At 44.7% G+C, this 69279-nt stretch overlaps 8 protein-coding genes and 1 long non-coding RNA gene across 13 annotated transcripts; 6 read left to right on the top strand and 3 right to left on the bottom strand.

Annotated features, from left to right (window-relative positions):
* Window positions 1-9495: 9495 nt before the first annotated feature.
* LOC6594104 lies at window positions 9496-11777 on the bottom strand. Its single transcript, XM_002019845.2, has 6 exons — window positions 10952-11777; window positions 10725-10879; window positions 10377-10485; window positions 10093-10316; window positions 9912-10029; window positions 9496-9852 (listed from the first exon to the last, which is right to left on the bottom strand). The coding sequence occupies exons 1-6, from the start codon at window positions 11775-11777 to the stop codon at window positions 9602-9604; spliced, it is 1683 nt and encodes a 560-aa protein (XP_002019881.1). The 3' UTR covers window positions 9496-9601.
* Window positions 11778-13750: 1973 nt separating this feature from the next.
* Window positions 13751-15477, top strand: LOC113567267. Its single transcript, XR_003409385.1, has 3 exons — window positions 13751-14221; window positions 14287-14850; window positions 14911-15477. It is a non-coding gene; the product is annotated as an uncharacterized LOC113567267 (long non-coding RNA).
* A 6991-nt stretch (window positions 15478-22468) lies between these two features.
* LOC6594103 lies at window positions 22469-23688 on the top strand. Its single transcript, XM_002019844.2, has 2 exons — window positions 22469-22920; window positions 22977-23688. The coding sequence occupies exons 1-2, from the start codon at window positions 22683-22685 to the stop codon at window positions 23336-23338; spliced, it is 600 nt and encodes a 199-aa protein (XP_002019880.1). The 5' UTR covers window positions 22469-22682; the 3' UTR covers window positions 23339-23688.
* A 993-nt stretch (window positions 23689-24681) lies between these two features.
* LOC6594056 (protein unc-79 homolog) lies at window positions 24682-39957 on the top strand. Of its 5 annotated transcripts, XM_026994592.1 has the most exons (28): window positions 24682-24740; window positions 24922-25030; window positions 25090-25209; window positions 25282-25443; window positions 25518-25688; window positions 25741-26016; window positions 26079-26777; window positions 26838-27491; window positions 27553-27824; window positions 27885-27986; window positions 28042-28180; window positions 29084-29140; window positions 29950-30029; window positions 30453-30515; window positions 31776-32096; window positions 32156-32304; window positions 32363-33096; window positions 33160-33437; window positions 33483-34038; window positions 35130-35397; window positions 35458-36097; window positions 36164-36235; window positions 36294-37523; window positions 37579-37757; window positions 37823-37977; window positions 38043-38761; window positions 38813-38991; window positions 39054-39957. In XM_026994592.1, the coding sequence occupies exons 2-28, from the start codon at window positions 24976-24978 to the stop codon at window positions 39874-39876; spliced, it is 9153 nt and encodes a 3050-aa protein (XP_026850393.1). In that variant the 5' UTR covers window positions 24682-24740; window positions 24922-24975; the 3' UTR covers window positions 39877-39957. The 5 variants fall into 5 exon arrangements, with proteins under 5 accessions (XP_026850393.1, XP_026850390.1, XP_026850389.1 ...); XM_026994589.1 differs by lacking the exon at window positions 33483-34038 and having other exon boundaries at window positions 33160-33237; window positions 38822-38991; XM_026994588.1 differs by lacking the exon at window positions 33483-34038 and having other exon boundaries at window positions 33160-33237.
* LOC6594055 lies at window positions 39867-41184 on the bottom strand. The gene is made up of 2 exons (XM_002019842.2): window positions 41026-41184; window positions 39867-40961 (listed from the first exon to the last, which is right to left on the bottom strand). The coding sequence occupies exons 1-2, from the start codon at window positions 41169-41171 to the stop codon at window positions 39983-39985; spliced, it is 1125 nt and encodes a 374-aa protein (XP_002019878.1). The 5' UTR covers window positions 41172-41184; the 3' UTR covers window positions 39867-39982.
* Window positions 41185-42042: 858 nt separating this feature from the next.
* LOC6594054 lies at window positions 42043-42857 on the top strand. The gene has a single exon (XM_002019841.2). The coding sequence runs from the start codon at window positions 42043-42045 to the stop codon at window positions 42790-42792; it is 750 nt and encodes a 249-aa protein (XP_002019877.2). The 3' UTR covers window positions 42793-42857.
* Window positions 42858-42864: 7 nt separating this feature from the next.
* Window positions 42865-44849, top strand: LOC6594053 (DNA ligase 1). The gene has a single exon (XM_002019840.2). It carries the CDS (start codon window positions 42895-42897, stop codon window positions 44770-44772), a length of 1878 nt encoding a protein of 625 aa, XP_002019876.1. The 5' UTR covers window positions 42865-42894; the 3' UTR covers window positions 44773-44849.
* A 594-nt stretch (window positions 44850-45443) lies between these two features.
* LOC6594052 (phosphatidylinositol transfer protein beta isoform) lies at window positions 45444-54293 on the top strand. Its single transcript, XM_002019839.2, has 9 exons — window positions 45444-45544; window positions 45990-46040; window positions 52493-52523; window positions 52602-52713; window positions 52794-52945; window positions 53061-53138; window positions 53661-53770; window positions 53829-54008; window positions 54082-54293. Exons 2-9 carry the CDS (start codon window positions 46024-46026, stop codon window positions 54218-54220), a joined length of 819 nt encoding a protein of 272 aa, XP_002019875.1. The 5' UTR covers window positions 45444-45544; window positions 45990-46023; the 3' UTR covers window positions 54221-54293.
* Window positions 54294-56832: 2539 nt separating this feature from the next.
* Window positions 56833-59517, bottom strand: LOC6594051 (cryptochrome-1). The gene is made up of 4 exons (XM_002019838.2): window positions 59231-59517; window positions 58188-58531; window positions 57210-58129; window positions 56833-57151 (listed from the first exon to the last, which is right to left on the bottom strand). Exons 1-4 carry the CDS (start codon window positions 59370-59372, stop codon window positions 56935-56937), a joined length of 1623 nt encoding a protein of 540 aa, XP_002019874.1. The 5' UTR covers window positions 59373-59517; the 3' UTR covers window positions 56833-56934.
* Window positions 59518-69279: the final 9762 nt, after the last annotated feature.

The following is a 69279-nucleotide window of genomic DNA, read 5'->3' as shown; positions in this document are numbered from 1 at the left end:
TTGTCATCACGCTGCATCTTCTCTCGGGGGCCTGGCCCTGGAGGCGGCTTTTGCGGCTTTATTGGCCCCAAAGGAGTAACAACTGCAGCCCAGAGGGATAGACCTCTCTCTGACGACTGTCTTTCGTCGTTCGTCTGTCTGTCTCTCTGTCTGTCTGTCAGTCAAGAGCCCAGAGTCAGAGCCCAGAGTCAGGGAGCAGTCAAGCAGCCCATCCGCATGATCGATGACAGAGTTTGTGTTTGATTGAAAGCAATTGGTGGCACCGTCACTTGGCTCTATGGAATCTCCCGCTCCCACTCCCTCCCCCTCTACAATCTACAATCCAGAGCTCCACTCTTTGTTGTGGGCGCACTGCACTCTCTCAATCCTTTTGTTTCTCTCCGTTGATTGCCACACGCGTCTTTCCATATAGAAAATTTATTGCCTTGACTTGACTCTTGGCATCGGCATCGGCATCCACTGTGCGGCGTCTGTGACTTCTGCTCTGCGTTGGCGTCACTCACTCCTAACGGTACTGCACTTTGGCGCACTATGACAGTGTGACCATAGTGGTTTATGATCATTATGATTAGTTATGTTCGACAATCCCCCAGTAATTGTCGTGCCGAATACTATTTATGCTTTAATGGCAATTAATTGACACACAGAAAGACAGACGAGACACTCTATTAGTTGGTCAACAGCTTGTGGCAGGTAAATGGTGAAACGATCTTCGTGTGGGCTGCTTTTGAGTTATCGATTTTAATTATGGCAATGATATTCGATGAAATTATCGATAGAATGGATAGATAACTAGCTGATTAATCGGTGTTTTGAGATATATATTGAAGTATTCACTGTTCAATGGATTAAGTGCATATTAGGCTATGAGATGATAAATTATTCGATACCAAAACCGATATTTAATCAAAAATTAAGCTGTCACTTAGAGGACCAAATATTTCCACTTCAAATCGATTTTTAATCGATAAATAACCTATCAATTAATTTTGGAATGCTGGCGATACTTTTTCGATTACAATTTCGTTATTTTTAATGGCACTTGCCAGGAATCTAATGGTATCTGTGTGAGGAGACTCTAAAAAGAGACAAATTTCAAATGCTTAGAGCCCATCCAAGCCAAGGCCTTGGGGCCTGGCCATGACCAATTGCCTTTCCCATTCGGATACCCCGTATCCATATACAGAACAGAGATATGCAGAACCCAGCGTCTAATGCACAAAACATTAAGGTGCAAGGCAAATCCGGGTAACAAATTAATTTGTCATATTAACAATTGCCGCATAAAGTCACACGCTGCAGCCGAGGCCTGGGGATCATCATCATCATTGCTGGGAGACGGAGGAGGAGAAGGAGGAGGAGGAGGACGGGTTGGAGGAGCAGCCTCCGGTTAGGAGGGCTTCATCTTGTAACTAAGTGGAGGGGCTTAAGACCTGGACGATGTGGAATCGGAATCCAAGTCAGAGTCAGAGTCAGAGTTGGTGTTGGAGTTGTGCCTGCAGCAAACAATACGACGACGAGTACCAGTACGAAAGTACGAGAGTACGAGAGTACTAGAGGGAAAGACCATGAGGCATCATGTTGGTGTTGTACTGCGGGCTGTTGTGATGCATTTCGTAGATTTTTTAATTGAAAAAACATGTTTTACGAGCGTCGCTAAACCACGACAACACAGCGAACAAAAAAAACACACTACCCAGGCACAACAAAACACGAGAACAACCAACGACTCAGAGTCAGAGCCGGAGTCTAGGCGCAGCAGATGACGCTGTCGTTTGTTGAGATTTGCGCACTTTTTTTTTGTATTTATTCCAAGCCCAATCCCAAGCCCCTAGATTTACTCAGAGTCAGAGCCCAGAGTCGTCTCGCGGATCTCTGGCTAACAAGTTGAATTTAAGTACTTTTTGCGAGGAGGAGAACAAACGGTTTACGTAATGGACAGGCCCTTTATTCTGGTATGCGTCATGCATGCCATGCGATTACAATATATTAATAGACATTTTCTTTGGAATGTTTTTGAGAATCCCTAAAGCCGGATGATCGTGAAGGTCATGACTGGTTTGGGCTATTGTTTAAATGGTTTCTCTCTTATAATAATAACAATTGTGGTTTACATGAATTTAATTTACATGCAACCCCGTGTGTCTATTTCTCAATGAAATAGGGCGATTGAAGGCAAGGAACTAAACAGTGTTCAATATCAACATCATATTGTATATTTTTAGAGAATATTTCGATTAAACATCTACTCTAATATCGAATTCAGTTAATTTAACCAATATTCCTATAGAATAATATCGTATATTATACATTTTTAGATTAAAAATAGATTGTAATATCCATTTCAGCTAAAACATTCGATCATCTCAAATTAATTGAAACCCAACCATTATTATTCGGGAATCTTTCGAGTAAATTTTAATTTAACCGATATTCCTATAAAATAATACAGTATATCATACATTTTTCGTTTGCATATCGATTAAAAATCGATTTTAATATAAATTTTTTGTTAAAATAATCGATCATCTAAAAAAAAAACAAAGTATTTAAAACCATTATATGCAGAGGACTATAAAAACTTCACTTTACTGCTTCAAAATCGGTTTTAATATAACCGATCTTTAGATCTTTGGCACTTAAGCCCCCATTTCGTATGGAGTACAGCTATGGCCATTAAAACCCATAGATAGACTCCGTCAATACCCCATCAGATCTGCTCCCGACCAGCCTAGGACATTAACAAATGGCTGGCAGTGTCAACAACCGTTTAACCCGAACCCATAACCCATCCAGGCGTAAAAGACTTATCAAATCTGCAAGTTAATTGCCAATTCTTAATTAGTCTTTAAGCTGCGCGAAATGTTGCAACCTGCAACCGAAAAGAGCGGTGTCAGACAGAGCCAGAAAGAGGAGGAAAATAGGCGGAAAATTGAACCTTGCCCAGAGGCCAGAGCCAGTGCCAGTGCCAGTGCCGCAGACAGCGGGCCAATCCGCTAAGAAATTAAATAAAAGTGCGGCAATTAAACGTAAGGCAAACCTGACTAAAGTTAATCGCTAGATTAGGGGCAGGGACGCAGACGCAGACGCAGCAAACGGTGACACCAGAAGAAGCAGCAGCAGCCAGAATTCGCTGCCAGAAGATGGAAGCCGATTAGGAGGCCTGAAAGTCAAGAAAGAAAGTTTGACTGTGGCTGCAACTGCGACTGCTGCTGCTTTTGCTTCTGCTGTGACCTGAGCCGATGAAAAATCCACGCATCCACACAATTTCCACAGAAAGAAAGAGAGAATGTGGCAAATGCAAAGTAAGAGCCATAACTGAATGCAAAAATCAGGCAAATGGTAATAAAAATTAAAAATCCCCGAGAGTGGAAAGCTGTCTGCCACTTGGGTGCCTGTGTCTCTGAGTCTCTCTCTGTGTGTGTGTGTGTGTGTGTGTGTAACTAACGGATAAGCCTTGGAAAATTGACGCTGACAAGGCTTGGCCAAAGTGGCCAACGTTGCGTATGCTTAATCTGCCTATTTACATCATTTCCCGCTCTCTGGCGGACTCTCGGGGAGCTCCGGGACTACTCCGATGTGCGTGCAACTGTTGCCATGCTGTGACTATCATTAATTTTTCATATTCATAATCATCAGTCGCAGTCGCAGTCGCACTCGCACTCGCACTCGCAGTTGCCTTCTGAGTTTTTCCTCTCCTTTTTCTGTTTTTTTTTTCGGTGTCAAAATGTTGTTTTTTCTTTCACATTTTTCACGCGATTTATGCACATTTTCCAAGAGCTCTTCCCCATTTAATTTTCGTCTTCTTCTAGACTTTTTTCCTCCCCGCTTCTGCTTCTCTTCTTGCGTTGTTATCTCTGGTTGCTGCTGCCCGTTTGAATGTTTTACATGCAACATATTTCCCCCAAAAATGGGGATGCCAGCAGCCCGCGAATTTGGAAAGGCTCCTTTTTTGGTTGGGTGTTGATATTTTGATGAATGTGCGCAGACTTCTCGGGAGATTAACATGCGTCGTCTCTCAGCTGCTGCTGTTGCTACGGGTCTCCAGCAGATGGCCAGGAATACACCATGTCCAGGATGTTGTATGGGTAGTGGTAATGAGGATGATGATGATGGTGATGGTGATGGTATTCCACCCGAGGGAAGGTCAATGATCGAGTAGAATGCTTAGATAACTTTTTGGGTGCCTTTGAGTTGGGGAAAAAATGGTACTAAAAGTGGTTTTAGCTGAAAGCGGATGAAGAAGAAGCTTCTACTAACATAAATGGGTGTGTAAGAATAGTTATTGGATTACTTTTGTAATATAATATGGTTTTGAGTGATAGAACTATATGGATTCTAATCCGATCTAACCAGAAAGACACGAACTGTACCTACAATATGGTTTATATTTTATTTGAAGTCTGAAAAAACCCTATGATTTATCTAAACCAACGAAAAAGGACAATTTTTGGAATAAATTTGATGTTTGGTACTCTTTATAGATAGCATTTTCTATATATACATCTATATTGACGTCTCAAATTGCTTTATAGATCATTCAAAGTCACGGAATCCTGGAGGAATACCTACCAGTACTTTGTGGCACTAAAAACTTCCTAAAGACAACATTTTCCTATAGATTCAAACAATATAGAACGTCTACAATGGAGTTACACGAAATCTTTCCATTCATAAACTAGTTCAAAAACTAAAAACTTCCTTAAGACAACACTTCAACAGATTCAAACAATATCGAACGTCTAAATGGGGCTTACCGGCTCTCCTTCCCATCTTTCTTTTCATAGAATGCACAGAAACTGGTTTTCGGGTATCTTAATGTCGAGGAACGTGTGCCTCGACACTGGTTAAATATATTCCTCAAAATAAATTCTGAAAATTCTTTCTTAATTTTGGAATCAATTCTAGCATCTCTCTCTCTGCTCCTCCCAGTCTTTCTTTTCACTTTTCATAGCCCAAGTTTTTTTTCAATTTCCGAAGCAAATGAAGCATAAACTGAGAGAAAAATCTCCCATGTGCCAATTTCCATTGTAGTACTCCACTGCCATCGAAGTGGCAGCGACGAGGCATTTAGGCACTTAGCATTTTTACACATGTAAATAAATGGCCAACACAACGACTGCGACTGCGACTGCGACTGCTACAGCGTCAGCGAAATGTGCTAAAAGTGCGGCAATAAAATGGCCAAAGAGAGAGACGCTGGGCCCAAGAGGCATGTCTCCATCGCCATCGCCATCGCCATCCCATGCCTTAGATCTCAGACTCTGAACCGATTCGTCGTTGAGTTGAACAAAATCGTTAAAATTAGTAGAAAATAGTGTGAAAAACGACACAAATACAGGGGGGTATTCCATATCAGTAGAGCTATAGGTACAGGTACAGGTACAGGTGTGGGGGCACAAGGGAATCTGTTAAGTAAAAGAAACTTTAAATGGCACTTGGGGATGGATTTTGGACGGCTGAATGGTTGAATGCTTGTACTACTCGTACGAGTACGAGTGCACACACAACAAACCGAGAAGACAGTTTAATTACGGCGTGAAGTTGAGCCCCAGAGTCCCGTACCCGTGCCCGTGCCCGTACCCCCTGCTTTTGGGTACTTACGTTTCATAGACGTTTTGTTTGCGATTTGTTTGGGGCGATGAGATGAGATTTTAAATGCAAGCGTGAATCATAAAATGCTCACTTGATGTGTTCGCTGCGATGTCACTTTGGTTACTACCTTCCAGGGAGACCGCGTGGCACACCGAGCCATCTTAAGTCTTCAAAGTCAGCGCAGAGCTCAAGGAGTGGGTGCCTCCTCATATGTATAATAATCCATTGCGAATGCATTCCCTGGCCCCATAATGATTGTCGTGGCAGTGTCTTTGCTGGATCTTTGGGCCAAGGGTCAAGTGTCTCTCTCTCGTTTTATTTTTGGTCTGCAATTGGAAATGGATCTGCAAGAGGGCTGGTTGGTATACAGTGATATATTTCTGTAATTTGTGCCTAATTTTACTTGTTTTTGATGGCCTCACTTTGGGTTTTCTGCCCCATTAGAAGGGAAATTGATTGTTGATTCATGCCTCGACGACACCTCTGTGTACACCTCTGTGTGCACACCTGAATGGAGCAATGGAGCATTTATTAAAATTAATCGATTATAACATATCCTCAAACTTTTATGAAAAAAAAAACCAATCGGAATGCTTTCTGTTAAGGCACACGTGCCTCGACATCATGATAGCCGGTACGCCGCTTCTATAAATATTCAAACTAATCCAGGACTTATTTTTCATTCAGTTATAATGGGTATTATATCCCTAAAGTATTATCCCATCTCCTACCTCTAGTAAAGATGCTCTTCCCAAATCAATAAAACCTCTTTCCAATAGATATTTAAAGCTTTTCCTAAATAAAATAATAATTTTTGCATCTTTTTAAAGACAAACTCTCCGAGTCGAATCACTCTGATGATTCACATTCCATTAATCGCCGCAATGACTAATTACTTTGAGTTACGACAAGGCTGTCCAGCATTTTATGAGCCCGATCGATCTTTGGGATTTGAATAGAGAGGAGAGGAAACCTCTCCCGTAGCCAGGACCGCCACCATCCTCGGACCGGACCTCATGCCGTTTAAAGAACCATTAACGATGGCCAAATGATCGACTGTCCAACCAGTTAATAAATTAATTGCTGAAGAAGAAACAAGAAATACTTGGAGTCTCTCATTAGATAGACTTCCAGCGATAAGGAGAAGCAGTAGTAGAAGGAGCTTCCAAGAGATTCCAAGGAGATCTTCGATCGTTTCGTTGATCGCTTTATTTGGGTCTGGGTATGGGTATGGGTATGGGTCCGGCGCATGCCGAATGCTGGTGCTGGTGCTGGCATTTTACGAGTATTTGTTCGATAAGTCTCTGCAATTAACAAAACTCAAGCGGTGGTCCAGAGTCTGTTTTTAATAAAGACAGCATTTGTATAATGTCTTGTCAAAAATTTATTGGCATTTTTGCCAATATTTTGTCCATTTCAATCTGATTGCTGCCCGCTTGCTGCCCCTTGCATTGATCTGTTCCGCGCTGGCGGAGATTGTGATCTCTGTGCGGCATGCCACTGGTGGAGCGGAGGCCTCCTCGATGGCTGCTTTTTGGGGGCTTGGAGTGGAACCGAACCGCCGCGCGGGACAATTAAAGCCCCATGAAGTGTGTTGCCAGAGATTTCCAAGAGATTTCCTTTGATTTCTTTCAGGTATTTAACTTTGATTACCACGACATGGCATGGCATGGCATGGCCTGTGCTGTGCTGTGCTCTGCTGTGTTGATGATGGCTGTGTTTTCACCTCTCTCTCATTCCATTGATTAAATTATGCAAATGCAGTGTAGCAGGGTACAGTCTGTGACAAAAGGCGTTGCCATGCACGCTTGCAGTTCTCTTTTTGGTTCCCACACCCCCAACAAAACCAGGCCAAAAAACCAAAACCAAACCTCCAAAAAAGAAACAAAAAAGTAACAAAAAATGATTTTCAGTTTCCCTAATTTCCATCAAACGGCGCTTTGCCTTTTTGTGGGCTTTTGCTTTTGGCCAAAAAGATTCTCATGTTGTCTTTTGAACCTCAACGACGATGTCTCGATGTCTCGATGTCGATGTCGATGTCGTCTCTTGCCCGACAACGTCCTCGTCATCGTTGAAGTCTTTTTGTTTGTCGTCGTCTGGCGGCTGGCGGTGTCGGTGGATTTTCAATTTCTAATGTAGTGCACGTTACGCCCTGAAGGGATTTTTATTTTATTTTATACCCATTTTTGTATCCCCCCTTTTTTTCTTCTTTGATTTTCTTGGCTTTTCTTACGGTTTTTATTTATTTATGTGCTGGCTGGCGTTGGTGTGCAATGAGAGAGGTACTTGTACAGTGGGATGGGATTGGTTAAGGATGGGGTCTCAGAGCTATAGAATTAATACGAGATGATACAGAAAACTCTCTTCATTTGAAAGCTATGTTTCTAGTACAGTTTTTCACCTAGGGGAAATATTTATCGAAGAATATATTATCCCAAAACATATTATATTATCCATAGGTCTGTCTATGGATTCATGGATAAATATATAAGACAAATATGATTAAATAATCTTGATTTTTATTGAATAATTATTATTTTTGATTTTTACTGTATAATTATTATTATAATTGTTATTCTTGATTTTTATTGAATAATTGTTATTTTTGATTTTTACTGTATAATTATTATTATAGTAATTGTTATTCTTGATTTTTATTGAATAATTATTATTTATTATTTTTATTGTATAATTATTATTATAATTGTTATTCTTGGTTTTTATTGAATAATTATTATTTTGATTTGTGTTGCATAATTATTATTATAATTGTTATTCTTGATATAAGATAAATATATAATCTCTCTAATTCTGATCTCGTTTCCTGTGCTATCACAACCCTATACTTCCCTTTAATTCTATCATAATTTTCTGGTATCCTAGCCCCACTGTGCCGCTTGCCCCTCTTTGCCAGAGTCGACATAAAGTTGGTGTGTCCCCAGAAAAGGTATCCGCAAAACGTCATTTGATGACAAACTTCAAAAAACTTTTGCATGCAATATGCTTTGTTGTTTTTTTTTGGGTTTTCTTTCATTTGTCTATTGTTGGTCGAGAAGTAATTTGTTGTTGTAGACAGCACAGCTCTGGCTCTGGCTCTGGTTGATGATTGCTTTGGTCTAGTTGTTGGTGTTACCAGAGGAACGACTAGTGCACACTTTTACAGTCAGTCAGTCATCCAAGCGATAGATAGTCATGATGTCGCCCGGGTTCAGCCCCACCGAATCGCGAAACAATCAAAATGATATGCAAATGTATGTACCGACAAGAGTACCGCTACGAAAAAGGCGTGGGTTAATTGTGACTTTATCACGGAACCAACGAACACACAGACAAACAGACAGTTGGATATCCAAAAAACAAAAAAACGAAGGGGAAAGAAAAAATCACATCATCCGTTGCAATCGAAAGGAAAAAATCAAATTTATTACAAATTTAAGCATAGAAATCGCAGTAGAGGAGTCGTCGTCGCTATGGCGATGCGGCAAGTTATAGATTTCGTCATAGTATCTATCTATATATTTTTTTTTTTTTTTTTGTTAGATGTGCAAATTTGAAATAAACCTGTCAACAAACACCAACGCGGATTGGAGGACTGGAACCTCCAAGTGCAAGGGAGAAGGGAGAACCGAATGGTGTGTGAACTTACGAACCTGCGGAGGACCCAGACCCGGACACGCCTCCTTCTGTGACGTGATGACGTGACGGTGGGTGGGCGGCGCCAAAACTAAGCCACCAAATCACACAACAACAACAAAACACATTAACACGGGGGCAGCAGCCTAGTGCTGGCAAAGCAACGGATATGGATGTCGTTCCCATAACAAAATCAAATGCCCCCAAGTTTTGACCAAAGCGTAAAAGATTCAATTTTGTATTTGAAGCCAGAAAGGCATCCATCCATCCATCCATTCATCCATCAGCCATGGTGCTGTGTATATGCCTCTCTTATGAACTAGAAATCGACATGGAGATGGCGATGGCGATGGCGATGGCGATGATTCCCAGATCAGACACACAGTTCCTGTCTGTAGAGCAAACGAAAACCGCGACCCACATATTCGGCATCGGTGCGAAAGGGCAGGATGATGGGACCGGCGGCCGTATCCCTCACCGTCGAATGCATCGTAAAATCTTCAGTCTCTCGGCCATCATTGAACCTCTCGCCACACAACGGCACTGAATTGATGGCTATAAAGTCGTCAGGGCAATTGAAGATACCAGCCCCCGCCTGGCCATCAGAAATGAGATCGTTTTCGGCTGGAAAAAATAAAGTTCTTTGATAGGGGATTCTTTTTTAGATTTGTCCATGACTTTACCTTCATCTTTGTTGACAATTTGGAAGTCTGGCTGGTCGCCGCCCAATTGCTCTGTGTTGTAGCTGACGCTGCAGACATTCTTCATACGCGACAGACATATGGCATAATTTAGATTGTTCTTAAAGGAAAATCGAATCTATAGAAACCCAATAATCCACCAATTTGTAATTGAAATACTTACAAAATATGTGGCCTCTCTGTTGTCTACAATGGAGCCATCTGTATCGTAGTTAAAGGACTTGACAATTCCTTCTGTTTCAGTGAAATACTGCAGACAATTATTGGGCGCCAGATCATCCTCCACTTGGGTGACTTTGATGTTGAAAGAACGTCCACCACTGGAGACTTTTACGAATACAGAAAGATATACTTTGCCCTCGTTGGAGTCGCCTACGTGGATGTAAACTGAAGGGAGATTGATAGAGTTTGAAGGTGGAGAATGTTGAAAGATGTTAAGGGACTTACTATGCTGGCCCGTGTTGATGCCACAGAGTATGGGTATCTGGAAATTGGTATTATGGCCTGAAACTATGAACTGATCGTCCACACAATCGCCATTGGTGGGGCGACTAAGCTAAAGGGGAAGAAAAGTACAAAAAGGTGATTATAAAACCAGTAACATTTGATCTATGGGTGGTTCTTGAACTAAACAACTGTGATCTAGTGATTCTTTGAGTAAAGATCGCTTTCTAATACCTAAGGGAAGCCGAGATCAATGATATTCATGGCCGAAAAGCCTGTAGATCAACGATCCTCTTTAAAAAGAATCCTGAAGATCACAGTCCTCCTCTTAAAGATCCCTCCCAATCCCACCTCAAACATTTGAAAATCCAATCTCAGCTGCTGCACCCCCTTCCGCACATTGAGGATCAGCACACAGATCATCATCTCCCGCACTGCATTCGGATAGTTGGGGCTCTCGAAGTAAACGATCTGCTGGCCGGTGACATCGCCACATCCGTTGACAACTGCGAAAGTAGATAGAAATTAGATGCAAATGCATTTGTGAGATCCTCGGACTTGTGGCAACTTTCACTCACAGACACAGCAGACGCCCACGCCCTCGGCACAGCTTTCGGTGGGAATGCCACCCAGGCTCTTGCACTCGAACTCGTGGTAGCACACACCCTCCATGGTGCGTATGTCGCCCATGGAGACGCTGCATTTGGTGTTGGGAAACTTGATCACCTCAAACAGACTGAGAAAGCCTTTGCCCCGCGACTTGGGGGCACTCGGTTGCTTCAGTATGAGATTCGCTTCGATGGGGGAGCCAAAGAGGAGGTTCTTGATCGTCTGCTGGGGCTGCATAATGGAGGTCTTGGTGCTGGACGGCAACATAGGAGGCCCCGGAGGTGGCCTCATCGTTGGTCTTTTGGTGGGCTTCATCTCTGGCGGAGGAGTCGGAGGAGGCGTCGGACTGGGCATCATCTCATCCGTTCCTGGCGGTGGTGAGGGCGATACTTCCTCGGGCAGGGGCTCCACAGGTGCGGATGTCGTGCGCATGGGTATCGTTGGCTCTGGCTCGTCCGGATCCTCCTCTGGAGTGGGCTCTGGAGGCGGTGCTGGGGGCTCTGGTGTTGCCATGGGCATCTCTGTCGATGACGCTGCTGTTGGCTCCTCCTCCTGCGGCTGGGCGAACAGTTTGTGCAGATGGAACCCCGGCTGGTAGCGCATTGTGTACTGGAAACCAATGCCCTCCATTACCATGCCACCAGGACGCTCCGTGATCGTTGGGCCACGCCTACTCCTTCGCATTCCCATGGTCACAAAATCGTCAGTACCACCGACGATGGCTACCACCACGCCCACATAATATAGCGTCAAAACGAGAGCGCTTATCGAGGCATTGCAACGCTTCGACAACATTATTAACGGAACTTCAATCAGCGACTGTCGCCAGTTGCATCTGCCACATGCCACATGCCACCACATCTGTGGTCTTTCTTTCTTTCTGTCTTTATCAGAGCATTAATTGTTGCCTTTCCAGAGATTTTTCAACCTTCACTTTTTGTGCCAGCCAAACAGCAAAAGAAAAACAAAGTCACGCTACTCTGATTGCACTTCTGCAATGTTGGAAGACCGACCACTCTTCTGGGGGAGAGTGTGTCGTGGTGTGGGGTGGTGTTGCTGTTCCAACAGGCTGTTAACAGGCCAAATGTTGGGCTTGCAGTCTTTGGGGGGAATGGGGATAGTTTCTGTTAAGTTTATATCTTGGCTTAGTACTTTCCTACGTGGATCACAGGGCCATGGCAAGAATTTTGACTTTTAGTCTTCTGTTTCTCCAGAGCAGCAGCTCAAGAAGCGATGGAAAACCAGTCGAAACGTTTTTGTCGAGGCACATGTGTCGTTGAAGAATCTTGAGGGAATTTCTGTAGAGTTTAATGTTAGAGTAAACCACTACAATTGCAGTTTCTATAAAGAAACCAAGTGGCATCAATTTTTTTCGAGCCACAAACTTATGATACTCCACTTGTGAAACGCAAAACCTCATTTAAGCCCCATCGATGTCATCTTAGTTTTGCTAAAATCTGCTCAAATGCTAACGAGAATATCGTATAACGTATAACGATGCATAAATTTAGATGGAACGTAGTTGAAAATCAATTAAAACTTTCATAATTAATTATGCCAGACGACAGGCCACAACAGACGCCACATGGCAATCGGCAATCAGCCATCGATTATGCAAATGGAAATGCATTTTGCAATACGAAGCATCAATATGATATCGAAATCTTCAAACGCGAAATCATTTCAATTGCAAAACCGAAATGGAAATCGAAAGAGCACTCAAGAGGCGAGAAGCTAAGTATGCAAATGCCACAGACTAAAAATCCGAAACAATTTAGCAGCAGTTTTTATGCACACGAACCAAGTGGTGCATCATCAGAGATGATGATCATCATGCAGGCCACTGAACGATGATCATCATGGAATCCACAGAGAGATGATCATAGACACATGCATCATGCACAACAAGGTTAAAAATTGTTAATTGTTCGACGAGCGACAGTCGGAGATCCAACTGAAATTGGTATTATTATGCAGGCAACAACAATGCATTGTTGGCTAAAACCCCAGTCGCAGTACTAGTCCCAGCTGCTGCCTGCCTGCAATTGGCTTTGGCTTTGGCGTTGGCGTCGTCTCCCAACTATAAATAATTGCACACTTGACAAATAAAACAACCGTCTATGTCTATGTCTATGGAAAATATGATGTGCCAGTCGTCGGTGTACGAGTATTTTCTGATGCTTAAAAGTGGATATATTAGACGCGACAATGCGGGCGTTTAGTCTTAAAGATAATCATTACGAGAGGAGTTTTTAATGGAAGTTGGGCATCGTTCGGGGCGTACTTGGCATTTCGTGATTGTGGAATAAAATTGCAATTAATCATGAGAGCTACCAATTATTATGCACTCAATCAATTAGCAGGGAGCCACAGAACGTGTGTTGTTGGAGCGATATCATAGACTCGGAGTGTTCTTAGGGGTTCATATATCTCAGATAATCGAAAAGAGAGTGATCTTTAGTTCAGTTGTAGCCTCTAAGTATTTGAACGTCGGATTTACACTAGAGATTCTTTTAAATACTCTGGAGAAGAGTCTCTTGGTACAGAAATATCCTTAGAACAGAGGCAAAATCGCTATAGAGACAACCTCAGAGGTAGAACAATCTCCGGCTTTTCCTTTGAAAGCTATAGGCTATAAATACTATGGAAATTTTATCTTATAAATAAAATTAAATATAGCTTAAATTTATAATAATCAACAGCCTCTTGCTTTAAGAAAATTACAATTTTGTACACATTAAAACTCTTACAAGTCTCTGAAACTCTTCTCCTTGCAGCAACACTTTGCTTGTTTACACAGCACTACACTCTACTGCACTCCACTGCAGATTCTGCTACATCTGCCACATGCAACAGGCATCCACAGAAAAGTCTGCATCAAAGTCTGCCTCAAAGTCTGCTTAGATCACAGACCACAAAGGAAAGAAAAGCAAACGGAGCCCAGAGAACAGAGAAAAAATCTCGAAGCGAGATCCCAAACCCAATCAAACCACACGTACAGACAATTCCCATCCATTAATTGAATCAAATCGAACGTTACGCATGCGTCATGCCACAAAATGACAAAGGGAGCCGCCACTGGGAGAGGCTCACACATGCAGATGATCATAATAATGATTATAATGATGATGACGATAGTTCCAGCCATCTTCTTGGAGGAGACACCGTCTCCACCACCTCCACTCCACCAAAAGCCACAGCAACAGACAGACGCAGAAGCAGACGATGGTAGAAGCCGTGTGTGTAGACAATATTGTTATTGCTATTACTTCATGTTATGTTATGTTCTGTTCTGTATTTGTAGTAAGCAAAGTGGAAATCGCAGTTGGAGACCATCATCCAGAGAGGGAGGGGAATCAGGGACTCTGGGACTCAGGGAAGTGGTGACCAAATCAAACTGCCTCTGGACCATGGACTGTGGACTGCGGACTGTGACTGTGGTTAAAGCCCACTTAATTGACATTTAGTGGACACTCGAATGCAAATGCAACACAGAGGCTTGGGATATACACTGGAATAAACGAAGGGAACGATTGAGGATCGATATACAACCAGATGCTTTGATTCATTGTTAAATTTATTCCCCATTTCAGTAATTTTTAAACTCTGTTTCTGCTGTGGATTATACTGGAGCTGGATACTTCTGTGTTTCGTTAGAGGACTCGGTCTTTCTAAATGACACTTCGGAGATGTCTACACTATGTCCCAGAAAGATCGCCAACTTTGTACGAGCATCTGGAGAGATCCTCTGCGGTATCACAACGGGCCGAAACAGGCCCTGAGGCTGGCAGACGCCTCGACCTAACGTGACCAAGAGGGAATTATGTCTTAGAGGACTCAAAATAGCAGGCGATGATCACACTCCTAGGTAGGACATAGGATTGCTTTACTTCTTCCACCAATTCTGATCAAAGTATTTTATTTTTAGTGGTCCTTGAGATGATCTTCAAAAAGGGATGTCTACATACAGATTCCAAATGTTATCAGAAGAATAAAACACTATAAATCGAGGAGGAATCGGAACTGAAAGATGGACAACAGTCCGAAGAGTACTGGAATCTTCAGAGCAAAATCTGTTTAAGATATGATCACCTTCTCGATCTTAGGGACACCTTTTTGGGTGTTTTCTTGCAGTGCATGCCACATACCAAAGCGAGTGTCAGGCTGCGTGGATTTTGGCTGGGCGCGATTCTCATCAGTAGTGCTATAAGTAGTTTTCCTTTTCGAACTTGAATGCTCGTCTCTGGCAGCTCTCTCTCTCCCTCTCTGTTGGCATTCTAATGCCCTCCCCTCGTGCCTCGTGCCTCGTACCCCCAATCCATCCGTTGATAATGAGCATGTTCTCCAGTTGCCATTCCTGTTGCTCATGATTTCTGAAGATGCGACTGCAGCGGCGGCTGCAGAAGTAGCATTCGAAGAAGTAGCTTCAACTGAACCCAGACATCATTACAATATAATTGATGGGTTATGGCCCCGCTAACGGTACTGGCCAAAATGTTTCCTTGGATTCTGTTTCTTGCTTTAGAAGGAGGAGGAGGAGAAGCCAGTTTTTGGTTTGGGGAAATTATCATTGTTCCGTTTGACAGCTGGCGAGGAGTTGTGCGTATGGTTATGGGAGTTGCTTTGGAGTTTCGGCTATGAATATGGAAAATGGTTATAGTGCCACCAAATCGGGCGGGTAATGTGAGCCGCTGACATAGAAAACTACTTAGGATTTGCTAGAGAAAATGTGCAGAGAATGCAATAGGTTCTTGAATTTTTGCGCACAGAAAAGGTTTGAGTCCTGGGAAGCGAAATTACTTGATTTTGAGACCAGAAATATTGTCAGACATGAGATACACATATCCCGACTACCTTTAAAACGCTCCCTAACTTCATAAATCAATTCCCAGGGCCTTCAATCTCAAAAAACAACCAGAAATCGCAGCAAAAACTTTCAAGAACCGCCCTCCTATATATGTATGTATCTGCTCAACCGAAACGAATCTCTGGCCGCATTCGCGTGAATCAAAATCGACTAAAAACCCTATTCATTTCAATGTCATTTGGCAGTCGAACAAAAAAAGAAAACCGAAGCAGCAAGGCAGAAGGCCAGGGCACTGAAAGTATATCTCAAAAGTGTATCTGTATCTGCATCCAAATCGAAAACGTTTAGGCGAAAAAAAAGGCACCAGAAATTACAGCAAAACATTTGCGGTTACCGCATTTTTGTTTCTGTTTTACTTTGCTTAAGGTTTTTTGCTGCGGTCTTAGCCATAATGCCGCCTAAACCGCAGCTGTGTTTTTCTGTGCTGGCCGATACGCTGCACGCACCACAATGGAGATACTATATATGAATGAGGATGTGGATCGCGCCTGAGAGGAAGGAGTCGCGTTGCAAATGGAGACGTGGATGTGGTTGAGGCGGAGGCTAAAGGAAAGTAAACTCCATTCGATCCTCGGGTTGATGCCCATAAATGGTGCGTTAATTAAATGCTTTATTAGCATAATGAAATGGGATCAAAGGTACGGGAGTAGCAGACAAATAAAGGTAGCTTTAAAGGGTATAAGGAATAAGGGATACACATATATTAATGTGGTTTATTTCTGAATTAAAAGAAGAGGATTCAATAGATAGAATATCTCAAAATGTCTCTCATCTGATGTATAGGCTAAACCGATCATGCTTCTCCCTTGAGACCCAAAAGTAGCGCCTCATAAAGTGCGTCTCGAGCCATACCCTACAGTTTTTGGACTAATTTTCAACGGGTATTATAGTAAGTATTGCTTCGGATTTTTTTCATAGCAGGCCATGCAAAATGAGGACCCAAAAAGGATACGAGGCGGAAGCTGCTTTATTGTTACCGTTTTTGGCTCTGGCTTTTTGCCTCTGGCCCCTGGGGTTGTGCGTTGTGGCCAACACTTGTTGGCCTGACCTGAAGCCTCCTTTGTTTTCTGTAGTCTGGAGTCTCCAGTCTCTAGACTGGAGTCTGTGTGCGTTTTTTTTTCGGGGAAGATCTCTCCCTCTCTCTCCTGCAAGCCATTGATCAAGCGATCCATAATGAGCGATAACTGCAGTTGGTGTTTTTTCCTTCTTGCTGTTTAGATTTGCTTTTGTTTAGTCCTGAGATTGAGAGCGGTATTTTATATAGGTTTTTTTTGTTGTTGTCTCTGTTACGTATCTGGCGGATACATTAAGTATCCGCATGTAGCGGCATTTTTTGTTTGTCTCCCTCTACCTCTCGCTCGAAAGAGAAGGAGCAGGAGGAGGAGGAAAATTAAACTGTTAACCATGCCATGTTTAGCTGCCATTGTTCGTTCGACTTTTAGCATTAGCCAGGGCGGTTAGCCAGGGGGGTTAGCCAAGGGGGTATCCCGGGGGGACATTGTTTCGGCGGCGGCGGTCGATCGCCTGCTCGTGGGCTACATATGTCTTTCGGGGGATATCTACCGCTGCATCGAGTATCTGTATCGCTATCTAATCGCTTTCTAATGGTCCACGGCGATCTATGTTAGCTGTCAGTCGATCGCTTGTTTGTTAAATACAATTTTTTTGTGGTCTTATGTCCAAGACGCCAACTCTTAAACATATTAATAAATTAGAAAATGTTTTTGTCTAGTGATGCCACTGCTGCTGCCTGCTTCTGGCCTTTAAACTTTTAATGCATGGAAAATTGCATGCCGATCGCTGGCTGCCTGGCCAACCTTCAAAATTAAGTTGTCTCTTAATTACCGAGGAGATGGGTATGGGGAGATGGGGGTTTTTCTGCTGTAATTAATTACTACCCGAAGTGTGATGAACTTTAAGTGGATTTTGATAGAGCCAACGATCGGTTAAGTGTGTGAAACATCGTTAATCAAATGGGAATATCAAGAGCTAATAAATCTAAAGAACTTCCTCGTTCTTCGCCAAGAATTACCTCCCAATATGTTCGAAGTGCCCGCCCCAGAAACTTTCTAACAACAAATGCCTCTGCCTGTGCATCTGCATAATAAATTGAATACATCAGGAAAAAACTATAAATAATTGCCAACAACTGCAGGAGGAAATGAAGAAATTTTGCCAGAAATTTTCGTCGTGTACGGATTGGAGTGCGTGTGCCTGTGCGAATGGCCCAAAGGCGAAGGCTAATGGCCCCCAAAACGGCCAAGCGACGACGACAAGCATTTACAAGCTGTGGCCACAAACTGTGCGACGAGAGACAAGTGCAATAGGCCAACGCAGGTGCTCGGCAGTGTATACCCTGTTCAGAAAGGATACCCTTCTTAAGGAGGTGTATTATGATCCCGACGAAAGGAAGGAATCTATCTATTTGGAGCTCTAAAGTGTATATTTTCTGGATTAGTATCAACTAAGGAGTCGACTAGGCCATGCCCGAATCGGTTTACTATATCACAGGATCACTTGGAACTAGTTTTCAGAGCAAGGATCGTTCGGAGCATAAGTTTTTGTAAGAATTTGCAATGAATTCAACCATTTCTTACATTCCAGTAAAGGTTTATCCATGTCGGAAGACTATATCATATAAATACCATAGGAATAATGGATTTAAATCGATCTCTTAGGACATATAAAGCTTCAACTGCTAAAAAGAGTCCTTCCCTTCCGATTTGTAGTAGGTTTTAACTAATTAAATATGACTAAATTCTAACACTAAACTCTTAAACACACTCCACTTCCATCTATAGAGCATTTATTGGAACCACCAGAGCAGACCAGACCAGACCAGACCATACCGGACCCACTGCAGCATCATTCAATCTGCCATCCTGGCAGCCGTGCTGTCTGTCTGTGTGTGTGTGTGTGTGCCACAAGCCAGCCAGGAGATGACCGCGACCGCGAAGGCAACGCACGACAGAGGCCACAAGCGGCCAAGAGGAAGGGGCAGAGGCAGTCAGGGAAGCAGGCAATCGGCCAAACTGTCAGACATGGTGCGTCGTTGTGTGCCAAAAGAGCAACCGCAGAGACAGGCGGACAAGCAGGCAACAGGCGCAAGTCAAGTGAATGGCCAATGACCACCAAATTGGCAGTAAAGCATACAAAAATAACTTCAAATGGTCAAAAGGTTAACAAAATCAAGCAGAGAACAAGAAGAGAAGACAGCAGACAGCAGCAGCAGCCAGGCGGTGGCACCAAGAGACAGAGAGAGAACGGGAGAGAGAGAGAGAGATGAGAAGCTGCTGGTGATGCTGCAGCTGTCCCGATCCCAGCCAGCGGCTGCGGCTGCATGCCCCAACATGTTGCCAACATTCCGTCAGAGCCACCAGCAGCAGCAGCCAAAGCAACAGTTGCCGTTGCAGTGTGTGTGTGGTGTGTGTGTGTGCCGCCGCCTGTTGCAAGCAACATAATCCCCGCAGCCAGTGTCTGCTGTGGCGTCGGCTGTGTGCGCAACGAAAAAATGATTAATGAGTTGCCTCATTACCTGGCGAAAATCAATGTCTTGCGCATATTCTGTGGGCCAAGAACCCGAGAGAAGAGCAGCTCCATCCAAGACGGAGCCCCCAAACCTGTCACAGCCACTTGGCCATGTCTGCGTTGTCGTTAGCCATGTCGCTGCCGTCTCTTGTCGCCCTGCCGCCCGTTGCTGTTCCTGTTGCCCCGTCGCTTGTTGTCGCATAATAAATCGATCATAATTCTGCAGACCCGAGACTCAAATATCGCAGTGTCGACGCTGATTTCGATGCTGATTCTGATTCCGATTCTGATTCTGATTCGGATCTGCTGCAGCTTGCAACGACGACAATCAGCTCCTGTCGCACACGACGACAACAACGACAACGACGACGACAGCCACATCATCGGGGAGACCTCTGCTCTGACTGATCTCTGAGTCGATCTTTGCCGCACTTGGCTTCCCTTTTTGCTTTTATTTTTCTTTTAATTGCAGTCGCGCGCCGCCTGCTCCCCATCTGGCCAGAGGCTGTTGCTGTTGCTTATTTATTAAACCGTTGACATTCTGGTGACTGCAGGCGCCGCTGGCTCCTTTGATAGCCATCAGCCATCAGTCGATATCCAGGCGCCTCGAATTTATGGCTACTGGTATTATTGATTAACTTCTTGGCCATATTGTGACTTATTAAAGATTATGGTCTTGCAGGTGGTGCTCATTTGGCTGAGAAATGAGCAAGGCTTAACGAAGGCTGTATCGATAGTAGGCAGAGCGAGAAATCATCGACTGCAACCCTACAATAGCCATTCGATAGCTGGAGGAGCAGTGTACAGGAAGACTGAATTTACTTCTTGATTATATTACGATTTTTATCCATGAATCTTCCCCATTAAGTGTCGCATATCTGCCTGAAAAATTAGGTAAGCGTCCTTTACCTTTAATTTCGATAAATTACATGTGTGAACTCATCAAAAGCAACCGTACAACAGCCATTCGATTGTAGCAGTAGCGGACTAGGGGTAGAATGGATTGTTAACCATGATCTTTATCATTAAAGATTACAAAATATTCTTGAGAAATTAGGTGTGATTTCGGTCATCGATAAAGTGAAAAAATAAGCACATCGAAAGCAACCCTTCGATAACCATCAATCGATATGTGGTTATCCCTATGAGGTCCACCCCCCCCCCCCTTCGATCAAGTGAAAGTGTGAGGCCATAAAAAAACCAACCCATTTTTATCAACGATTACACAATCCACACACATGGATGGGTGGATTATTATTATCATTAAACAATGATGTTTATTTTAAATACAGAAAGAGTGCGAGTCTCCCAGACAAGCGGTAATTGAACAAACGATGGATGATATCCACAGCGGGCCAATAAACCGATGCGATTGAACTCTTTATCGCTGCCACAGAGCGCCCCTTCGTTATCTGTGGAATGGAATGGACTGAGGACTGGGGCAACTATGTAAATATTGTAAATCTATAAAACCGAACCGAACGGCAGTGCCAAAATGTAAGAAAAATTCAAAGATTTACGACTCGAGGGTTCTTTATCGGTTACTGTTTCAGAGTTTACCTTTCCCACATAGAACAGATATCTATTCGGTCAAAATGGCAGGGGAAGGGGAGGATATGGCTGTAGGATTGTTGTACTTCAACCAAAAACCGAAATATTAAAGTCAACAACACAAAATGGTTTGTGGTTTGCTGTGGCTGTTGCTCGGGCTCTGGCTCTGGCTGTCAGGCAGGCAGCACAAACAAGTTGAATGGCATTGCAAATGTGTGTGCAACATGAGGCAGGAGGAGGAGGAGGAGACATGGCGAGGAGAAGGGCTGGCTACCAACTGCCAACAGCAGTTTGATTGTTATTGCCAATGAATGAATGCACTTGCTCTGAGGATTTGTCTGGCAGACCAACTTATGAGTTGCCCCAGCTCCATCTACAGCAGCAGCAGCAGCATCATCTCCCAACCATTGCCTTGAGGGCTCTGTGTGGCAACAACACATTTTGCGGTCTCCAGTTGCAGTTGCAAGTTGCAGCTTCTGCTGCCATTGTTGTGGCTCTCTCTCCAGCTCCAGCTCCAGCTTCAGTGGCAGCTCCTATCCTTTTGTGTGGCTGCTGCGTAAACCCTCAGGGGGTGCTTATGCCGGCTCTTGTTGCAACTGTGTGTTGGCCATGAATTTGCTGCACAACAACATTTCCGTTTTGGCCATTATATGGCGCCCGGTTCTATGAGAGTAGCCCCCCATTGTCGCTGACATTTTCACACTTTTGCCTGGAGACTGAGTCGAGTGGAGTGGAGTAGAGTGGAGTGAATGCGTAGCAGATGTTGTAGATGACATTATCCTTGTTCATTTCCCTTTTTCGTGTTTTATTCTTGTTGATTTATTGATGTCTCTTTGTTGTGTTGTGTGGCTTGTTTGTTTGTGGGCTTGGGGGTGCGCTTTTCCCATTAGCTGGGGGTTGGATATTAATATGAAACATTAAAGCTCTCTGCGTGCCCGTAATCGTTTAAAATCTCAACACCTTTGAGCGAACAAAAGTCCATTGTTTTCGGCACATAACTACATAAATTAAGGTACTCTTCAGAGGAGTGGAGAGTGCAGCATGTCGACGGCAGGAATCGCCACCAGAGTTCCTTCAATTGATTTTTGAAACGACTTTGTTGGTGGGCTCCCCCACATTCTGGACGTCGAGTGGAACAATGGAGAAAAACACACACTGGATAACAAGGGGGTATTGTATTGTCTGTGCTGTGCTCTGCTGTGTGCACATATTGAATGAATTGGTTTTTGCCTCTTCGCTTTTTTGCCGATTCGATTGGGGGTAAAATAAAATTAAAATCGTATCAATTGAAACCTGTTCCGATGTCGTTGTTAACACATGTTACCCACAGTTAAAACATATACGTTTCCAAATTGCCAAACGCTGAATCTCCTCTGTATCCAAGTTGGCCGAGAGTCCGAGTCTCACAGAGAAAAAGAGACACCGAATTCGTTTGGAAAGCAGGCCTTGATTTTCCTGCATTTCACATTCGTAGAGCGCTCCGCTCACTTCTATTACATTTTCACTCGTTGCGCGTTTTGGAAATAAATTTGGAAAATAAACTCGTAGTCGTGTAGGGAGTTCTTTTTATGGGAAGTAGTCCCTGACTTTCCTGCAAATCACATTCGTACAGAGCTCTCCCTCGTCATTATATTTCCATACGTCTCTCGTGACGAACATCTCAGTAGAAAAAATCGTCGAAAAGTACAAATTTAACAATTTCAAAACATTTTCTAAAAACCTTGTGTCGCTTGGCGTTTTGGACTAAAAACGACATGTCCAACATGCAGGATGTACCGCTGCCGGAGCCAGAGGGCTTGGACGAGTCGGGTGTCGCGTCGACGGTCAGCACCAAGTCCACTTCGCTGAAGCGCTTCTTCAAGCTGAGCAAGAAGCCACACAACTTCCAGGAGGAGCTCCAAGATGTGGCCGAATCAGCCGGCCGCCAGAAGGATCCCAGCAAGAACAACACAATGGGTCGTTTCTTCACGCGCTTCAAGAACGCACAAAAGGGTAAGGACGCGCTGGCTTGCAGCCAACTTGGAGTAACTCTCGTTGATCTTTTACAGATGGTGATGAACCAGTGTCTTCGACTAGCAATGTGACCACTGTTGCTGGCGAGGAGGAGCAGCAGCAGCAGGACCAGGGCCAGGTCAGCAACAAGCCGCTGCCCAATGTGAAGCCCACAATTAAGGAGTCCATATCGAGCTACTGGAAGATGCTCTTCACTCGCACCAAGGCCCAGAAGCAGGCTGGCTCTGGCATGTCGGTCGGCATGGAGGAGGTGCACGAGCTGCAGCAGGTGAAGCAGGATCAGACTCAATTGGACGGCCAATTCAATCAGTCTGACCGCGAGGAGGACATCGAGGTTTTGAACACACCCCAGCCGGAGGTCGCTGTAGCTCTGACCCTGCAGGAGCTGGAAGACTAAGACACTAAGACACAAGCATCTACTATAAACACTATCCTCTTGGCAAACACTTCAACCACATATCGTTACTTGCGTTGTCCTCCCGAGCCTCGAGAACGACTAGCCGACGGTCGGAGGCATCCTTCGAGCGCTGAAAGACAAACGCTACAAAACATTTATACACTATCCTCTTGGCAATTACTTACACTATCCTCAACACTTGGTGACTTCAATTTGTTTCCCTAAAATACGCCACAGAATCCCAACAATTTTAAATTGTTACACTATCGAAAGGTTCGGCCTTCCACAGAATGTTCAATTGTAGGCATACCTTCAAAATAAATGCTCCTGCATATGCAAGTAAAATGTAATCCTTGTAAACCAATCCTTGGACAACCATCCTTTGGGTCATCAAAGTTCAGTTAAATCAGTTGTTAAAATGTTCCCTCTACAGGGTGTCGGTTACCATTCGAAAACACGATTTGGAACCAGGGTCAAAAGGTGCCGCATTTGCCAGACAACACCCTGGATGGAGTCGAGGTTTTTGCTTTCCACGGAAGCCTTAAAAAAAAAGAAAGGAACACCCCCAAAAAGGTGTGCATCCCATTTGGTAAATGAGTATTTAATTGTGGAGCTAGGGGGGTGGGCACGAAGGGGGTAGATGGAATAAATGTCTGCATATTGTTCAATTTATTGAGAAATCAATAATTATTTCAATAAAAATTCGAAATGACAGTAAAAGCAAAGCAAGTGCCATAATACTTCTTTGAAATGTCTCTGGTAACATAGATTTAATTAAATCTCTCCATAAACCCTTGAAAAACTCTCCAAAGAGCAACACAAACCAGTTGCATATCGTTTGAAAGTCAAAACAGCTGTGAAATATTTACAAATATTGTCTGGAAACTGCGCAGACTCTAGAATCCTCGTAGAAATAAATAGTAAATATTTACACACGGCTAGACCAAAACAAACACTTGTTGGGTGGGAAAAGTGCGACCGGAAAATGCGGAAAATGTGAGATAAACACGCGATATGCGCATGTCCTACTTCGAGCAGCTGTTTTTCCTTGGCTGCTGTCGAGGGTGAGTGGCCAAAGTGGGTCAAGAACTCAAACCCCGACTCGAATTTATGAAAATACCTTTACATTTCCGATTAAATAGTCAAGCAAAGATCTAAAGTTGAGTAGTTTTATGTCTTAGGAGAGCAATTGTCTGATAAATCTATCTAAAAAGTGCGTAAAATTCCAGTGAAAGTAATTTTAAACTACAGGGTGGTGGTGGCGCATCGAACAGATATGAAAATCGCGCAGGATACACACCGAAAATTCAGTTTAGTTGTAGAGATTTTTCTTTGTGGTCAAGGCTTGCTGTAACACCCGTAAAAAATTGCAAATCTATTGAAAAAACTAACAAATTTCGAGGTAAATTTCTAAGAAATATAATCCTAAGCCTCCAAGGCATCTGTGGGATATGAAACTTTTCGGGTTTCCATGAAATTTCGCCTGATTTGAAAGATTTTCCTCCATCGGCAGCATCTTCAAGAGGGGTGCTCCAACCATTACGTAAGCTTTTGTTAAGATTCTTTCTTAATATATTTTACAGAATGCGAAGTCCCTCGGCAGCAGTTTCGGCAATGCTAAGGATTTGTCTGATATAATGACTGGCAGCTTTAAGGTGCAACTCATCAACATGGGCACTCGTGCTGCCGCCTGTAAGTACAGACCTTAGGAGTCTCAATATACGTTTCATATGTGTATCCTCCTATTACAGTTCAGGCAAAATTGAGAGCCCTTCATGACTACCACGTACGTCTATTGCACAATGTCTTACCCGCCCCCTCTGGCGTTGATATTGCCAACAATATCAAATACTTTTCACAAACTCTACTAAGTGAGTAACTACATAGTCGTATGTCTTATCTCTAGGGAACTGCTGAATGACTCCTTTGATTGTCCTTTTCAGCTGTCCTTAAAGATGTGCGCACTTCTCCGCACGAACTTATACGGGATCCCCACGAGGATCCCACACGCATGTCTGCCTATCCCAATCTCGAATATGGCAACCTCTATAATGCCCTAACTATGCTCATCGATGTGGCACCTTGCATCCAGTATGGACAAATCGGTAAGATCGAAGATCATCTAGCTCTCTGATATTTACATTCCATTAATGCCTCTCTCTCTTGTCTTTTGGTTTAGTTTTCGGCAAAGCTCTTTTGCAGTGCCTAAGCTGCATTCTACCCTTCCTCGACAAGGATCTTATTGATAATCTACCCTATCTGGTTAGCTCCACTATATCTGTACTACCACCAGCTCTGCACCAGGACATTGTCAATGCCCTGTGCTACTATATCTTACCCTTTACTATCAGTAAGTAGCCAGATTCCTCTCTTGGGGGACTATTTCTAATGGATTTTCTTAGCTCGTCGCAGCTCCGATGAGCAGGAGTGCCAGGCCTGCCAGTCAGTCTCCTCCGTGATCATGATGGTGCTGCAGTATTCCAACAATCCCGCCCATCACTGCCAGCTGCTGGAATGCCTGATGACCCTCAAGCATAATGTGGTCAAGGACATTCTGTGCGTGGTGGCCTATGGCACTGCTGTCTCCCGCTCCTCGGCGGCCAAGCTGCTCTTCTACTACTGGCCCGCCTTCGATGCCAATCTCTTTGATCGCAAAGTCTTGCTCTCCAAACTGACAAGTAAAGAAAGTCCTTCAAAATACAAAGAAGATATGCTTACACCCATCAAAATCCCTTTATAGACGACCTTGTGCCCTTCACCTGCCAGCGCGAGCATTGCCCGAATGCTGGGAATGCCGAGGCAGCCAAGGTCTGCTATGATCATAGCATCAGCATCGCCTATGCACCGGACTGTCCGCCGCCCCTTTATCTGTGCATCGAGTGCGCCAATGAGATCCATAGGGAGCATGCCAACCTGGAGTTTGGCGACATCCTGCATCCCATGCAGCAGGTCTCGATGGTCTGCGAGAACAAGAACTGTCGCTCCAACGAGAAGTCCGCCTTCTCCATCTGCTTCTCCACGGAGTGTGCCACCTTCAACGGCAATCATCCCATTCGATACTGCAGCCAGTGCCACAGCAATAGGCACAACTCGCGACGCGGCGGCGATCATGTGGTGCACCGCAGCCTGCAACCCGCCTGGCAGATGGATCCCGAGATGCAGATGCATATGGTGGAGTCGGTGGTGAGCCTTTTGCGGGAGTCGAAGCCGCTCAACTTTGAGCCCGGCAAGGAGTCCTCCTCCTCGGAGGCGAAGAAGAACGGTTCCGCGGGCACGGCGGATAATATTTCACGGGAGGAGCGTCAGAGGCTGGGCCGCTATGGCATTTGGCTGCTCGTGGGTCGCTGCACGCCCACTGCCGACACGCCCGTTGAGGTGCTGGGCAGAATTCTGAGTATGCTCTTCCATTGGTTCCATGTCACCGCTTATTCCTACGATGGTAAGGGCTTTCATTGGAAGGAAGAGCTGCCTGTAAACCCACTTCATTCTCTGCTTTCAGCTGCTGGTCAGGTGGAGAGCACCATTGAGAAGCTGAAAGTGGATCACGTCTGCAATTGGCTGAAGGAGATCTGCCGCATCCACTACAACGTCTTCATCGCCTGCTTGCTGCCACATCCGCCCGAGTATGCCCGCGTCGGCGGTCATTGGGAGACCCTGGCCTCTCGCACCAGCCACCTCAAGGAGGGTATGCAGCGTCTGATCTGCCTGGTGCCGTACGAGGTGATCACCTCGGAGATCTGGGACTATGTCATGCCCCACTGGATGGAGGCCATCACCAATGATGTGGCCGAGAAGGAGCTCAACGAGCTGAAGATCGTCCTCAGCAAGATCCTCGATCCGGAGATGTCGCCCCTGGGCTTCGATGGCAAGACAATGTACAACTTTGTGGCCATACGCTTCGAGAAGACCACCGCCAAGGTCCAACAGCAGGCACTCCACTGGCTGCAGATCCTCACGAAGCTAGAGATTCTCATTCCGCTGGTTCAGCTCTTTGCCATGTTCGGCGATGGCGTTCGCATCATGAAGTACGGCATCCAGCACGAGCTAATGCGCGAGAAGGATGCTGCACAGCTGCAGCTTCCGAAGGCCCCCAAGGTGCCCTGCAAGGAGACCAAGGCAGAGATGGCCAATCCCCCCAGACGCAGTTCCATTTGTAAGTCATTTCTAAGATCTAGGATTGTATCCCACAGCAGAATAACCAAATGAATTTCCAGCCCCTGTGGTGGAGGATGACTCTGGCAATACGTCGGCCATATCGGACGATGAGGCACCCACCAATCGCCACACGGAGTTCTCCACCGATGCCGAGCACAATCTCACCTGTTGCATCCTCATGCTGGACATCCTTCTGAAGCAGATGGAGCTGCAGGACGTGGAACAGCACATGGGCATCCATACGAGTGTTTGCGAGAATGTATCCCGGCTGATCAAGTGTATGGTCACAGCGGCCCGTGTGGGCCTTAGCAGCCATGTGTGCGCCCTGAAGGTAGGCCCTTCTATTTGTGAGATATGGAAGCCAATAAATGCCTTTTGAATGCCCTTATAGGTGGCGGAATGCGCCTACTGCGAGGCCTCCATCATGTGGCATCAGTTGGCCACGAAATTAGTTCAGTTTATGGCTCCTTTGAACCCCGTTAGGCCACCAGATGTGAGTGATACCCTAGAGATGCTAGAGAATGGCATTGATCTCACCTTATTTCAAGGTTCCCATTGAGGACATCATCGAGGAGGAAAAGTCCTCACGCAAATCCCCGCCCGAGTCCGACAAGGAAAAGACCAGGGATGTATCTCTATCAATGGCCCCCCTGCCCATACCCCTGGGTCCGCTTGGAGGATTTGCAGGTACGCGCCAGACCTATCCAACCTTTATTCTTTGATTTGATTTGAAGACCCCGTACCCCACGACAACGAAATTCGGTTGTAACATATAGAAGACTGTCGTGAAAGCAATCCCTAACCCTAACCATAATCGAAACCCAAAACCCGAATCTCCAATTCACCTATAAATAACCTATCCACCGTAACAGTAAAAGCCGTGAAACGTCACCTAAAAATGTAGCTAATTGTAGACTGTACTTTGAGCCTGGACTCTACATATACATATACATCCATATTTATAAGCCGTTTTGCAGGCGAATGGTATACGATGCCCCCTCGCTCACGGAGCGGCTGGGCGTCCTTGTAAACAAAACTTACTTAGTCTAAAGAGAATCCCACGTTTTAAAAAGCAAACTGAACTTTTGTACCTACAAACAAACAAATCTAGTAACCTGCACTGCTATGCCTTGTAAAGTACCTTACTTGACCCTTGAAGTAAACAAAAACCCCAGACTAAAAGCCCCTAAATCCCAAACTCAATCTCAACGAACCAACAGAGCTAAAGAACCATCTAAACGATCCATCAGTCATCATATTACCAATCATGCCATACCAATTGTATCTTATCTGTTTTCAACCATAACTATTTGTCTATCTTGCTATCTCTCTCTACATAAATATGTGTATCTATTTCTCTCTCTCTATCTCTAACATATATACCACCTACTGCGCGTCTGCCTGTACAAAAAAAAATAATATAACTGTCTCTCTCGCTCGTTCGCACCCTCTTCCGCGCGTACGAAAACTGTAAACTGTTACTGTCTCTCTCTCGCTCTTCGTTCTATCGAAAAATTATCATGAAAAATACTACAAAAAAAATACTGCTACCAAACAAAATACTAAATCAAATCTATCACTCATTATCAGATATCTTTAAGCTAGATCAATTCTTTTCAGACGATGGAAAAATTATTATAATGGCAGGTGATGCACCAATAAGCAAATTTTTCATTCGTTACAAAAACCAAACCAAAAAAATCCAACAAAAAACCAAAACAAAACAAATAATAGCAATTACATTTACAAATTTACATTAACATTATTAAAAATTTGTTGAAACACACATTTCGTTACAAAGAAAACACCAATCCGCAAAGACACTGACATAACACCCCAGAAAAAGACAACTATAGTTTCAGTCACACACTAACCGTCTCTATCTCTCTCTACACAACACTCTCCACTGTCTATCTCTGTTTAGCTTTACTAGAGTAATATGATTTAGCACTACCAAAAAACACAGCTTTTATCTACCAAAAATAGTTGACCTTTTTAGTAGTATGACAGCCCCCCCATAGCTCTGAGTTTAGTACACACGATTATCTTTCGGTTCGGTTCAAATACTACTCTACTCTACTCTACTCCTGTTCTCTTACAACACAGAATCATCTATAATCTATAATTTCCACAGTAGGACTAAAACCCATAAGTGTGCCCTGTTTAAGCATTCCAATTGGTTAGCAAATAGAACAAAAGATGGGCTTAAACTTTGCACACGTCCACATAGAACCCCTATACCCCACCGATTGGCCGCAATCTATCTGCATGTGAGAATTTTCCATGAATTTTCCTATAGGATTTCTATCTATGTATATGTACTTGAATGCATGATCGGTTATTGAATGCCATTCATTTGTATGTTGACCACAACTTCATTATAGCTGGAACGATTGAACCTGATAACTGCCATAACTACAAGATACTAATACCCATTGATAATTCTCTTTCTGAAGGTCCTGTGCCGGTGGCAGTGCCCCAACCCGAACCGCACTCGGTCGGCGGAGTGCTCGTACATATGCCCCACGTTTGTTCCGTATGTATTTCGATCACCATCAATCCGTTGTATCCACATTCTGTTCTTTAGTTGTTACCCGCCACCCCCCTTCCCCTATTATTGCGAACAATATTTCAATTTCACATCACAAAAATAATATTAACAAAAAAAAAACCAAAAGAAAAGAATATGAAAATATTATGCGTTGACTGTAGGTATATTGAAACACCGCCCCCATAAAAATATACTATACTATAATCCATATAAATATTCAAAAAACTAATTAATTACAGCAACAAAAACCAAAAAAACAATATTAAGTGAGCATATTCAAGTTGTTTAATTTTACGTTTCGTTCACACCCAGAAAAATCACACAAATTCCAAAAACCAATTCGATAGTTCTCGAAATTTGTCCAACGATTATACAAAACGTTTTCATTTCTTCATGTATTTTTTATAGAATAACGAAAATGGGCATTCAGTTGATAGTAATGAATTGAGAAAAGTTCACGCCACAGACGAGGTACTTTGTGCATTCATTAAAACGACCAAAAAAATCCCAAACCAAACAAAACAATCTACCGAAAAAACCCCCAGCTATAAGCTGAACCAGTGTTTGTTTTATAATATTAGTTTTATAATTTGCCCAATTAAAACGAACCCCCCTTCCCCCCTACAACAATTCGATTCGATATTTGTACAATTCAATATGTTTTTCAATATTGTATGTTTTATTTCTGTGTCCAGACCAAACCAATCGTACGTACTCTTCGTGTTAAGTGTAAATAAATGTACAGAGTGTTTTTCTTGTAATTTTTTTTCCAAATTCCTACTTTCTTTGATTGTTTCCATATATTCCTATACAAAAACAGTTCTTATTTCTATATATTTACTTTGATTATACATTTAAATATCCTTTAGAGGAGTTTTCCAGGCTTTTTAGAGCAGATATTATATAGGTTTAGAAATATTATAGCTGAATATTAGATTCCAAGTGAACATACATTATAAAAGATGGCAAAAAAATATGTCTCTCGCTTAAGAATCATGATTTTTATTAGATAAATGTAATAGCTGTTCAAGGGTAGGCTGGTAAATGGTTTAATAGCATCTGGCAGGTTTTTTCTTATAGAGAAAAGCCATTAAAGGAGAGCTTTCATTTACTTAATAGATATTTGAAATTTGTTCCAACAGAATAATAGATTTTTATTCAATTTTTTTGATCACTTTTCTATTCATTTTATTCAACTACTGTGTCTCAAAGTATCTGGTATGTGTGTGAATATAAATTACGAACAAGTCGTATCATAAGAAATTTTACATATGGTTTTTACATGTAAATATTGCGTTCCATGCTGATTTTCCCTCACATAACAGATAGTTTTTCCTTTTCCCTTACGGGTTTCCTTTCTTTTCGGATCATTGTTGAAGAGCATGTTCAATGTACAGCACCAAAGAATAAACCATAAATCTTTATATCAAAAAAAATATGTCACAGAAATGCACCAGAAATGTAATTTTATGCAATTTTACATGTAACATGTGTTATGTAACAGTTTCTTTCGATGTAAATTACTTTGTTTCCGGTACATGCAAGTGTAATCGACATGTCGCAAGTACCCAACCAATGCATTTATCTACGTGTTTCGTATGTATATAAGGAATGTAAGATACACACACACACCATGTAAACCATGTAAACCCGTGTAAATATGACGTAAAAACTGTGTAAAATTCGCCTCAGCTTGATTTTCTTTAACGATTTTCCCTCTGTCTAATGCAGATCATGACGGCCACTGTTGAGACAGTTTCAGAGCAGCTCGATCTGGCCTCCATTCTGCCCACAGATAGGGCCATAGCCCGTTCTATAACCCTCTCCGATGCGGATGTCGGGAGCGCTAATGTCAGCGTCACCAAGGCGTCGGTTATGGGTGAGAACGGTGCCAATGGCAGCACCGCCTGTGGGGGCGAGAATGGCAGTGGTTCGGACGAGGATGAGGAGGAGGAGGACAGCGATGATTTCTGGCACACTTCGGTGGGGAAATTCAAATTTACGCTGGACACGCTGCCTCAACCTCTGCAGTATATCCACCAGCTTCTCACGGTAAGACCTCCTCTTTGAGTTATTCTTAAGAGCTTCTTCTAATGATGGATTCTTGATAGGAAATACCCACCATCAAGAAGCCAGAGATACTGTACTATGTGCTGCAGTGCCTCAATACCATGGCCCTGCATGGAGATGCCCTAGCCAAGGCGGCCAAAGAGCAGCGCGGCTTCTTCATCTGGTGCCAGGAGAATCTACTCATCAAAAAGTATGTAAGACTCTGTTCTTAAAGGTCTCTCTTAAGACTTGTGCATCCTTCTTTTAAGCCTTTGGGAACTTTGCAATGCCGAACACTCGCACATCTGCCAGGTGGGCGTGCCATTGCTGCTGCACTGCATCACGCTGCCGCTCGGTTCGGATGTCTTTTGGCGCGTGGTGCAGGAGGCCTTCCACGATACGGACTGGCGGGTTCGCTTCACAGCAGTCGAACGAGTAACCGTGATTACACGTTTTATGGATTCGACGCCGCTGCGCTCAGAGGTGGGCCTGCAAACGGCACTGGCCACGGCCTTCTGTCATCTCATCGCCAGCATGGATGACATCAATGTGTATGTGGCGCAGCGGGCGACGCTCTATATCGGTACGATTCATGACACGGCAATACGGTCACTGCTCTTCTGCTTGGAGTCGCAGTTCGATCTCTTCATTGTGGACCGCCCGGTGGTGCTGCAGTCCGTCTATCAGCTGCACAACTCCCTCTCCGATCGCAAGCTGCTCGGCTGGGACTTTTTCCTCAATCGGTTCGACACGCTCTTCGTAGAAGCGCAGATCAATCTGGAGAAATGCGGCGATATCTCTTATCTGCGAGACCTCCGCAACTCGGACAACGGCAGCGAGGCTTTGTCTGCAAAGATCCTGAAGGCCAGGGAGGCCCTCAGTCAGTCGGATACGAGTGGCAGCATGGCCAAGACGCTGAGCGCTTCGTTCGGTACGAAATGGCCCTACAAGAGGACTATGTCAGCACCGGCCAGCATGGCACCGCGTCAGGATAGCAAATATGGTGAGCCCAACCGAAAAAATATCCCAGGCTGATCATTTTTCTATCTTTTGTTGGTCTTTGCAGTGCCCGAAAAGGAGAAGATCTACAGCCGTCAGGTGTCAGCGCCGATACTCAAGCGGAAGACCTCGCGCTTCGGACTGGGTCAGTTCCTAGGCAGTAGTAGTGGGGGGGCGTCTGGCAGCAGCCAGAGCGCTAATCCGGCTAGTCATAGTTCAGCAACGACCACGGCAACAGTAACAGCCACACGACCCAAACCGTCGCCCTGTCCCATCCACCAGCATACGCCACACACGGCCTTTCCCTATCACCATCCGTCGTCACACCACCACACACACCCACACGCACACCATTCCATGCACATCCAACAGCCGCAGGCACAGGCACAGGCACACCACACCTTCGGCCACCATCATCCACCATCGCATCATCCTCATCCAGCCGGTAGTAGTGCACAAGTAGCAACCGCATCAAGTCTAGCCTCGGCTCATAGTCAGAGCCATCAGTATTTAGTGCATTGCGTGCCACCCAGTCACCAAAGTCCGATGCCCACGTTGCAGGAGGCAGAGACGCTGCTTCGCTCCCAGGCAGCAGCAGCAGTGGCGGCGGCAGCAACAGCCTCCGCCTCCGCCTCCTCCCAAGAGCAAGCCGGAGGCAACACCACCACAACCACAGCAGCAGCAGCAGTAACAGTAGCAACAACAGTAGCAACAACAACAGCAAGCAGCAGCTCGACAGCAAATCCCCATCCCTCGGGATACTCCTTTCACTCCCATTTCCAAAAGCATCCGTCGGCACCCAATCTGCTGCCACCGCAGCCAGCCGTGCCGGCGCCCAGTCCCAGTCCCTCGGCTCTGGCCTATCCCATGCACTGCACTTGCGATGCAGGAACGCATCCGGGTACGGGTACGGCGGCAGCGGGCATCAGCAGCACGGCCAATCCAGGTAGGTTGTAGAGCATGTGTGTTCACAGAGAGATCCCGTGATCTGTGTTTAATCGATGTATCCCCCCTCGATGGTGTCTTGGAGCCTCACATGTATACATCATTCATAAGGTATCCTTTACTTGATTGCATGTCTTCTGGAGATAATTTCTTGTGAATGATGTCTACATATTGGGGCTTGCCAATTTTCAGTGTTGCCTTGGCTTTGTCTCTCTTCATTTCTTATTGTTTTTTAAGAAGCAGGATTACTATATATTCCAGATAATATTCTTTAACAAATGGCTTGATTCTTTTCTATATATTTTCGTTTAGATATAGCAAAAATAGGTTTAAAAATTAAGGTTTTAGAGGAATGCTCTCAAGACCCTCATGGATTCTTGAGTTAAACCTAAAAAATGTATCTAAAGTGCATGAAAAGAAGACATAAAACAATCTTAAACACATAATACGATCGTATCATCGCATGATCGCACCGCTCTTACATATCATCTTCCCACTCTCATCCACCGGTACCTATGCCCTAAATATGATTATTTATAGCATAAATGTGATATCTGTATTATCTAGTTATGGTTGTACCTACATTGAACTCTGCTTTCCATAACAAATACTCGTACTACACGTATCGTTTTAAGTGTGTGTAAACCCTTCCGAACTGGTATGTATGCTCTCTCGAAAAAACATCTCTCTCTGTGTCTCTAATGCGAACAACTCTACAAAAAAAAAAAGAAAGAAAACCTCTACTTCTACACTCTCTAACCTTTCTCTCTCTCTCTGTCTTTCTGTCTCTCTCCCCCACCAACCACCCACCCAACAACCAACTTACATTTGAACTCTAATTGGCTTTGAAATCGTAAAACCAGAGACATTCCTCCTGTATATTATACAAAGAAACATACAAAATTCATTTATCCGTCTATGAAAACGAATCTAATTGTGAAACATTGGCATGTGGCTGTGTCCCCAAAAAAAAAAAACCAAAAACAAAATCAAAAAAGAATATTGGTGTATATCCTCCTATTCCCCCCTAAAGAAAGTTCACATCTAAAGGGTCTGTCCATATAATAATCCACCAAATCTACTCCCAAACAGATGGACACATCCACTCTCTGGGCGGCCTCAATGATGAGAATCTGATTGGGCTGCTCAGTCGGATCACGGAGCTGGAGGAGTCCGATCGCGAGACCATTCATCTGTTGGTCTTCATGCTGATGCAGTTCATGTCACGCACGGATCAGGCCTTCCCCTCGGAGGATAAGCCAGTGACCAGGACACAGAATATCGTCTTGAAGCATTTGTTTTTGCTGCTGGGACACAATCAGATCGACAAGACCTTCCACACCACCCCAGAATCGCTAAGGTGGGTGTCGGCAGAGGATCCCTATATCCAAATTTCTATAATCTATAATCTTTCCCTTAGGGTGTCGGCCGTTTTCAATGCCTTTCTGGCCAATCTGCCGCAGGTGCTGGACCAGAATCATCTGATTGGCGGTCTCATCCTCCCCTCCGTCATGCAGATCATCCTGTATGCCCCCTATCCGACCAACACTTCGGGAGAGTCCTATCAGAACATTGTCTTCAACTATTCCCTGTGGCATTTAGAGCAGTATCCGCGACGGAACTGGCTCTTTACCCTCCTCGTAGTGCTCTACAAGTACTCGTACACCCAGCCGCCGCTCAGTGGATACATCATCTCGGGCATTCGTATGATCATGAACAGCCTGCGTGGCCATTTCCATCAGTGTAGGCGGATTCCGACGACCACAATACTGGATATCCAGGGTGTGGGCGGGGCAGCTCGCTCGCGTGATGTCAGCCAGCCCTCGCTGGGCACCGATCCGGATGACAAGGAGGCCAGTCCGCCGGTCAGTCCCATGTTCCCATCGGAGGCCACCAGTGCCGCCTCCAAGAGCAAGGGCAATGTGGCCTTCACACCGAAGCTGCAGCATGCGTTCAGGAAGTACAATGACTCCAGCCTGGATGCGGATGAGACCGAGTCGGAGCTGGTAGCCATACCAGAGAGCGATCTCTCGGACAGCACCCTGCATGGCAGTGCACCGGTGGGTTTCAATACTCCATATAGCCGTATATTATTTTGAGCTAAAGAGAATCGATTCCCACTCTAGGGCTCCTTTGATGACACCATACACTTTGAGGATGTGATGCCCACCCGCAAGCGCCTCGAATACACGGAGGAGGTACCATACATGGCTTTTGCATTAGTGATACTTAGTTTTAATGCATTTTCCTTTATAGAAATCCACAAAATCGCACAAGTCGATGATCACCACCAAAGTGGGCGATACGTACACGACCAAAATCAAGGCCACCACCACCAGCGAAACCCTCGTGACCACCCGTCACAGTCTGCAGGAGGGCGTACGCATGATCGTCACGCCTTTGGTGGCTGCAGAGACCACAGAGACGGCCATTGTGAGTCCCCCCGTGGATGTGCATCGGGCGGTGACGGTGCGCAACAAATCGCTGGAGAATGCGGCCGCTTCCACATCGAAAATGTTTGCCGCAATTGCAACTAACCATCTGAAGGCACTCGGTGCCCTGCAGGATGTCCCCGGAACAGCGGACAGAAAGCCCGGCTCCAGCAGCGGCAGTGGCAGTCGCTCGGTCAATGGCAATGCGACTGCTGCTCCAGCACCGACTGCAGCTCCAACAAAGTCCATAGGACGCCACAAGACGATTGTGGAGTGCAGTGCCGGAACATCGAGCTCCTCGATGGACGATTCCCGTCATCAGAAAAAGTCGCAGACAAAGTCCCTGAAGCGCACGGACAAGAACTACGGCTCTCCGGACTCGCCGCTGTCCAAGATGAGCGTGATGCCCAATCCCAGGGATGAGATGGATGCCGCGATGCAGGGCCTGCCGCCGCCAAAGAATATTGCCGCCTTGGAGATCCCAACTCCGGAGAGACTGCTACCCATTGGCACCCAGGATACAGTGGCAGCACTGGTGGAGCGTGTGCGGGAGGGGCTGAATCTTCCGGATATCAGCCACCTCAAGCAGGACAGTCTAGATGTCTCGGAAAGCACCAAGGACGATGTGACGCCCAGCAGCCGCACCAACTCTCCCCGTCGGCTCATTAAGCAGGTGGCCCTGGAATCGCCACCGAATCCCAATGCCCCGTCCACATCGCAGCAGCCCACACAGCCTCCCGCTGATCTCCACACTTCCATTCTGAAGAATGTCCAGCAGGAGCTAAAGCAGAGCGCGGGAGGAGCCCCCGCTGGAGGAGCAGCGGGCGGAGGCCTAACCTCCAGCAACAGCATCAAGCGACCCCGCCAGAAGCTGGCACCTTTCAACGTCGACACCAATGCCATACCAGACATACGTTCTCGGTTTGCGGGCTCCTGGCCACCGCCTCCGTTCCAGCCCGCTGAGCCAGATCCAGACGATGAGGGAGACGATGGTGTAGGCGAGGCCACCAATGGACATGGAACCTCGCATGGGACCGCACATGTGCCACGTGGGGTAGGTCTCTAAGCAATTGACAGTCCCTTCACGGTACTAATTTCTTTATCTTTAGAGCGCACGTCGCGTTGGAGACTACACCATCGTCGAGCGATGTTCCGATTGCGGTGCTCACATTGAAGAGTACACAGACGAGGAGATTGGCATATTCATCGTGATCTTGGGAACTTTTATCCACCGCGAACCGGCCATGGCAGCGCCCTTTCTCCCAGAGATCCTCACTATGACTTCGCGGTAAGAAAGAGACTCTCAAAACGAAATCCTAACTAGACTGACACAAACTCCCGTACCGTTTCCAGCATCTGTCTGAGCTCTACCCACTCCTGGCAGGGGGAGAATGGTCCGCCTTTGGCCTGCAGCGCACAGGCAGTGGCCCTGCAATTCATACGCTGTGTCCTCCATCAGCTGGCGCCGAATGGGATCTTCCTGCAGGTGTTCCAGACCCAAATGAAGAGTGAGTGTTGTGTGATATCCAAGAAGAGCGAAACCCTATCATTGCCATACCATTCTCCATTGCAGTGAAAATCCGTCACAATCATTTCCGCAGCATTGCGAAGGCGCTGCAGGATTTCCAGGATCTGAATGCCACCAGTCCCATCTACATGGTGTGCGAGTCGTTGACCTCCAAGAAGGCTCTGCCAGTGGATCAGCTGCCGGTGATCTTCCGGAACATGGCCGAGTATCTGAATCTTCAGTGTGTGCCCGCCGAAGCAGGCGTGGGCCTGGCCATGTGGTCGCAGGCCATGCAGGCGATGGAGTCCTTGCTGCGGCAGGTGATTGTGATCATGCCGAGCCTGACCAACGCCGAGTACATGCTGGACATCATTGCGGCCACGCTGCGTCTCAACTGCGTGCCCAAGACCCTACTCGATCCGTACTCGAAGATCATGGCCTACTGCGTGCAGCACACGAATCTCGAGTACCAGACCGTCTACGAGCTGTGCACCCTCAACACGCGCTCGTTCAGCAAGGATCGCGACAAGAACCTGCTCTGCCGCCAGATGATCTTCGAGTTTGTGCAGGCCCTCAAGTTCAAGTCGAATATTCCCGACCACAATCTCCTGGTGATTATTGGCGTTGTTCTCCTCGATGCCGGGGGTACTTTGCCGCCGGGATCTGCTCCTGGCATGCCCGATGCGGCTCCCATGCTGACCACCAACTCCGCCGACTGCTTGCGGCAGTATATCAACGATGTGATTGACTTTCTGGCCGATTTCCACACTCTCAGCAAGATCAAGGTGGGACTCCAGCAACATTCTAGCCTTTTTCATTATCCTTCATCGTTGCAGCACTTGAAGAACGGACAAACGAGCAACGGCCTTGGCGAGGACACACTGGGGGGCGTGCTCAAGGGAGCCGTGGCCCAATATCTGGCTCTGGAGATGTCGCGAGGGAACTCCAGAGACAACAGGGCTGTCTCCCGCTATCTACCGTGGCTAAACAATGCACCCTCTTCCCTGCAGCAGGGGTAGGTATTGAAGCAGCCAAAGAAAATGGCCAAAATCCGAAGGGAATTCTCTCTTCTTTCAGTCCCAAAGAATTCACCGAATGCGTCGGACATATGCGTCTGCTCTCTTGGCTGCTGCTCGGCTCGCTGACCCACATGGTGCTGATGCAGCGTCGCCAGGAGACTCACACCATACCGACGCCTCCGCCAAATCCTCCCCCAGGCCAGGGCCAAGCGCCCGCAGCCAGTGTCCACTATCAGCACCAGGGCGTGACCTACTCCCAGCCAGTGCCGCAGGAAGCCTCCTGCCACATCGCCGATCACATTCAGGTGATATTCGCTGGCTTTGCCGAGCAGTCAAAGACCTCGGTGCTGCACATGTCCTCGCTCTTCCATGCGTTTACCCTCTGCCAGCTGTGGACCGTGTATCTGGAGCAGATGGCGCACAACACCACCAGCAATGTAGAGGGCGGTACGCTGGGCGTACTCTTCGAGTTCTGGGCCAAGGTAACGCCCTGCATCCTGCAGCTGGTGTCCCACGCCAAGCCCACTATCAACAAGGATCAGCCACAGTCCAGTGTGGACTTCCAGACGCAAAGTGCCAACTCCAAGCTATCCGAAATGGTGAATCTTCACTTCCTCAGTCTGCTGGAGGCTCTCAAGGACACAAACTCCACGGTGCTGGGCAAGCTGCTGCCCATGTGGAGCCCCGTGCTCTCCTCGCAGACGCAGCTCTCGGACACGCTTCATGTGCGCCTGCAGAATGTGCGCGACTGTGCGCCGGACTACGAGGAACAGCAGGCCTTCAGGTCGGAGGCCCTGCTCAAGTGGCTGCAGCGATTACAGTTCAAAATGGGGCAGATCGAGCTACAGGCCTCCACAGCCACACAGTTCTATTCGATTTAAAATGGTGTTATAATCGTATATAATCTTATCCACTATCTGTTGTTGCCTACACAAATAAATTATTCACAGTGTTAACGAAAAGCTGGCCAGGAATAGGGCGAGGGAGTTACTCGTAGACCGTGTAATGTATGCCACTAGAGGATGCTCCCCTGTCGAGACTCGTGGGATCATGCACTTCATTCTGCTCGCTGGGCTTTTGCTTGCCCTCAATCAGATAATCCACTTGGGGATTGCGATAATTCTTGAACGATGCCTTGGTCTTCAGCACAGACTCCTCCGGGAGATGTAGGCCAGAGGGTGGTCTGGTGGCCTGGTGCTGGGATAGACGCTGTTCTGCCTGCTGAATCCTTAGTTCCCTGATCCTCTGCATAAAGTCCAGCTGCAGGGTAGCCGACTCCGCCAGCGGAACCATCTGTGTTTCCTTGTATTGGATGAGTGGTGGTGTGGCTGCTGTGATCTCCCAGTGCTTGCCCTTCTTCCGTATGCGCTCCTTATCGGGGTCGTGAACATTGGAGATGGTTGTCCGGAACGGTCGGAATTTCTCCCGCCCCGCACTCCTTTCCTTGGGTTCTGTTATGTCTATGAGGTAGAGGGAATGCTGATCGACGGGGGGATATGAACGCGATTCTTGGGGATACTTGGCTGCCACTAGGCAGGCATCCAGCTCGACGAACTCCGCTGGTATTGAACTGGTAGCGCTCTGCCCTTCCAAAGCAGAGTCTGGCGAGTCGGCAGTCTTCTTAAACGTGTTTATGTCGGCCAAATCACCGGCCGTAATTAGACTCTCGGGTGGAGGCAGCACTTTGACCCTTTTCTCGTGCATTGTGCCTTGCGCTATGATTCGCAATGGATCCAGCTCATCATCGCTGTCCAGTATATCCTCCACATGGGCGCCTTCGTCCACAATCTCGCGGCCGTTCCATTCGAGATTGTTCAGGGCAATCTTGCCCTTGGATGCGATATTCAGTTCGCTGAGCATTTGGGCCGTTGCCTCGACATCGTCGCGCCTCCTAATCTCGTCCAGCAATTTATCATAAGACTCTTGGAGGCGTCTGCCCTTGTCCGGCAACTGCAGGAGCCGCTTCCTGCGGCAACAATAACAATAATTTGCTTAAATTTGCCTGCGCTGCAGCTAGTTCCAGAACTTACTTGAACGACAGAAATTTGGATTGCCTGTCCCTGATTTCCAGTAGTTCTACGTAGCTGAGGGTTTTCAGGTCCTTGCTGTGCTGCTCCTTGGCCTGGCTTGTGCCTGGAATGCGATTAAGTGGAGCAGCAACAATATTTTGGCTCATTTTCGTAATTTTCGGTAATTTTTTCGCGGGCGCAGCGTGTTTTAGTATGACCGAACTTGGGAACTTAACCCACTTAAGCCCCCTTTATTTAAACAGGATAACAAGTTGAGCCAAACCGCGCAAAATAATACTAATAATATCCTTCATCTTTACTTCAAAAAGACCACGATATTTTCCACCTGAACTGTGCTAAGAATCTTCAAGACTCATCATATTCGTGGAGGGTATTAAAATACCCACTGGTCGACAATGGGATAATGGGCCTCTTTTGGCTGGAAAATCATATTCCTCGATTTTGATATTCGGTTTAATATTACTAACTAGCTAGGAGCTTCAGCTCTGAACACATAATTTTATACAATTGATGAATACGTTTTCTTCAAGATAGGTTAACTGAGAGACTCCGTTTTATCTCAGTGTTTATAAAAAAAAGGATTAAACTAAAAAGGTTAAATCATGCAACGCAAGTGTGTTCATTTTTCGATAGGTGTTGGTGTCAACGGAAAGAGGGGTTGCGCAATCTGTAGATAGATTGTTTTTAGGCTTAAGATAGATAGTGTCTAAGTTTTAATGAAAAAACTATTCAAAAATCATCATTGCAAATGACCCCATCGATAGATAGTACAATCGATACATGACCACTAACATACGCTAACGCGTTTTTTTGGTCATCTACGATAGCGATACCGATAGCGGTTTTATTTTAAGCTTCAAATTCAAATTTGTACAAGCAAGCCCTGGACTATCATTCAAAGAACACTTTGCCTAAAAGATACAGAAGACATCCCGCACCATGTGCCGCTTTATCAAATTGATGTTGTACGGCCTCGCGTTCAGCTTGTGCCTCTGTATTTTTGTGTTTATTTTTGCGATGATTCTGCAGCAATTTCGAATGAATGCCGAGCAGCCGACCGTTTCGAAGCCTCCCAGCCTGACCATAGCCCCTCTGGGACGCATTGTCGGCCTGGAGAAGGTGATTATGTGGGGCGAGATTGAGGAGCAGTCATCGTACACCCTCCAGAAGCAGATTGATCATCTCGTGAGCAAATACGGCTATAGGGGAGAACACCGCTTAAGGGGATGCAATTTGGATCACGCCTGGGGCTATCTGTCGAATACTCCCTGCGTCCTACTAAAGCTGAACCTTGCCCTCAACTTTGAGGCCGATACCTACAGCGAACGCCGCTCCCTGCCCGATGCGGCGCCCTCGGCTTTGCGCCACTATATGATGGAGACCGCACCCGAGAGACGCTCGAATAAGATTTGGGCATCTTGCGATTTCGTGACCAAGAATGTAGAGACGACACTCTCGTTTGTCCCCGAAATGTACTACGATGCCGATGGCCTGTTCACCAGAGAAAACTTTTATGTCGATCCAGATACCCCGGAAAATGAGACTGAGCGGGTTACCCATGAGGAGCCAGGCTTTCGTCGGGTCATTGGGGTAAAGTTTCACAATCTTCCGCCGAATAAGCATGTCCACGTCACGTGCTCTGTGTGGGCTAGGAACATCCCATTGGACTATGCCACCGTGAAGTTTGTGATGTACAGAGTGGATCCGAACGCCCACATTGAAACACTTGACGTTCTATACGATGAAATAGACATGCATGATAATTGATTGATAGTAGGCATACATATATGCTGCCTGCCATACACGTTCTATCTATAAATTCATATTTAAGAAACAGCAAACAAGAAAAACACTGTAACTCTCTGAACAATGCCAGAGGACCTGATGATCCCTGCGGGGCACTACAAAGTGCGAAAGCGTTTCCGCCAAGAGGAGGTAACGCGCAAGAAGCGGGATATTCCCTGGCAAAAGAAGGTCTTGGACCTGGACAACAATCAATTGTTTGGCCGTACGGCCTGGGCGTGGTTCAGGATCGTTGGCTTCTACCTCCTTCTATACTTCTTGATTTTCTTCCTCGTGGCAACGTGGTTGATTATATTCCACTACGCGATTATACCCAAGGATCATCCCAGGTGGACGAAGGGAGCGCCGGGACTGTCCGTTGTGCCCAGCAACACCTCCACAATATCCTGGTACACTCATCTGGAGAAGAAAATCTACCCGATAGCCGACACCATCGACAATGCCCTGAAAAACCTGTCGGCCAATGCGGCTACGTTCTTCCACGAGTGCAACCCGGATACGCTCTGGGGATACGGTACAGCAAAAACTCCCTGCGTCTTCGTCAAAATAAATAAAGTGTACGGCTTTACGCCCAAAACGTACGACAGCGTCGATGATCTGCCATCCAGTGCGCCCGACGAACTCGACGACATATTGGGCAAGTATGGCGGCAAGAGCAGGATCTGGCTGACTTGTAAGGTGACGAAGGGTGCGTCGCCCACCATTGTCTACATTCCGGGTCCCTACTACGATGCCTCCAACAACATGAAGGGAGTCACGCGCATGGTAGCCCTCAAGCTAACGGAAATGCCCCAGAACCAGGAGGTCAGTATCAAGTGTGTGGTCTGGGCGAAGAACATGCCCGTTGATGAGAAGATCCCCGGCAAGGGAAACGTCAAATTCTCGCTTCGTATGCGGGTAGATTCGCAGACGAGGGACTTCTCTGAATCTAGAAGGCTCCCGTTTAAGCCAAGGGCTCCACGTCCGCATATCCGAAAGACCACCAAAGCCGTTCAGAAACCGAAGAAAGCCAAGAAAATGACAGAAAGTCCGAAAAAGCAGGAAGATCAGGAAGAGGAGGATGACGATGACGATGACGATGATGAAGACGATGACGATGCGGAGGAAGAAAACGAAAAAGAGACCACTACTCGGAAACGAGGAAAACAGAGAGTGACAGCCAATCCGAAAAGTAAGAAAGTGACGGCGGGTCCGAAAAGAAAGAAAGTCACGCAGCACTCTAAAGAAGAGGATGATGAGAATACGGAGGAAGAGGAGGAAGAAGATGATGAAGATGAAGAGATCGATAATCAGGAAGATGAGACAGAGAAACCCAATAAAAACAAGGCGCCCAAAAGCCCGAAAGAAAAGAAAGTGACGGCAAGTCCGAAAGGAAAGAAACTGACGGTGCGCCCGAATAAAAAGAAAGTCACGGAACCTCCAGAGAGAAATGTCACAAAAGATTCGACAGCTCGGTCAACTCAGAAACAAAAGAAAGTGAATCCGAAAAAAGCAACGGTGACAAAAAGTCAGAAAAGAAATCCAGGGACGGTGACCCCAGAAGAAGAGGAAGATTGGGAGGATGAGGAAGAAGACGAGAACGAGACCACTACTCGGGCCGCCCGGAAAAAACCGAAGGTCAAACCAAGTTCGAAGCAAAAGAAACCGACAAGGACTCCGAAAAAACAAAAGGTGACAGAAGGTACGAACCAAAAGATAGAGACGCACCCTCCAAAAAAAACCAACGAACCCACTGAAGTCCCACCGAAACCAAAAAAGCGAAAGGTGACCGAGAGTCCGAAAACAAAGAAGGTGACAGAAACAACAACTCCAGGACATCCGGTAGGTGAGGAGCCACCAGTAGAAGAGGAATTTCTTCCAGAATTGACTGAATTCAATCCATACTTCGAGGACTTAAGAACTATTGAACAACACGATACAACAGACGAACCACTTTTCTATTGAAATGGGAATATCGTTTTAAACGACCAGCCTTGGGAATTTTCGCATCATTATCCATCCTACAACAGGAAAATTTATATTTAAGCTATTGAAATTATAGTATTTTTCATTAAAATCGAAAAAAGCTTCTCTGACAACGTAGGGTATAAAAACTTGCATAGGCATACTATAAAATTGAGAAAATTTTTGCCATCCAAGGGTCCAACGATTGCAGAAACTAGTCAGAATTATTTTGCGCGGTTAAAATAGAGGGAGTGTTAGGTGGGTTAAGTTTTTCATCGGTATATTTATGGTATATTTCTGAGGGTCAGACCGTCGCACTGCTGCTCTCTCCGCAACGAAAATATGAGTCTTAATTTTGAATAGCCTATAAAAAAGGGTATGGACACAGGCAAAAACAGCCAAGGGAAATTGCAAGGTTCGTACGAACCTCACCCCGCCGTGTTTTGATGAACAATTTACCTTGAAGACAAAATCGGTTTTTTGATTCAAGGTATATTCGGGAAAGGGGTGTATTTTACCTTGCATGCGAAGCCTTTTCTGGGCCGTTTTGCCTGTTATCCATACCCTCTTTTTCCTCCCATTATGTAGCAAAACGTAGCAAATGTGTAGTTACCGTGTAGTGCTTTTCAGCCCAAAGTTTTTTCACAGCAATTTCTCAGCGGGCGGATTTGATGATTTTGACAACAACAAAAACAACAAAATACACATAACTAATAGTACGGACGCGCAACGTTTTTCCGGCGATTAGGCAAACAATCTAAACAGTTATATTGTACGTCTGCATTTTGATGAATAAATTTTGCCGCAAAACCAACTGATTTGCGACTGTGTGTGTTTGTGTGCGTGCGTGTTGTGTGTCAGCGTGTGTGTGGGGGCATATGACTCGTGTTTTTTAAAAAAATCAAGAAAAAACCAACTTAAATGAAACTGAAACGCCGCTCGTTTAAATTGTATTGAAAAGTGAATGAAAAGTAAATGTTGTAGTTTTTTGGCAGCCAAACAAAAGAGCACCCTCTTCTGGTGTGTACCCCTCACCAGGCAACCGTTTTGTTGCTAAGATAAATTAAATATAGAATAAAATGCGTGTTTGAAGGCTGCGCTGCTCTTTGAGTGCAAGTGCATTTATTTATAGTTCCAATTGAATATGTATGGAAAAGAGAGAAATGCAAATTTAATTTATTTCTGTGCTCTCTCTCTCCTCTCTCCCTCCCTCTCAGCGTTTTCGAAAAGTGAAATACAAATTTGGAAAAAATGCAGATCAAAGAATTGTGAGTATTAATTTCAGTACCTAATTTATGCATAAATCTTCCAGTTGAAATATTGAAATGACACAAGCAAAGCCGCAAAATACTTTGTGACAAATCGATTTTGTGCTCGCTCCCGCTCTCTCCCTCCCCCTCTCTCTGTGTCTCTCGTCATTGTCGCGTGTCAGTCTTTGTTGTTGCTGTTGGTTTTGCTTTTCTGTTTTTTTCTTGTGCATTTATTTTACCGCAAAAATATGTTTTTCTTATCAGAGCTGTCTGCCACGCTCTCTCACTCTCGCATTCTCTCTCTCTCTTGGGCTAGCTACTCTCTTGTCCAGGTGACGTAATGAGTTTCAAGTTGGAGGCTACGTAAGCGTCTTTTCACTTATTGGCCTCTCTCGGCTTCAACCATATTTCTCATTGAATTTCTGCGAAATTCATGTGGAAGCCGACTTTCAATTTGTTTAAGCGCCGCTGACGCCGCCGCCACTGCCACCGGTGCCACGTTGTCAATTTCGCATTATTGTTGGCGGAGCAGTGACTCACTCTCGCTCTTTCTCTCCCCCGCTTCCACCTCTCTTTTGCGCTACCAATGCTTTAATCAAACAAGTTGTAAAATAAATGGTCGATAAGATTTTATTGGTTTGTTGCATAAACTACGGTCTATAGCACATAGGGTTCTTAGTTTTTGGGTTCGGGATCGGTATACAAATGTCCCTCAATCAGAAAATTTGATAAATGTGCCTCCAATCAATGCTATAAACGCCATAAAGATTCTCTTTGCAAATTATTCACGTCTCTGCCTGGAAATCAGTTGCCTCCGCTCTGGCTCTCACACTCCAGCTGGCCGTCCCTCTGTGTCTCTCTTTTTCTCCCACACTCTCGCTCTCTGACATTGATATTCATGATGGGTATTTGGGGGGAATAGACGGGTATCTTTGTCACCAGAGGTGGTATGTAAAAGCCAAGTGCACTACAGTACATTGTAGTGCTTTATATATTATCAGCTTATTTCTATATGCTTGGAAGGAGATAGTGGAGCCATAAAAAATGTACTAGCGCATGGAAATAATATACCTTTTTGTGCTGTAGTGATTGCAGGGCATCCCTTAGTCGTAACTCTTGTTCGGGCATTCTTATTCGTTTTAATTTATGAACGGAAATTGCCAAAAAGGCTGCAAATTGAATTCCTCAATTTATTGTATAATTGATTTTGCCTCTTCTGCCAGCAGATGCCACGTGAAGGTTAAGGAATATTGTAACCATTTGAGGACACGTTAGAAGGTTAACCCTTACAGATCCATTTCCTTATCAATTGAATTACATCGCAGCTCTTACAATCACTCACATCAATCGGGAGAGATTGTAAAGCAAATTGATAAAGGGATTATTTTTGTAAGTCGTATCAAAATCTTGTAGGGAGCGACGACCTGTGGGGAAAACTTACATGGGGCTGAATTTTACCAAAAACTGTATCCTATGGGCTGCACAAATATTGAACTTTTCGCCAATAACCTATCCGTAAACCCACAGAACACATTTGCATATTTGCAAAAAATGTTTTTATGGCCAGATTTTTGGCTCTCGCTGAAGTGTAAAGCAACCATTTGGTTGCTGAAAATTTCAACGCCTTCATTAAATAGGAAATGAAAAATGCACGAAATATATAAGTATGTATGCGTGTACACACGTATTCCCACGTATAGTATGATGACTGCAGGCTGATAAACAATTTGAAATTGCCTCCGGGACGAATGGCAAAAATGAAACGAAACCAGCGGAGCGGTGAAAATATTGTACAATCAACGCGAAAGCCATAAACCAAATAACCTGCACTTTAAATGTGGCATGGCATGCTTAAATGTTGTATGTTTGTGTGGCATCTGCAATTCCGCGGATAAACATCTCTCTCCCTCTTCAACAAATTAATACTTTAAGTGCCAACAAGTGGGGGAGGGAGTACGGTTTTATTGATAGTCGAATGGGAAGTGCATTTATAATAAAAACGCATGCTCCTCTCATAGAGTGCCCTACAGTGCGGTTCGTAGCTATAGGATTACATTTCGGATAGGATATCATTTGTGGTAAATCAATATTTTTAAATATTTCTTTGGTATTTATGACGAGGAGGAATTTAAGGGATTAAGTTTTTGCAAAAATAATCATCAATCATTCTTTTGGTTTAATTTCACATAAAAGGGTAGAGAAAAAGCTTCGCTAATTGTTCGTTATTTAGTTATTGAATATCATATTTGATTTCTCACATCTCTCTTTCTCTCTCTATCTCTTTTGGATAAATAGATTTCACTGTATTCTAGTTGTGGTCTCTCTCTCTTTCTAACTCTTTCAACTTTGATCTCTAAAAGCTGAAACTGGTTTTCAATGTCAGCATGACATTACTCTGGCGTGACTCTGGAGTGACTCTGGCGTGACTTTTACAGCCCCCCCGTACAGGCGTACTTTGTGTCCCAGACATATCTTGGGGTCGGCCCCCCTCCCCCTCGGCCTTCTCTCCACTCTCCAATCAATTTGAAAATGGCACGAGCTCTAATTTCAGTTCCGCCATTTGTATTTTCCATGTACTCGTTTCGTTCTCTCTGATAAGATAACACGGAAACGTTTGTGACCCGTTTGTAGCCGTTTAGGCCTCTATGTGTCTGTGTATTATCATTACACGACTCGAATGTATTGTACTCCCCAAATTGTTGGTAATTGAGTGTGACTGATGGTAGATCAGATGGCCTAATGCCATATGCGGGCCCCGTAGAGACAAAAAAACAAAAAACAACGACTGTTAGACAAGGTTAATCCCAAGGCAATCGTGGGGTTTTTTTGGGTTAAGTTTAATTGTGGGTTTTCACAGGGGGTGCTTATGACTTTGACCCTTACCCACAAGAAGAGAAGGCAGAGTTTTGGAGAGTATATTTGATGTGGTTTATGGATTGGGAAGTGTTTTCTTGTAGGGAAGATATTGTTCGACATTCTGTCTTTCGATTTTAGTGGTATTTCTGAATGGATATCCTAAGGAAACTCTTGTCTCCAGCCTTTCATTGATGGACTTTTTTTCTTCCCTTTAGCTTTAACTTGATTTTGTCATCGATTCAATGAATCATATCCTTGAAAGAAAAACCAACCTTCATTATACATATATCATATATGTGGGATACAACCTCTCCCCTTGCCACCAGCCATTCTCCCGCTTACAATCTCTCCCCATGACATCTTTTACTGCGAAGTAAATCAATTATTACTGTGCTTCAGTTCAGCCTTCAATTGTCGTCCGAGTGTGGCGGCCGCCCACGAAGCGACCGCAAGAGCCATGGCCAGAAGCTCTCTCCCACCTTTTCCCCCCCTCTGACCCGTCTCTCTCTCTCTCTCGCAGCTCGAGTCAAACTCAATCTGTCCCACTCACACATTCACTTTCCATTTTCAATTATGCCAACAAAAGCAAACAATTTCCCTGCTTGTGCTTGGTCACAGGGGAAGAGAGGCAGAGAGGGAGAGCGCGAGACCCCCTTGAGGGTTTTTTTCTTTCGGCAACTTTGGTCTCATTAAGAGAGCACTCTTCCTCCCCCGCTGCTCTGCTGCTGCGTCTCTGCTGCTGTTATTGTTTGTTTCGTGACTCGGTTGACTTTTATTTATTCACTCTTTCTTTCTTTCTGTCTGTCTTCTCTTATTCTCGCCGGCGACAGTCCTTAAGCAAACCCCAGGCCCTTGTAGCCCCGCCTCCTCCTCTGCTTTAGCTCTTCGCATATGTGGCGATTTCTTTTGTACTTTGTTTCGTGTTGTTTCGTTTTTGCATAATTTCTTTATTGCTTTCATTGTGTGTCACTCGCACATGCACTGAGAGAAATACAGAAAACAGTCTGCATTAACGCCTCTAGCCATTGGAATTATTTGCTTTGGGTGTCACTGTTTTTTCTCCCAGTGCATGGGAATTGGAGGACTTTGGCGTGTCTCCTATCGTTTGATCTTTCGAATTGGGATATTTTTGACCCAGTTTGTACATAGATGTTGTTTCTATTATTTCTTTCGCTCCCTTAGGACCCCGCCCCTTGGCAGACCCCTCTGGAAATTTATTTACTCGCATATATGTATCTGTATCTGGTTGGGACACAAACTTTTGTCACAAACTATTTGGGTTTTTGTTAGTTCTTTTGGGGGCCTTAATATTTTCTTCTTGTTTTTGATTTTTCGGATTTTATGAGTTTCTTCTTCTCGAAAGAAAACTTTCCAAAAAGAAAGACAAATATACACAGGAGAAATAATTTTTTATTGCCAATTTATTTGTGCGACGAAAACTTTTACAATTTGAATTGATTAAACGATGAAATTTGATGAAAAAAAAAGTTTCGAGTACCAGTTTTGTTCAGAGTAATTGAAGGATTAGGAAGGAATATTTAAAGAAGAAAAACAACAAAACCATATAAATGTTATGGATAATTGAACTGTCAATAACTTTGAACTTTAATTAAAGAATAAATAAATGAATCAAGAGCCTTGAAATCGAGGGAATTTCTCAAGGGAAATTCATATTTTTCTGTGTGTGTTCAATAAATATTGATTAAAAGTGGGGTTTTTAAGGGAAATATCTCTCACTAAAGAACTGTTTGAACTATGAACTCTTTAACTTGAATAACATCTTTAAGAGAGGTTTTAACAGTCGGCGGCACCTTCGAAATACTCGACCTGCAATTTATTTGCCTTTTCTAATTAGTTTTGTACTCGCGAATAACTTCATTAACAATTAAGAGGCGGCATTAAAAGGAGGTTTTAATTTACCTTAAGCCCTAGCTCTTCCCCCCTTGAGGGGGAATCCCTGGCATGAGCTAAGTCACAAGTTAAACACTGAATAAAAAGGGGGAAGGGGCAGGGGCAGCACACAGCGAACTTTAACCTTCTAGGGGGCGAGGGGGGATGCATAGTTTGAGGCAACTTTTCTGGGCGACCACGCCCACCAGTTGCTCTATTCGGATGGCAATTAGGAAACACATCATTACAAGTGTCAACAGAAGGGCCAAAAGGTTAATTGCGTCTGGAAGCAGCAGCGGCCGACAGCAGTCTCCTCGTCAAACAAAGCACCAAAGTTCCCAGCTTCTCAGTTTGATTGTTCCTCGTGTTTTGTGTGTTTCGTTGTGGGGGGTTAAAGGCAGCAACAACAACAACAACAAGACCAAGATGACAGCTCATAAACTTGGGATGGGGCCAAGACGGTGCCGTGTGGTGCTTTATGGCCAAGGAAAAGCTTTGCTTTGCACCTTGATGTGGCATGCCGAACGTAGCTTGGCTTCCTGCCGCCATCCTGCATTATCACCAGGGGAGCAATTTAACCCTTTATTACTACCTGTGCAAATGTTTCATTTTCCCCGTGACTTGGGCTCCTAGATTGCAGTTTCTTGGAAAATAACTTGCGCAAAATGTGGCCAAAACGTGAACTTCCTCTTTGGGGAGCATTGCCAATCATGTTTAAATGGAAGGTTTTGGTGGGATTTTGGAACCATTTCTCGGGATTTGCTGTAGGTCTTGGAATGTTCAGGTTACATTAGGGGTAATCCAAAGAAAGGAAAGTGCATATCCACTTCGTTGAGCGGCTGCGTGTTGCCTCTTGTAAATATTTTCTGGCTAAAATTTGTGTGCAATTAAGTTGTCCCGCGTCCGTCCCCCTCCCCGAACGACACTGCTGCGGCATGTGGCACCACCAACAGCCGCAACAAAAGTCAGGCAATGCGAAAAAAGTTTCAAGGCTGTGGCATAATTATGCTAAGGACCCACAGCACACTTCCTGCAGCCCCATCTGCAACCCTTTTTTTAATGTTTTTTTTTTTGGTAATTAGAGGACGAATGTGTGTGTGTGTTGCACGTTTTGGAGGCTGCCACATGCAAATGGGAAAAGCTTTTGGGGCGGCACTTTTGTCGCTGGCTATTTTCGGTCAATGCATATTTATGTGTCGGCTTTTAATTAAAATGCGAGAATTTAAATTATGCTGCAGGTGGAACGAAACGAGTCGAAACGAATCTCAACTTTGCGGCAGATACGTATACGCCCGAGTGGCGCTTGAAAGTGTGGCAATTATCAGCTAGAGTGTTTGCCCCATCAAAGTGCTTATCTTACGTACATATGTATATGTATCTGTATCTTCAGAAAATCTTTAGAGTAGTTGTGGCTAAGTGGCGTGTGGTCTGTGGTCTGTGGTCTTGTGGCCATTAAATAAAGTTATTTCTAAGATTTTCTGAGCAAATACTTTTGTGGCTTGTGTCAAACCCCCAAGTAACCCTTCCCATCCTTCAGTAGAGTATCGGAATGTCCTTTTATGCACAGGGCCTGCATTTAATTAAAAAAATGTTATATACACGTACACACGATATATACATATATAAAACTTAATTAAAATCTTGTAATGTTACCTTTTATGCCTTCATTCGCTTATGCACTCTCTTTCTCTCTCTCTCTCTCTCGTTGATATTTCTCCTTGCAGCCGCGTGACTTTGCCATTGACTGTGGAAGAGGTAAGAGAGGAGAAGGAGGAGACCCGCAAGCCGCTCAGAGTTAATGAAACTTTTCTTCTCTTCTTCTTTTTTTGTCAGTATCAAGTTGCACAATTGTTCTCAGTGGCCGAGGCGTCGAAGGAGAACACAGGCGGTGGCGAGGGCATTGAGGTATTAAAGAACGAGCCCTTCGACAACTTTCCACTGCTCGGTGAGGAGCCACTTAATCCTGTTTATTCTACCGATGATCCGTATAATAATCCTTGTTTGTTTTCTTGTGTTTTCCTGCAGGTGGCAAATACACTTCCGGTCAATATACATATAAGATCTATCATCTGCAATCAAAAGTTCCAGCGTACATAAGACTATTGGCACCCAAGGGCTCTCTGGAGATCCACGAGGAGGCATGGAATGCATATCCCTATTGTCGAACAATTATCACGGTAAATGGACTAAGGGGTCTATCATCAATGGGGGATGTGGGAAAAGCGTGGGGGGGGGAGGGTGATCATTAGATTTATGACAAAAATCTGTTGTTTTGATTTATCGAATTTCTAGAATCCCAAATTCATGAAAGATGCCTTTAAAATAATCATCGACACGCTGCACGTCGGCGATGCGGGCGATTCAGAGAATGTAAGTGATGGATCCCTGACAAAATGCCACTAATTTGTGTTCCTCCTTTTCTCCTTTTCATTTAAAATCTCATTAATCGCCATATATCGACTAATATCAATCAATCAATCGATCGTCCATGCAATTTGCTTGTGTGTGTGTTTCCCCACTAACGTTTTCCTTTGGCTTGGTTTTGGCTTTTATGGTTTATGGCTTATGGTTTTTGATCTCTGTACAACTGTTCTGTTCTTCTGTTAATAAGAATCCTGGTTATATGGACAAAAACTTTCTTATGCATATCGAATCAAATCATTTCGACAATGACCTTGGCGATCTACCGAATGTGAGTGTGTGCGGTTGGCCGTGGCCTTTAAATTTTATATTTTGCTACATTTTTGTTTCGCTATTTTTGCTTTTCCATGTGCATGTCACTCGCTAGACATATATAGAATCGCTTTCAATGTCTTGAATGAAATTGTCTTAAGGTCTCTGTTCTGTTTGTGATCTGTTTCCCCTTTGATCTATTCCTACTGTGTGTTGCAGGTGCACGAGCTGACGCCGGATAAGCTGAAAGCACGCGAAGTAGTGCACATCGACATTGCCAATGATCCGATATTGCCTGCAGACTTTAAGCCCGAAGAGGATCCCACCACGTAAGACCTCAATCTATATGCCCATAAACTGATTTTAAATGGCTTTTCCCCTTGCCAGCTACCAGTCAAAGAAGACGGGACGTGGGCCCCTGCTCGGTGCCGATTGGAAAAAGCGTGTGGATCCCGTGATGACCTGCTACAAGCTGGTGACATGCGAATTCAAATGGTTCGGCCTGCAGACAAGAGTAGAGAATTTCATACAAAAGTCAGAGCGACGCCTCTTCACAAACTTCCATCGGTAAATGACACCCAAAAGGGAGCACTCTTAAGCTCTTAATTAATCGAATCTTGTGCCTCTGCTATATTTATAGCCAAGTTTTCTGTTCTACTGATCGCTGGTACGGTCTAACAATGGAGGACATTCGCGCCATCGAGGAGAAGGTCAAGGAGGAGCTGGACAAGGCGCGGCAGGTGGGCGAAGTGCGGGGCATGCGTGCGGATGCCGATTAAATATATTGTAGAAAATTGTAAAACAAATTATATAAAATGTGTATTGTAAAAAGGAGTAAAACAACAAAAAACTAAAAGGCAAAGCAAAACAACAAAATGGAGATACAAATTGCATAAATAAATTTACGTTATAAAAACAAAGAAAAACAAAAACAAAAAACACCAAAACTGAAAATCGAAAATCGAAAAGCAAAAGCATTAACGAAATGAAAGCAATTTTGAAGGCGCGGCGGCATCAACACCACAAAAAAGAACACCAAGTGTATGACAAGAAAGTACGAGTAAGAAATAAAAGTTTAGTTACATAATAGTAGCGCACCCGACAACAAACAAAAAAGAAAAACCAATTCCAGAAACCAGAAATTGCAGGAAAATCCCCCCTCAAAACCTGCGGTCGCATGTAAAATGTATTCACGGAAGGGATCCCGCATCCCGATTCGTTTTTCCTGCTCCTTGTAATGGAATTCAAAATGGAAATTGATTTAAGTTGCATTTTGTATAAATTTTGAAATAAAACCAAATGACAGATTAATGTAAAAAGTTAAACACACAAAAGCCACCACACCACACATTCGAAATGAACGAATAAATGAGAATCGAAAGGGACGGGAGGGAGGGGAGTCCAGGGGAATGCCTGGAGGCGGGTTCGCAGAGCATTTTGAACATGTGATTTCTATAGAAGTAGGGAGAGACAGACGGAGAACAGATTGTTGAGGCATCTCAACAGATAGATATGAGCATTCCATGCAGTGCAGTGCAGGGTTTATTTGCATTCATGGTTTATGCATCCTGTGGTCTGCATTTGATTTGCATTTCAAAAGTCAATGTAACAATCTGCGGAGTAGGCGGGGTAGCTGGAGGCTCGCTGGTGGTTGTGGGGCAAACCACTTGCCTTTCATTGGGTTGAAGGACTTAAGAAGGATCGTGATAGCCAATAGTTTTCTTCGAGCATAAACAAACACTAGAAAACTGCCAATATCTACTCGATAAAAATGCCTAAAATTATACTAAAAAAAAGAAAGAAAATAAAACCACCTTAGACACACAATCCAATCCAATCCAATCCCCACTTCTGCACAGGACACGTGTCTCTCGCTTCAAAGAACTTTTTACCATCTGCCGCTACATTTTCTGCTCAAAGAAGGAAGGAAGGGAAAGAATACCTTATACATACTATGTATCTACCGTGTATATCTATATCTATCTATGAAACGTCCATTTTGAAACTAAAAAGAATCTATACCGAACAAAACAGAAACAAGAACTACAAGCTTTTTAAATGATCTTAAAGCACACTTACACACAGAGACAGACAATGCACCCGATTAAAGATTAAAGATTAAAGACATTAACATTTAACATTAAAAGGCTACAAATGGATATAATTGAACCTCATAGGCTTAAAGCATTCAGATGGACATCAAGTGGGATTTAAGTGCGGGGGGAATATTGCATGCGGCACTCCATGGATTGAGGGAGCAGCTTTTATTTTTATATCACTCAAACAGACGAACAGACAGACACAGATACGATAGCCACTCGGAAAATATATACATAAACATAGTGAATGCATCGGCATATGTACATACATACATCCATATATACACTTGAATCGAGGAGTACTTTAAAAATATAATAACAGCAAAAGCGAAATGCGTTTACGAGATATATACAACATACAAAATACTACCTATATATATACATACAGACCTATATATACATACATATATTGATTCCATAATGTATAAAAATTGCCTCAAATTGTTATTTGCTGTGTGAGTTCTCGTTCATGCGTTGGTTCGTTGGTTAATGATTGATTGATTGGTTGATTGATTATACATACATAGATACTTCTCCTCTCTACTCAATGTGCGTGCGTTCGCCTCTCTAAATGTGTTTACTGACGTGCTAAAAAATCCTCGGCCGGATCGAGGTTAAGTCTATAGAAAAAAAAAAAACTCCAAACTGTCGAGGGACTCAAATTTCAAACAATAATTCCTTTATAGGTCCCATCCAGCATCCATCGTATAACCCCTACGTATATCTATAATATATTTCATTTGTATGGCACCACACTCTCACCCTCTCCGCCCCCTACACCACACACATCTATTAGAACGAAGAATACCAGAATTTTAGGCATTAAAACAAAATATACACCACAATTTAGACAAATTATAAGGATATACATACTATATAACGATTCATTCTCATTACATAAAAAAACCATCAAATTCGATTTCAATTTTTGAAATTAATTCGCGTTCAATTTTTCTCGAAATAAAGCTAAAAACAATATAAAAACTAAAGGAAAGCCCTATTTAATTAAAGCTTTTAATTAACGTATAATTTGATAAACGTAATACAAATGATAATAATAATTATATATACAACATAAATGATTTTTAAAAAAATAAGCTAAAATTACAACAACAAATTGATAATTGATACATGAGTAAAACGCAAGTTATAAGCTGTTAAAAAAAAAAAACAAAACAAAACCAAAACAAAAAATTAAAAATAAAAACGAAAAACCATACAAATTGTATTGTAGAAATTATTTTAATTAATTAAAATAAAGCATTATTAATTATATATAATATACACACACGCGCGGACAATTGACTATTTATTCGTATAGAGTATAGAGTAGGATATATGGTATGTAGAGGTATTTTGAACATTAATATAGGGATTATGGTAGTAGATTCCATTTAATAGTTGGCCAGCCAGAAGAATTGACGCACTTCCTCCTCGTTGGAGGGCCGGCAATGGGGCGGCGGTGTGATCAGGGAGTTCCGCAGCGCAGTCATGGCCATCATGTTGCGCTTCACGGCCTTCGATAGATCTATAATCCGCTCTGGATAGTGGACTCCAATCAGGCACTCGAACTTCACCTGCTGCTCCGCCGACAAGCGCCAGGGTTCGTGGCTGTAGACGGATATAAAATGAGGATCAGAACTCCCTAAAAATTAATCAGCATACTCACATATATTCCTTGGGTAAATTCTTCAGCTCTGGGACATATCTCCTAATGTAAACCCCCTCCGGATCGAGTCGCTTGGCCAGTGCCACAGGACAGGTCACCAAAGAAGAGTCCAGCAGGCGCTCAAAGGCCGAGCTCGAGACCCACATCCAGTTGCCAGCACACACCGACCAATCGGCATCGAGCAGATACTTGAGAAAGTGCTTCAAGCCGGGCTCCCAGCTCTGCCAGAGCCCGCCGCGGGTGAGGAAGGTGGCCACCGTGTTGCGGAGCGTGTGATGCAGCCAGCCCTCGGCAAGGAGCTGCCGCATGGCACCATCGATCAGGGGGAAACCCGTCTGTCCCAAGCGCCAGCGCTGCAGGAGATTTTCATCGGGTTTTGCCCAAGGTATGGTCAGGCATATCTCATTTCCCTCCATGCGGTCGTAGTTGGGATTGTTCACAGACATCGTGTAGAAGTACTCCCGCCAGATAAGCTGCCCGGTGATATGTGCGCCGCCCTCTATCTGAACGCCGCGGACACAGGCCGCCAGCTGGACATTCTCGAAGAGATCGTGGACGCTCCAGTAGAAGCGGCGCACGGAGAGGCAGCCGAAACGCAGGTGGGCGCTCATGGACTTGGGAGCCTCCTGGATGTTGGGATTCGCCTGGTTGGGCAGATAGTAGCCCCGCTCAAAGGCGTTCCTCTCCACCTTCAAGCGCTCCTCGAGGAGCGCCAGGGCCTGGGTCTCGCCGCCGCGCCAATTGATCTTCGCCAGGAAGCCCATGTTGTCGCTGTAGATGTTGAAGTGCTCCGGATTGGGAACCTGATCGAAACAGCCCAGATGTTGCCTTAGTTCCGGCGCCAGTTGGATAAATGTGGCATCATTGATGTGGGCATCGATTGCGGGTCGCGGTGGCACTCCAATGATTTGCACGGTGTGCTGCAACAAGAAAGGACTATAACCACAAGGAATCTATAAAATAAAGGGAAATAATTACGAGGAACATCTGATAGGTCAGTGGAGGTATGCCGCCGTTCGTCTCGATCACGAGGCGTGGATCCCACAGCGTGTGGGACACTTTCTCCACGTACTCGATGCCCAGCTCGCGGCACAGCAGCCTGGCGGACTCATCCCGTTCGTTCCAGATGGGCTCGCAGTCCAGTTCGGCACAGATCTTGTGCAGACGCACTTGCTCGTGCAGCCGCCGGAAGATGAGCGTCGGCTCGCCCTCGAACACGAACAGCCGACCGCGTCCCTCGGTGGCCGACTGCAGTTGCTCGTCGAGGTCCTGCAGAGAGTCCAGCAGGAAGCGCATACGGTTGTAGCCCACGCTTTTGGTGCCTTGGAAGGGGAGAGGTAATGATTGCTCAGAAAAACAGAGAAAATTATAACATATACTCCTTTCCTCACAAGTTGCTTATTTTTCTGCACTTCTCATAAATTTCGCAGCAATGCCATGCGTATGATCATTTTTCGTTTAGTGTAGCTTTCAAACAGTAGCTTTTTGCATGTTCAATTGCTGTAATTAATTCTCACTCTCTTCTCCCGCAAATGCTGGCGTAAAGCTCCCCTCTTATCGGTAAAATTAGTAGCTTTTTCGCGCGCTCTCCCACTAAGCTGCAAGCCGCTTAAAAGTGCATTCTATTCCACAGATGTGCTCTCTCGCTTCCTCTCTGTGTAGGGTTCTTAGCATTCTCATCACATCTCTCACTCTCTCTCCCTCTCTCTATTAACTTTACCACTCTCCCATTGTACAAACCCTCGCCGCAAATCGTATTAGAACGCACCGTTTGTTTTGCTCCGCCATGCAAAAGCGTTCGCACCTTCCCTACAGCCCTCCCCCCTTGAACCATCCAAAAAACTGCATTTGCTGAGCTTTCATTCCGCCACAGAGTGGGTGGAAGACGCGAAAATAAAAATGTGATAACCGCAGTGCAAGACGGAATAAAATCAAAAACGATATTAGCTCACAGACGGAAAGAGCATGCAAATTGTAAACGAGATGAAAAATACTCTTATTGTGCTTTTCCCCGCTCTCACCTGCACTCTCGCCGTCGAATATGAATACGGGTATCAGGGGAATGCCTTGATCTTTCTCCTCGAGGGCTGCCAACAGGGCGGGATTGTCGTGCAGCCGAAGACCATGACGGAACCACAACACATTTGCACCACGGGGCACCATCTTGGGCAGCGATCTCTTGCGATCTCCTGGAAGTGGATTACTACGAGATGTTCTCTTCCAGAACTTTTCTTTGGATATGTTCTTCTCTAAAATATTCAATAGAGGAATAGGTAAAAAGCGTTCTAGTGTTCCGTTAACGCGTGCGCTCGCGCCGGTTGCTTATTGAAGAATGTGTCGACGGAGACGGAGATTCCAGCCAGGCAGCAGCTTAACTGTTGCTTGGATCCGAGCGAACCTTGCAATCGCTGCTGAATAGCGGCCAAGGTACAATGATACAGAGGTAAGGTGCTTCCACTCTTCCAGCGGCATATTTTCTCCCTGCCTTCCACTCCAGCACCGGGGTCAGTGTGAGCTCTCTGGTTGAGGCCTCACCTTATTAATACTATATACTTTGCCCTCAAGCCGCGTCATCAGCCCACGGTTCGTTGCATTGTGAGCACTGCCCCGTGCCAACCCATAGAACAGTTCTAACCCACTACCCCCCCAAGCTGTCTTTAACGCTCTCTCTCTGTATAATTCTCTATGTTAGTGGCTACGCAGTACACAATGCACACAACTGTTGCTCGGGGGGAGGGAGTTTTTCTGTAACCTTGCGGAAGGGTATATGATGTTTGTGCAAAGGGATAAAGGATATAGAGATTATAGGATGACAGCAAAAACTTATCGAATGGTTGTCGAAACAGCGCAGAAAACCACTTCTTAGATCTTATTTTTGCTCAAATTATCACTTCCAATATTTTAAAATTATATTTATAACATCAATTTATATATGACCTAAATAATCGCTAATGAGATTAAAAACATAAGGATCTTATCCTTCCATCGCAATCAATAACAAATTATGAGTAAATCCTTAAAAATGTACTACAGGGTATCCAGAGTATCCTTTAGCCAGTGCACTCCAAGCCCCATGGTTAAGTGTAATCCATTGCTATGGTAACCCCAAACCCCAAACCCAAATCTACTGCCAGCTTTGCCTGATGACCCCCCCGTCCTGGACCCCATGCTGTGCACATGCATCACAAAAAACTTGGGCTTTGCATGTTGCTCAGGCAACGCCAGCAGCAGAAGCCGGGGCAGGGGTTGCAGCATGCAACGTGCGTAACGGGATGTCAATGGCAAAGCTCTGGACCGCACGTGTACTGGCGCACACACACACACAACATAGGGGAAGGATGGAAGGGGGAACCTACGTACATGCAACAGTCAAGCAAAGCCTTTCAGATGTTCCTGATAATGATGATGATGACGACGCGGTTGACGGAAGAGCAGGCGGCGGTGTCTGCCACAGGGAGCTGGAGTGCCGTGCCACTGGGAGCGGAACAGGACGAACAATAGTAGAGCAGGACTCGCACAAAACAATCTCCTTAGAACTGTGTTGGCTTTTATGAAACTAATTTGCTTTCATCGATTGGGAAAGGGACACGAAATGGAATTAAATTGCCAGAGATTTACCCCATTATTGTTCATACGCCATGTGGGCCAACGGAGATGTATGGTTTCCTGTTGTGGCAATTGCAGCTGATGGCAGAGGTTTCCTTGGGGATAGTTTACATGGATACTCGTGCTCCTGCTCCTGCTCCTGTGTCTCCTTGAACGATTTATCATCTGCCACTGGCAGTGTCTTGCCCCTCGCCTCCAGCTCAGGTGCACTGAGGCTCCGCTGTCTAGCACTGGCTGCTTGTCTCATTCTTTCGCTCAACACGTCACCAAGGACTTGACGGGCAGCCTTTGTGCAATCAGTGGAAGGGGCACACACATCCACCCTACTGGGGGGCAGGGGCACCTTCTGCTGTTCCGTTCTGTTCCTCCATTCGTGCTGATGCCTCGTTACATCAGAGGCAGAGGCAACAAATTGCAGATTGCAGCTTGCAGCTTGTTACGGGGAAGATTGCAAGGAAAATGAAAGGAATTCTGGTGTATATAATTCTCCAGTTGTGTATTGTCTTCTCCTCGTTGGAGTTCTATGAACCGAACAGCAGGGCAATAGTGTAACAGTTCATGTCGCAATAACCAACTACACTCTGCCGCTCTGCCTCCCTTCAAAAGCGACTGAAAAACAATAAAATCTAGAAAACAATCCATCACAATTTTGTGTAGCGATTATGGGCATTGCTTTTTAAGGGGTTTCGCCGTTTTTTGTTGAGTGAATCATTCATGGAAATGTCACATTCAGAGGAGGGAGTGCTCTTTGAAGGGTGAACGAGCATGTGCACGTAACTGAACGAGTCATCAACCATTGCATTGTTAACTTTCCAGATTGACAGAAATCTGACAAATGCCATAAATATACGAATTACGAATTTCATATGCGAAACAATAGAGAACTTTCCATGTTGGTAAAGAGATTATGCATGTACTTCTCTGGCAAACAGAAAGCTGCATAGATTTTCCAGGAATTTCACTTAATCACGTAAGTGTGTCCACAGAAAGTACGTAGCCGAAATGTAAGCCAAGGCTTTAAGGATCACCGGAAATTCATTGAGGAAACTTTATCTTCCCGAAACGCACTGTAAATATATCTATTACCCACTGGCATGAAGGATACAACTTGCTATATATATTATGCATGGATACATACCATATGCCACTTGTGTTTTCTTTTTCCAGAGCCTCATCTGCCTCTCTTTTCTCTCTTTGTTTCCCACGATTGTTATTCTTTGACCCCTTTTGTGTGGATGTGTGTTTGTCCTGTGCTGGCAGGACTTTACTGACTTTACTAATACAAGTTAAACAATCAAACATGTCAATCATACGCACCATTGGACCCTTTGTATGCCACCAATACCAGCAGCAGCAACAGCACCAGAGTCAGAGCCAGGCCCATGGAAAGCCATTTGTCTGGGCAATAATATTTAATGTAATTTTATGTGCATATGTATAGGTATATGTATATGTATGTGGGCGAGGTCCTGGCAGAGGACTTAACTACTCTATGGGGAAACTTTTGCCTGGCATTCAGATTTAATATGCAAAAGGGTTCCGTTCCGTTCCACCTTTTCAACTTAAGTGAGATTTATATTACTTTTCTTTTTTACCTGTTCGGGGGAATGCCATCACACTTTTGTTACATATTTCACAATTTTATTGTCCTTTTTTTTTAATTTAAAGTAATTTTTAAGCATCATTAGGGCTTTAAAAAATGAACAGAATAGTTTACATTTTTTACAGCATATTAATCATTATTAAAACAAATTTCAGAGAATATTATGATCTTTCTAATGACCTTGATTTCAGTATTCCCAAAAGTATTTCCTTGTCAACACAATTCTATAAAAGTTTATTGATCTTTAAGGTTTTACTTTTCTAATATTTTCTCACACTTATTCTTAACAAACCTGCTCATTTTCTCTGGCTTCTGGCAAGGGTTTTCCTTGCAATAATGAAGAGAAATGGGATATGATTTCAATACTCTATACTTTTTAATCATAAATAATGAATCCTCTATAGATCCTATCCCCATCTCTGCCCATTTTCCTCTTTCCAGAGATTATAGAATATTTAATTTCAAATCCCTTTTGCTGCAGGGCATTCTCTAAAGTCGACTCGATGGACAGACACTTAAATATGGCGGCGGCCCGCTGGCTGCTTTGTTATTTTTATGCGAAATTGTTGTAATTGGCTTTTCGTTTTTGTTTTTGCCACTGCGACTATTGTTTATTTTTAGTCAAAATGCCAGCCGCACGCTCATACTAACGTACGAGTATGTACGTACGTAGTCCGTACCACATGTGGCAGTGACGGGTTGCGTGTCTGTCAACGTCTGAATGTGGCGTGTGTGTGTGTGGGAGGGAGATGGGGCTGTGGAGTATCTATGTGCGTGTGTGTGGCGGCTGTCAACAACAGGCGCCGCCTGTCAAGGCAAACAAGGAGAAGAAGAACCACCGCCGTATAGGCCATACGCAGACTATGATCAAAAAGAAGGTGGGCCAATGCTAGACCTCCCAGAAAAGGCCTTACCTGCCTTTGAATATACCTTGGGGCCATGGCTAGGGCTGCCCGTCCTTCCAGGCATTGTTTGATTTACCTGCGGGTATCACGGACAGAAGAGGCATTCAGGCGAAGAAAACTACGCCCACACCCACGCCCACGCCCACGACCACCCCCAGCCCTTAACCGCTGCCCCTTTCCACCCCGCCTGTGACTGGCTGACGTACAGTGAACCCTGGTTGACTGACGTCAATTGGTAAAGTTAACCGAATCGTATTAATTCCTTGCGTCGTTTTCAAATTGTAAATATTGTTTCATGTCTGATTGATTGCACCCAACAGACCGAGACCCAGGCCCAAACCATCTCCTCTCTCTGTCTTTCTCTGGTCGTGTCCACCCTTTTTGGGGCATATATGCCGACAAATTAACTCGCATAAATATTTATGTAAAGCAAAAGGGACTGGACGGCTGTGGACCCTGAGTCCAGCCACCTTTGAAGTCAAGCCAGCAGGTGAATTGGCAGGACCTCCTCGCCCTGCAGCTGCAGGGGGGCCATGTTCCGCTTTATTGAACAGTTGTTCAGTGGGAATGCAATCCAATGGATTGCTGGACTAATTAAATGGGGGATTGGCGAGACGAGAGCAAACAAGCGAGCGCGTTCTTTGGCTAACTTCAGGGGGTCCCTCCCACCCAATAACCCCATCAATAAGAGCCCGGAACAATGCCATTCATGGGGGGCTCAACTTTAACAACTTTTCCAATAAAGGAAGGAGGGAAGGCGGTGCTTGAGCCACGTTTATAACCCCATTTCACCTTGTGGCCCGCAAAGTATTAAGCCGCATTATCGCAACTGATGTCCAAGAGGTCCATTTGTCCAGGAGCTTAGGGTCACACCCTTTGGCGGAGAAGGAAATTGGCTAATATTCTTGATATATTCGCAGTCATAAATCCTTAACAGGGCTATTAATTCAGAGGGAGAGGGAGACACCTCGGGGACCAAATGGAAGCCAGAGGAATCTGTCACAAGATAAAGTTTTTGGTTGCAGATTCGCCTTTTGGGGTAGAGAGAACGAATGATACTACGCTCCTCTCTGGGCGGAAAAAACAACAAACAGCGAACAAATATTAATCACTCTTAATGAATTTGATGTCAGGCATGAATATGATTATACAACTTTCTTCCCCGGCAACGAGTGTGAGCGCGCTGACAGATAGCGAGCGGAATTCTCGCTGATTAAAAATGGCGCCAGGAGCGGCAGGATACGAGCAGGATCCAGAGGCAGAAAGCACCAGAAACTCGACTACTTTCAGAGGCAGTTGCTCCCTGGGCATTCATAAAAGTAAATTATGTAAACGAAACTTTCTTTCTTTCTTTCAAAAGACTCGAGTCGACTCTTCTTTAGCTGTTTTGTTCGAGGAGAAAAAAGGGCTTCCATTTTCATCAGGCTTCATTTCCATCTTCGTTCTACTTAGCATTCTCTCTCTTTCTCTCTCCATTCTCCCCCCATTTCAGAAGTTCAAATAATTGTTTTGAACTGAACTTAAAAGAACTGAACTAATTTTCATTCCTTTAGCCATTTTCCCAGCTCCTTTCGGACGTTCGTTCGTTGCCTGCAATTTGTGCGCCAGGTAGGAAATGGAATGGAAATTCAGGAAATGGCAAGGTGCAAATGAAGATTGGACAATGGACGGGGGAATGTTGTATTGCAACCCCCCCTTCATGTTGCAACAAATTAGAAACGCAAATGAATTCATTCGGGGAACATTAAAGCCCTAGGAAGACCCTTGTCCTTGTCCCCCACTCCCTGCCACATTCCCTTCTCCGGCTACTCCGACGACTTAAAGACAACTTAATCTTTGCGCTTAGATCGGGATTGAAAAATGGCTTGGATGCGGCGTTAAAAAGATTTGGTCGTCTTAAATGCTGTCGTTTATCTCGCACTTGGCTTAGAGGCGAACAGTATCTGTGTGCTCTGCTCTGCTCTCTCTATATGTGTGTGCGAGTACTCTATGGAGCAGTAATTCACACTTATACACCCATAAACATTCGCCCAGAGAGTGGGAGCGAGAGAACGTGTCTGAGTATGTGCTGCCCCGAAGAGCCGGCGGCAGCTTCTGTTTGCTGTAGCGTCACCTCCTCCTTTGCCCCATAAGCCAGAAACCAGAAACAGAGGCGCCTCAGGAGAAGCGCGGCACGGGGCACGGGGCAGAGGCAGAGGCAGCGGCGTGTCGGGGCAGTGCTACCCCCCTAAATAGGAGGCAGGCACAAAGGGAGATCGGCATGTCAAAGGCACGTGCAATGCAATATAAACAATTTCCACACACACACTGAGAGATGCGTGTGTTGCGGCTCTGTTGGAACTAACCGGCGGCTTTTCATTTTTCCAACACGACACAGAGGCACAGGCCACTGCTGCCGCTTCTGGTCCTAGTCTCCGCCTCCGTGTGCGTGTGTGTGTGTGTGGCCATGTTCGCAATATTTTTCATCGTTTTTTCGTCCATTTTTCTCTGGCGTTTTTTCTTTTTTCTTTCCTGTTGTGTGTGTGTGTCATTTCCCTTGCCGAAAGCCACCGCAGGGGGTGCCACAATGCCACTAACACACACTCACACACACACACAAAGACACGCAGGAGCACCACTGCGTATACGTAATGTCAAAACTATCGATGGCGAATTTACACCACGTTGTGAACACATTTTTAACCTCCGCCTGCCACCCCCGACCCCTCCATGCAACGCCACCACCGTGTTGCCGCTACCGATGTTGTTGTCGCGTTAGTTGTTGCATCCGCGTAGAGGGGCTTATTTGTGGGAGTCCCCGCAATGTGCATACCCTTGTTGGGTAGGGGGATATTCGACTAGAGGTAGATTTGTTGCTGGTTGTGGGGGAATTGTTGGTTTTGGGAGCGCATTAATTATTTTTGAAGGTTGGTTTTCGTCTATTTTTTGTTGGTGAATACAAGAGGCCATCCTGGCAGTCTAGCTGCTGTATGTGCGGTGCGTAGTGTGCCAAATGAAAGCCCAAACATTTAGCAATGAATGTTTCAAAAAGGTTCTTTTTATGCAGGATTTCTTGAAGACTTCTTTAAAATTTCTGTTTCTTGGACTACGTCATTATTTTCCAGGGTAAGCATAGAGTCTTTCAATCGTTATACGTCTCAGAAAACTACATTATTTTGTAGAAGACATAAGACATATATTTTCGCATCGATTTATAAACTGTTTTCTAGGACAATTCTGAGATGTTTTACCAGGGAAAAGGGTTTGAAGGAAAAATTATAGAAAAGGTGTAGAAAAGGCGTAGACAAGCTATAAGATAAAGGTGTAGATATTGGATATAGAAGTGTCATATTCATAATTATATAACCCAAGAGCTGATTGAGTGTTCATCTGCATACCCCATATATTTTTGTATAGAAAAAGCTACCGAAAATGGAACTATTACTGCACACATTCCCTACAAGTATTCAACCAGGATATAGCCCTAGTCCTTCATATCGTTCAACCTGATTTCTTTCGCCCTGTTAGCCCGTGGAGCAGAGGAAAGGGCGAGACCTCTTCCTTTTCTATCGCATATTTCACTACATTTTCATTTTAGCGCTTACACACACACACAAACACACACTCGTGGACACACATAAGCACTCTCACTCAAACACACACACACATTCACATGCGCACACAAACACAATGGTCGCACTTCCTGTTTCCGCTTCCTGATGGCGTCAGCGACGGCGACGGCGATGGCGGTGACGGAGGGTCAAGGGGGAAATTTGCATAAATTTTCCGTACATTTCGCACAGAAGGCAAATTGCATTTTCAGCATAACACGTACTCCATTCTACTTATACCAGAGCACACACACACACGCGCAGTAGTTTTTCTCATCCCCCCCACGCCCCCCCTCTTAAAGGTAGGCTGTGTGGCCCGTGTACCGTGCCCTGGCATCATCCTTATTTGCAGCTCCATCCTTATCCTGTCGCTCCATTCGTCTGGGAGCGTGTGTGTCTGTGTTAGTTTAAGGAATGCAAATGTTACGAAAATTGCTTTTCACTTTAACCCCTCCACGCCGCCCGTTTACATGTCTGTGAATGGGATTTCCCACCCACCCACACAAGCACACGCACACACACGCACACACAATGGAAAGACATCCTCGAAGGACACCTCCTCACACATTGACACACACCGAAAGTTAAGTCAAGTGTTTGCCAGCAAGTTGTTACTGCTAAATTACCTTTTGTTGTAATTTTTTGGGAGCCCCCCAAAAACCCAAATGCACAATGGACACAATGGCGTTTTTTTTTGAGGCATTGAATTTTGAATAAATATTAAAATTCATGGCCCCACTATCGTGAAATATATTGCTCTTTCAGCTGAATATTATCTTGGATGCCCGCTGTTCTCTTTTTGTAACCTATACAAAAAAATGTGCATTCAAATTTCAATCAATTTCGCTTACAACTTGATATTTCGGGAAATCGGCGGGAATTTCACGGGTTTTGGCCACTGATAAAATATTATCGCATGCCAATGTCCGAATTGCATTTGGGTGTGCATAAAAAGGCTACGAAAAGCAGTCTGGAATTTCATTATTAGTTAAAAAATATTTATTGCCTTTGTTTAATGAAATTATAGCATACTTTATTGGGCAGCCAGTGTTTACTAAAATTATAGCATACTTTTTGGGGCAGACATTGGACTGTGTGATGTAAAAACGATTTAGGAGGGTGTTAAGGGTATGAAAGGATGGGATTTTTATGTAGATTCAATATCTACATTTCTTTTCTAATATTTAATGCTTTTCCATACACTTTTCCTCAGCTTTTTTCGAATTTAGTTGAATTTCAATAGAATAATGATCCTTGCTCGTACCATTTGCATGGCTAAATTATGGTTCTGAGCTTCCACCGAATTTCCAAAATAAACTAAAACAAACTTTGGCGGTCGCTTTGAACCTACACAGCCAAAATTTCAGGCCACAACATGCCATTCTCGACCATTGTAACCTGGCCCCGAAACCCCTTAAATGATGTGTGTTTGGTCCAATTTGGGCCAAAAACCCCCTTTGCTACGGGTAACTGTCTGTTTTGCTCAGTTTTCCCTCAGCTTTCCCTCAGCTTTCCCTCAGCTTTCCCTCAGTTTTCCCTCAATTTTGTTCTGTTTTATTTGCACTTTACCTTTACTTTACTTTACTTTAAAAACTGATTTATGCTGGAGAAATTTGAGTAAAAACATTTAATTGCTTTGAACCTGTGCTCCTCTCCGAGTCTGTCCCGCCTCTCGGTAGAGTGTTTTGTGGTTTTGTTTTGCAATGCAATGTCCAAAAAGAAACAACAAGGAGACACAGAGACAGAGAGACACAGAGAGAAAGAACTCAAATAATATTCTGCATACAAAATAACTTGGTTTCTCTAATGGCTGGAATTTTAAAATGCATGAGCTCTACTCGGGGGCACCCTTGCCATACTCCCACCATCCTTCGGTGGGTCCCGGGTAGCATGTTTGTGTGTGTGCCATGCTTTTGTGAACTGTTGAAGTTTATTTTGCCAGATTTTAATATGTATGAGTTGAAGATGAAGCATTTATGGCAACACATCGCAACACAGTGCCAGATAGAAGATACTCTTTTTTCTGTGTATGTGTTTGGCATATTTATGCGGGCACATCGACGTGGTCTGAGGCCGGTCTGCGGTCCTACCTCCTCCACTTTCCTAATAGCAACTTCCAGCCTCCGAAGTACGAGTATTTTCGGGCATGCTCAGCGATATTTCTGGCACTGGCAAGTGACTGACTAATGTAAGTTACGTGTATCCCTACATGTATCCTCGCCCACTCCTTCACGGCCTCATTCGGGCACTCCTCCGGCCGTGCTCCAATAATGCAAAACATTTGTACTAGACACAAGGATGCCTTTCGCTTGGTCTGGTGTATCCTGGGGTATCCGTATCATGTATGCTGCATGTTGTATGCTGTA

The sequence above is a fragment of the Drosophila persimilis genome, unplaced genomic scaffold, assembly GCF_003286085.1.
Source record: "Drosophila persimilis strain 14011-0111.01,24,50 unplaced genomic scaffold, DperRS2 tig00003933-arrow-pilon, whole genome shotgun sequence".
In the NCBI taxonomy this organism is placed as follows: domain Eukaryota; kingdom Metazoa; phylum Arthropoda; class Insecta; order Diptera; family Drosophilidae; genus Drosophila; species Drosophila persimilis.
The sequence above is the reverse complement of the archived record's forward strand: the minus strand, read 5'-3'. Positions and strand labels throughout refer to the sequence as shown.

Coding starts and splice junctions, on each gene's coding strand:
- LOC6594055 (XM_002019842.2), bottom strand. CDS start 41,171: ATGAGCCAAAATATTGTTGCTGCTCCACTTAATCGCATTCCAGGCACA. Junction 40,962..41,025: donor TCCAAATTTCTGTCGTTCAA/GTAAGTTCTGGA, acceptor TTGTTGCCGCAG/GAAGCGGCTCCTGCAGTTGC.
- LOC6594053 (XM_002019840.2), top strand. CDS start 42,895: ATGCCAGAGGACCTGATGATCCCTGCGGGGCACTACAAAGTGCGAAAG.
- LOC6594056 (XM_026994592.1), top strand. CDS start 24,976: ATGACTGGCAGCTTTAAGGTGCAACTCATCAACATGGGCACTCGTGCT. Junction 27,492..27,552: donor CCCCAGACGCAGTTCCATTT/GTAAGTCATTTC, acceptor ATGAATTTCCAG/CCCCTGTGGTGGAGGATGAC. Junction 35,398..35,457: donor ACCACCCCAGAATCGCTAAG/GTGGGTGTCGGC, acceptor TCTTTCCCTTAG/GGTGTCGGCCGTTTTCAATG.
- LOC6594051 (XM_002019838.2), bottom strand. CDS start 59,372: ATGGTGCCCCGTGGTGCAAATGTGTTGTGGTTCCGTCATGGTCTTCGG. Junction 58,532..59,230: donor ATTCGACGGCGAGAGTGCAG/GTGAGAGCGGGG, acceptor TCCCCTTCCAAG/GCACCAAAAGCGTGGGCTAC. Junction 58,130..58,187: donor TGACCTATCAGATGTTCCTC/GTAATTATTTCC, acceptor TTCTTGTTGCAG/CACACCGTGCAAATCATTGG.
- LOC6594104 (XM_002019845.2), bottom strand. CDS start 11,777: ATGTTGTCGAAGCGTTGCAATGCCTCGATAAGCGCTCTCGTTTTGACG. Junction 10,030..10,092: donor ACAGAGAGGCCACATATTTT/GTAAGTATTTCA, acceptor TTTTCCTTTAAG/AACAATCTAAATTATGCCAT. Junction 9,853..9,911: donor AATTGTCAACAAAGATGAAG/GTAAAGTCATGG, acceptor TATTTTTTCCAG/CCGAAAACGATCTCATTTCT.
- LOC6594052 (XM_002019839.2), top strand. Junction 53,771..53,828: donor CCCGAAGAGGATCCCACCAC/GTAAGACCTCAA, acceptor TCCCCTTGCCAG/CTACCAGTCAAAGAAGACGG. Junction 54,009..54,081: donor CTCTTCACAAACTTCCATCG/GTAAATGACACC, acceptor CTATATTTATAG/CCAAGTTTTCTGTTCTACTG.
- LOC6594054 (XM_002019841.2), top strand. CDS start 42,043: ATGATTCTGCAGCAATTTCGAATGAATGCCGAGCAGCCGACCGTTTCG.
- LOC6594103 (XM_002019844.2), top strand. CDS start 22,683: ATGTCCAACATGCAGGATGTACCGCTGCCGGAGCCAGAGGGCTTGGAC. Junction 22,921..22,976: donor CTTCAAGAACGCACAAAAGG/GTAAGGACGCGC, acceptor GATCTTTTACAG/ATGGTGATGAACCAGTGTCT.